The 71,859-nt window shown below is 32.2% G+C and overlaps 7 protein-coding genes, 2 long non-coding RNA genes and 1 pseudogene across 13 annotated transcripts; 4 read left to right on the top strand and 6 right to left on the bottom strand.

The window, feature by feature from the left end:
• The first annotated feature begins 5,885 nt into the window (after nt 1-5,885).
• On the top strand, nt 5,886-7,774 carry LOC105132530 (transcription repressor MYB5-like). The gene is made up of 2 exons (XM_011036093.1): nt 5,886-6,412; nt 7,059-7,774. The coding sequence occupies exons 1-2, from the start codon at nt 6,111-6,113 to the stop codon at nt 7,669-7,671; spliced, it is 915 nt and encodes a 304-aa protein (XP_011034395.1). The 5' UTR covers nt 5,886-6,110; the 3' UTR covers nt 7,672-7,774.
• Nucleotides 7,775-8,818: 1,044 nt separating this feature from the next.
• LOC105132529 (uncharacterized) lies at nt 8,819-9,750 on the bottom strand. Its single transcript, XR_843589.1, has 2 exons — nt 9,663-9,750; nt 8,819-8,940 (listed from the first exon to the last, which is right to left on the bottom strand). It is a non-coding gene; the product is annotated as an uncharacterized LOC105132529 (long non-coding RNA).
• A 1,973-nt stretch (nt 9,751-11,723) lies between these two features.
• On the bottom strand, nt 11,724-12,800 carry LOC105132576 (40S ribosomal protein S5-like). Its single transcript, XM_011036148.1, has 3 exons — nt 12,704-12,800; nt 12,346-12,604; nt 11,724-11,985 (listed from the first exon to the last, which is right to left on the bottom strand). The coding sequence occupies exons 1-3, from the start codon at nt 12,798-12,800 to the stop codon at nt 11,724-11,726; spliced, it is 618 nt and encodes a 205-aa protein (XP_011034450.1).
• Nucleotides 12,801-16,265: 3,465 nt separating this feature from the next.
• On the top strand, nt 16,266-23,871 carry LOC105132531 (uncharacterized). Of its 3 annotated transcripts, none has more exons than XM_011036094.1 (11): nt 16,266-16,643; nt 16,717-16,945; nt 17,049-17,142; nt 18,340-18,410; nt 18,491-18,579; nt 18,685-18,928; nt 19,617-19,729; nt 19,907-19,997; nt 20,260-20,388; nt 21,701-22,254; nt 22,912-23,871. In XM_011036094.1, exons 2-11 carry the CDS (start codon nt 16,769-16,771, stop codon nt 23,366-23,368), a joined length of 2,019 nt encoding a protein of 672 aa, XP_011034396.1. In that variant the 5' UTR covers nt 16,266-16,643; nt 16,717-16,768; the 3' UTR covers nt 23,369-23,871. The 3 variants fall into 3 exon arrangements, with proteins under 3 accessions (XP_011034396.1, XP_011034398.1, XP_011034397.1); XM_011036096.1 differs by having other exon boundaries at nt 18,346-18,410; XM_011036095.1 differs by having other exon boundaries at nt 16,729-16,945.
• A 534-nt stretch (nt 23,872-24,405) lies between these two features.
• On the bottom strand, nt 24,406-24,793 carry LOC105132533 (syntaxin-132-like). Its single transcript, XM_011036097.1, has 2 exons — nt 24,624-24,793; nt 24,406-24,523 (listed from the first exon to the last, which is right to left on the bottom strand). Exons 1-2 carry the CDS (start codon nt 24,791-24,793, stop codon nt 24,406-24,408), a joined length of 288 nt encoding a protein of 95 aa, XP_011034399.1.
• A 3,709-nt stretch (nt 24,794-28,502) lies between these two features.
• Nucleotides 28,503-28,818, top strand: LOC105132535 (uncharacterized). Its single transcript, XR_843591.1, has 2 exons — nt 28,503-28,587; nt 28,638-28,818. It is a non-coding gene; the product is annotated as an uncharacterized LOC105132535 (long non-coding RNA).
• LOC105132534 (disease resistance RPP13-like protein 4) lies at nt 28,632-31,785 on the bottom strand. 2 transcript variants are annotated; one of them, XM_011036099.1, is made up of 4 exons: nt 31,751-31,785; nt 31,678-31,718; nt 31,488-31,560; nt 28,632-30,513 (listed from the first exon to the last, which is right to left on the bottom strand). In XM_011036099.1, the coding sequence occupies exon 4, from the start codon at nt 30,478-30,480 to the stop codon at nt 28,798-28,800; it is 1,683 nt and encodes a 560-aa protein (XP_011034401.1). In that variant the 5' UTR covers nt 30,481-30,513; nt 31,488-31,560; nt 31,678-31,718; nt 31,751-31,785; the 3' UTR covers nt 28,632-28,797. The 2 variants fall into 2 exon arrangements, with proteins under 2 accessions (XP_011034401.1, XP_011034400.1); XM_011036098.1 differs by having other exon boundaries at nt 28,632-30,640.
• A 6,825-nt stretch (nt 31,786-38,610) lies between these two features.
• Nucleotides 38,611-41,629, top strand: LOC105132536 (transcriptional regulator ATRX homolog). Its single transcript, XM_011036101.1, has 2 exons — nt 38,611-38,806; nt 39,837-41,629. Exon 2 carries the CDS (start codon nt 39,900-39,902, stop codon nt 41,457-41,459), a length of 1,560 nt encoding a protein of 519 aa, XP_011034403.1. The 5' UTR covers nt 38,611-38,806; nt 39,837-39,899; the 3' UTR covers nt 41,460-41,629.
• Nucleotides 41,630-44,449: 2,820 nt separating this feature from the next.
• LOC105132537 (lysosomal beta glucosidase-like) lies at nt 44,450-49,016 on the bottom strand (annotated as a pseudogene).
• Nucleotides 49,017-55,456: 6,440 nt separating this feature from the next.
• On the bottom strand, nt 55,457-59,388 carry LOC105132538 (C2 calcium/lipid-binding plant phosphoribosyltransferase family protein). Of its 2 annotated transcripts, XM_011036103.1 has the most exons (2): nt 58,090-59,388; nt 55,457-58,053 (listed from the first exon to the last, which is right to left on the bottom strand). In XM_011036103.1, exons 1-2 carry the CDS (start codon nt 58,977-58,979, stop codon nt 55,743-55,745), a joined length of 3,201 nt encoding a protein of 1,066 aa, XP_011034405.1. In that variant the 5' UTR covers nt 58,980-59,388; the 3' UTR covers nt 55,457-55,742. The 2 variants fall into 2 exon arrangements, with proteins under 2 accessions (XP_011034405.1, XP_011034404.1); XM_011036102.1 differs by having other exon boundaries at nt 55,457-59,388.
• Between the last annotated feature and the right edge of the window lie 12,471 nt (nt 59,389-71,859).

The following is a 71,859-nucleotide window of genomic DNA, read 5'->3' on the forward strand; positions in this document are numbered from 1 at the left end:
AATATTGTCATCATTTCTCAATATAAGTTTTCTAAGTAATGGATGATCATTCTTGGATATATTGAGATTCATCTTAAGAGTTGTATATGGAAGATTATTGTAAAGAGGTTGAGGATTTTATTAATTTTGTACTTTTAAATTTAAAGAATATTAGAGGTTGAATTAGATGTCCATATATGAAATGTAAACACAAAATGTTCCTCCAACCAGATGTTATGATGATAAATCTTTTAAAAAAAGTATATGAAATTATCGATGATAATAGTAATCGTTATAGAGTATAATAATATATGTAATGAGAATAAATCATAATTGAAGGTTTATGAATAGATGAAGAACCAAATATAGATGCTGCTAGGTTTTTAATCTTTTAAAATATTCTGATGAACAATTATAGGATGAGTGTATAAACTATTATAAATCATGAAAATTGCATAAGTGTTTACCATAAAGTCAAATTATATTATAAGTGAAGATGCTTATGATAGTATAATTGACTGAGCAAAAAGTATTTTCCCTAAAAGGAATAGGTTAAAAGAGAAATTCAATACCGTAAAATCCATGATGAAACCCCCTTGGCATAAGATACCAATAAACTAATACGTGCCTATTTTTTAACACGTTGCATTAAGGTGAAGATATAAATTTAATCAAATGTAAAATTTATGGGCATGCTCGATATAAACCTATTATGGATAAGGGAAGGATACTTGTGACATACAAAAAACTAAGATATTTTTCAATTACTTCTAAGCTGCAAAGATTATTTGTCTTCAAGAACAACCAAGTACTTGACATGACATCATTCTCGTGATGTGGATAATGAAATAATGGCACATCATTTTGATAGTGGAACTTAGAAGCAGTTTAATATAATACATCTTTAGTTTTAAATGGAACTATACAACGTGCATTTTAGTTTGTGTACAAGATAGGTCCAATCCATTTAGGTTATTTACTGGTTCTTATTTTTATTGGTCGGTCATAGTAATAGTTTACAACTTGCCCTTAGAAATATGTATGAGGCTAAAATTCATGTTCTTATTTATTATAATACCAAGTCCTTATAATTTAGCTAGGAATATAAATGTTTTTCTTCAATCATTGATTGATGAGATGAAATAATTATGGTTATTTGGGGCTTAGACACATGATGTCTTAAAAAAGCATAATTTTCAATATAATACAACTTAGATGTGGACTATAAATACTTTTTCCGAGTATTGGATGGTTCCAGGATAGAGCATAAATGAAAAACTAGCATATCTATATTGTATGCAAAACAATAAGGCCTTTACCTTAACAAATGATGGTAAAATTCATTTTTTTTTAACTATCATTGGAGGTTCTTGCTAAGTCATCATTGATACAGAAAAAATAAAAAGGACTTCTTAAAAGATAAAATTAAAAAGGATGTTTCATCGCTAATACTGTCTGGTGAAGAATTGTATGATGTAGTATGAGAACATTATTTTTTGGTTTTCAATCTAACAAACAAAGGTTTTCTGGTTTTGGTATGATTCACAATTGGATAAAATAAAGTATTTTTTAAAAGCTTATTTATTGAAAGATTAATGTCCTTTACCATAATTCAGATGTCATGCATATTAAGAAGAATGTGTTTGAATATATTTTTAACATAGTAAACAACGTCAAAAGAAAAACAAAGGATAACATAAAAGTTAGAATGAATATAGCTTTGTTTTGTGACTATTATACAAAGGATAACATAAAAGTTAGAATGAATGTAGCTTTGTTTTGTGACTATTAGAATATGAGTTACTTAATGATATAGTATGTATCACAAAGCCCAAAACCATCTATGTCTTATATGAAAAATCATAATTTCTTATTATGAATGGCTTAAGAGTATGCAATTTCTTGATAGCTATACTTTAAACATAGCTAGATTGGTGTATTTAGAAGAATGCAAATTATTTGGAATGAAAAAGCATGACTGTCATATTTTTATGGTAAAACTCATTTCAATTGGATATATAAGTTTATTTCTAAAAAGTATATGAGATGCATTTAGGATATTAGTTATTTTTTAAAAGATGTTTGCACGAACAAGTTAGCTTCACAGCATATGGAACAAGTTGAAAGGAATATCATTGAGATAATCTATAAACTTGAGATAATCTTTTATCCCTCATTCAATTCGATGGAGCATATATTTGCCTATACACTTTGCATATAAAGCAAAAGTTGAAGGGTTATATGACTGTATCATTTCAAGAGGTTAGGAATAACATTTATCCTTAAGATGTGATGTAGTTTTTTAATCTTGTTTCTATTCAATGAATACATGTTTATACATACCTTTATGCAGGTACTTGTTCAACTTTAAGAAAAAAGTTTAAAAAAAAATGCATGTTGAGGTGTTTATATGCGAAGCTTATGTTGTTGAAGATATTTCAATATTTATCATATTATTTTAAGTCTTATATACAAAAAAGAATCAATTGCATTCCAGATATTTCAATATTTATCATATTATTTTGAGTCTTATATACGAAAAAGAATCAATTGCATTTCAAGACATGATGATGGTGATGAAATATCTTTTAGTAGAAACTTGTCAATATTTTCTTATCTTGAACAATCATTATCGAAGAATGCAGTTTTAAGAAGATATTTAAAAGACATCAAATTTAGACAATCACGTATTTATATGCTATTTAATTATGATGAATTGGGGTTTTTTGTTCAATAATTTTATTTTATTGTCTTGAATCATTTTCTCCTGTATTCTCATTTATGCTAAATTCGCAGAACATTTTATAGGCAACAATTTCAATTCCTATTATTCCAAAATTCAAATCTTACTGAAGCTCAAAATTTTCAAATACAAGATGAACAATTTATAACGTGATTTAAAACACAAGTTTATAATTATTTGTAACTATAATAAGGATGCATTTATTTAAATTGTTCTTATCGTTAATGATTGTTATCTTTAACTAGGTGCAAAACATAAAATGCAAGTACAAAATTACTTTCTTTACATCGAAAATTAATATCCGGTGTTATAATATGTATTTTGTTAATAGATATGTCTTTCATACTTAAAATTATGATGAGGGTAGAAATATATATGATAGTGAGGTTTATGTTAATGGATCAACTTCCAATGAATTTGAAATTGATTATTATGGCAAGGTAGAAAAAATGATTAAGTTGCAATATCATAAAGTGTAAAATAATCTTTTTTAATTTAAATGTTATTTGTATGATACTGATAGATGAATTAGAGTAGATCCTCACTATAATTTGATTAAAATTAATAAAAACTGTAGACTTTATAAGAGTTATATATAAAAAGGGCATCTAGGTGAAATTGTTGAGGATGGTAGTCAATATTATTCCCCAATCACTTTCTAAATTGGATCTTAATAACTAAAAAATATCAAGTTGCCATTTGGAGGATAGTGGCCTCTCGCTCTTAGTTTTTTTCTTAATAGATTTTCCTATATCACTAATAGAATGATAGTGCTTGCATATAATTACGTGTTGGGTTAGGTCATGTATAGCAGAGGTGCTGTTAAAATTTTGTTATAAATAGATAGATGTACTAAAAAAACATAAACTATTGATTGAGATTTTAATTGAATATTCTTAGTTATTTAGTTATATTATTTAGATGGTGATAAAAAGTATAGGGTCAAAATGGAGCGATACTACATTGCCTAGTAGTAATGTTCAAAATCTTTCAATTCATTTAGTTATCGATCATGAAAAGAAACCTGATATACCATCTAACGATGTTGGCTCATAAACTATTGGTTGCAAATTTGGAGTCCTATATGCTAAGGATTCATATTCTAAAGATAATTGCAGATTTGAAGTCAAATATGCACATATAAAAGAATTTAATTTTATTTAAACATAGCATTAAATTAATATTATTGTGTTTATATAGCTTGAATTTAATTATTTCATTTTCATGTTCATAAATTTAAAAGTTGTAAGAATTATAACTTTGACAATGAAAGCATAACTGAAGGTGTTTATTTTAAAATGAAACCAACTTTAAAATCATTCAGAATGGAGGCTTGTATTGATGTTTGATAGGGAAAGTTCAAGGTTAGTACATAATCAATACTCTGAATGTATAAATGACGTTTTAAGGAACTAATTATTGATATAAAAAAATATTATTCTTTCTTTTATAATTAAAAGTATTGATATAATTGTTTTATTTATCCTATAAATATTATTTTTTATAATTCATAATCAATACTCTGAATGTATAAATGATGTTTTAGGGAACTAATTGATATAAAAAATATTATTCTTTTTTTTATAATTAAAAGTACTGATATAATTTTTTTATTTGTCCTATAAATATTATTTTTTATAACTAATATTATTAGTATTAAAAATATTATTATAGTTAAAACTATTAATATATTACTTATTAAATTTTTTTAAAATATTATTAATATTGAAAAATAAAAATATATTTCATTTGAAGGGTAAAATAATAATAATAATAATAATAATTATTATTATTATTATTAAATTTGAAAAAATATTATTGCTATTGAAGAAAATTCATAAATTTAATTTGAAGGGATTAAAAACTATAAGAACTTGTGAAATAAATATTATTATTATAAAAAAAATATAGAATTGATTTCAATTATTGTTATAATTTTTTCATCTAAATTTATAAAAAAAATATAGAATTGATTTCAAAGGTAAAATCAATTATTACTACTGCTATTATTATTAACTTGGATCAGACATTATAACTAATATTATTAGTATTAAAAATCAATTATTGTTACTACAATTATTATTAACTTGGATCAGATATCTCCTTCCAGACTCAAGAAATTTGGGGTTGGAAAGGGTGTCTCATCCAAGTTGTTTGGATGCGACAGGACCGTAGATCTAAGTCCTTTAGGTCTTGAAACCCTGCCTAAACTAAGATTATGCCTCCTGTGTAAGGATTCAATTTTCATAGGTTTAGTTCTGCAGACCCTCTAAGGGACCAGATAACGCATTCAAGCGAATTTGATTCGGATGGGTCTATAGACCCAATAGTCTGACGGGTCTTGACGCTAGACTTAAGATAAATGAATCTTGACATCGGATCTATTATTCTTGGGATATGAAGTTGGATTCAAACAAATTAGTTTCTCCATCAAGATCTAATTTTTTTTGGGTACTGCACTAGAATTCAATTCTTTTATGTTTAGTGTTAGGATCTAAGACTAATGAATTCTATATTAGAATTTAATTTTCTTTGGGTCTTAGATTTTTATGATATTTTTAATGAAAATAAAAAATAGATTTTTATGATATTTTTAATAAAAAAATAAAATAAATCAACGATGTTGACCACCTAACTAATATATCCTAGACCTAAGCATTCCAAATCAGTCTTGGCCGAACCTTCATGTGCCCCGTCACAACTCTCAAATAAACCCTCGGGCACCTCGGGACTGGTCATGGATTGAACCCTGGGCATCCCATCACCGATCAAGGACTGGACCTCATGCTTCCCAAACCTAGGCCTAGCTTGCACCTCAAGCGACCCAAACTAAGTCCTCGATTGAATCCTACTCTCCTAGGATTTGTCTTGGATGGAATCCTAACCGCTTTATTTCAGGTCCGAGGCCAAACCCCAGGTATCCCAAACCACATCTCGAGTCAAATTTCGGACACTTCAAACAAACTAAGTCCAGATTCGAACCCTCGGTATAATCCACTACCATTTCTTAACTCTTAAACCAGACTTTCGAGAATATATAATGATAGTGTAAAAAGTAGCACTGAAGGCTCTTAAAAGCTCTTTTTTTTTTTTTTTTTTTTATCACCACCTACCCATTCAATTCACGAAGTCATGTGCTTCAAAATTCCCTTCTCAAGTTTTGATCCGAACAAACAAAGCACGTAAATTGAGTTCGTATAAAAAAAAACCACCCACCCCTTAGAGCATCTGTCTCCATCCAACTTTTCACGAAATATCTTCCTTCACAGTTCCCATATATCCGTATGAAAAAAACAACGACATCCACCATCCCCATCAAAACCCTCCATTTTTGATAGATCACAAGGACACAGTACTAGCTAATTTATCACACAAAGGGAGTCAGAGAATGAGGAATCTATCCTCAAGGAACTCAACAAGGAGCAGGAGTACACCCACACCATGTTGTAGCAAAGTAGGTATAAAGAGAGGACCGTGGACACCTGAAGAAGATGAGCTCTTGGCTAACTACATCAAGAACGATGGTGAAGGGCGATGGCGTACCCTGCCAAAGCGGGCAGGGCTTCTTAGGTGTGGTAAGAGCTGCCGCCTCCGATGGATGACCTATCTCAGTCCTTCTGTTAAGAGAGGACGTATTGCTCCAGATGAAGAAGATCTCATTCTTAGGCTTCATAGGTTGCTTGGTAACAGGTATATATTTATAAAAGGATTTTATCGAATTAGTTAGAATTGGTGATAATTCTTTCTTCTTCTTTTTTTTTCTTCCCGACATCATCAGGGGAAAGTTTATGGAGTAATTAGGTTTCGATGTCATTTATTTTAAATTTAGGTTTTCACTGTGCTCTACCTCCCCCCCCCCCCAAAAAAAAAAATAAAAATACCAGGATATATGAGCTTCGAGTTTCAAATAACAAATATTTCAAATTGTTTTCTTTAGAAAAAAAATTCAAATTGTATCAGAATCTTCATCACATATGTAACTTTGAGGTCTTTGCCTTGTAGTTAAAGTCTTCATGGTCTCTCCATATATCCATGTATGGATGTATGCATGTACTCATGCACTTGTTTGCCATAGCTTTTTATCTTGATTTTGGATTCTTGAATCTATCAGATTATCTGAAGTTCATAAACAAAGCTTCTATCGTAGAGCATCAACATGTTTGTCAACATTTGACTGTGTTGCACCCCCTCCTTTTCTCACAATTAATAGACAGTAGATGTACTTTTGGGTCTGAATTTCAAATTAACTTAGATTAATTATAATAACTTGGAATCTGAGATTATGAATCTTCATTTTTTTTTGTTATTCCCGTGATCTTGTACACTCACTTTTCAGGTGGTCTTTGATAGCCGGGAGGATACCAGGACGCACAGATAATGAGATCAAGAATTACTGGAACACCCATCTGCGCAAGAAGCTCATTAGTCAAGGAATTGATCCAAGGACCCACAAGCCTTTATACCCTAACCCTAATTCATCAGAGATTGCCAATATTGCTCCCACCCAAAACTCCAACCCTAATTCTTTTCCACTAGAAGAGAATGCCAGGGTCGATCGAGCTACAGCCACTAGAGTAATAGAGAACTTAACAATAACTAACTTGGATCAGTTTCCAAATCAGCTCATTGATGATGGTGCCAAAAACTGGCCTAATTGTGATGGTTTTAATAAGGGGTTACAAAGTCATCATGAACAAAACAATAAGGAAGATTACATTGGAAATGAGAATGAGGACACGTTCTCTTTGTTTCTGGATTCTCTGATCAATGAAAATGTATTTGCGTATCAACAACAACAGCAGTGTAATATTATTGGACCATCTGGTCAACCTGTGATTTCTTCTTCGCAGGCTTTCCATCATGGAAGTATTTGGGAAGCTGAAGTCACATCTTCAATGGCAGCTTTCGGTGAGAAAGATGGTGCGTTAAATAGTAAAGATCTAGCTTGATCCTGCAGCAGAAGATTGCTATATAAAGAAAATCAGACTGGTTTGTTACGACTATAAATATGTGCTAATTTGTGTTATAGATGTTGTTCTTATGAGTGTTGTACTTACATGGAATGGTTGTACGTTTAAGTTGATGTATGTGTATCACTACACTGTAAAAACTATTGATTGGGTTTTTTTTGTTCCTTGAGATCCTATCGCATCGACAACCTAAGGACCTTGTTGTTTTAAGATTAAAGTGTTCTATCTCTAGCAAACACCCTCTTCATTAATCCCTTTAATTTTATATTTTTTTAACGTAAGCTTAGACTTGATTCAAACATTGATGTGCTTGCACTTGATATGATGAATCTGATATGTAGTAGAAGTAGATCTCTCTTCATAGAAATGCATATGCTTATAGTTAATAGTTTCTAAATTACGTAAGAAAATTTTGAGTTAACTTATAAAATCTCTCTAGCTTGTTAACTGTTTGTCAAAATTATAAACTGGTAATTTTCTTTTTCTCTTGCATATCAGAAAGAACAATCCCCCTATTAACATTTTTAGGTAATTTAATGCTTTGCTTCCTACTGTTATGCATGTGAAGAAATACTCCATGCATGAATATGGGACATGATGTGTGCAGAGGTTAAATATTATTATTATTGTTACATATATGAAACAAATACTTCCACAAAATCGAGGTCCTTGAAGTTTGTGCATAGTACGTGTAAACATAATAAAGCAGGTCAAGTCAAGCCCAGACGATCATAAATTAAACAGTAAAAATGTTATATGAGCTCGTGTAATTATGTTATTGAACTTCAGTTGTGGGATCTTAATTATGATCATGATGATCCATTATTATAATTATGATCTTAATTATATGAGCTTATGATGATCATATATGAGCACATACAGTAATGTTGCTGTGCTTGATCAAGGATGTTTGATGCGGTGGAGCATATAATGTGTTTAATTACCTTGTTAAAACTTCAAACTAATACTAAAATTTAGAATATAATTATTAAATTAATAAAATATTTCGTTAAGTTGTATATTCTCCACTGAAAATATCAAAATGGCAAATATTTGTCACAAGTTACATCTAAGGTTAAAAAAAAAAAATTAACGTTGAGGGTATTTAATGTTATACAACATTTAATTATCTTTTCAACACCATTAATTTTCTCAATAGAAAAAGAAAACACGTTATAAACCATAATTACAAATCAAAAATAGGATTTCTCAATCTAAGCTTCATGGACAAGGATACGGTATAGCTTTCTGTACTTTGAGAGAAGCAAAAAGTAGAAAGATACAAAATATGGTTAGGAGCTGAATGGTGTCCTGTTTAACGCACTATGAAAGGCAGGTAAAAGTTATGCATGTGAGCGAGGTTGATACATGTAGGTAGGTGGGGGTATGCATGGTAGCACCACATTTGACTCATGGATGCACCCTCTCTGTTGAGGTTGCTGCACGTTTTGCTAGGCTACTGTATTTAATTTAACTTCATAAATATGTAATTAATCCGATTAATTAAGGCCACTAACCAGCTAGCGTATACCGTCCTCTTTCAACCTTTCTCCACTCGAATTACATGCGACAACGGATCAGTTGATTGCAAGAGGAACCAATCAATCAAGATTTCTAGTTAATTAGGTTTCTAATATAGAAAATCACTCAATACATAGGTTTATGTTGCACAATGACATGAACAAGAAGGTAAATAGGAATGGCAAGATACCATGTCTATGATCGATGCTTCCCCACCCCCTTGAGGATGGATATATCAAATGGTGAGAGTGAAATGATGGCACATACTATAAACTCTATATGATAGCTTGTTGATCTTAGAAATCAGCACGAACGCTGATATATGATCAATTGACATTTGAGAAAGAAGATAACTCAATTTCCATTGTCAAAGCATAAAAATGGAGAACAGTATATCAAGCACAGGTCAATAGAGCAATCATATAAATAATTCAGTGCGGAGTACTCACCTAGAAGCATGAAATCTCTCACCCTCTCCAGCTAGTAGTACAGCGACATGCATAATTGCTCTCGATTACACAACATTTCTGCATCCCACTTAGCAAGCTAGGAGCACAAATTTGTAGAAAGAGAATGAAAATTTGAAAAATCTCTATAGGAATTACCCCAAAAATTCGAAGCACAACCAAATATGAATATAGGGAAACAGAACGTAATTTTGTAGTCGTGTGAGAGAGAGATTTTGTGACCACATTCATGTTTTTTTGGTTTTTTTAATGACCAAACGTTCTAACTGAGAAACATGGCTAATTTGATGGACCTACCCTTCTTTTGGACATGACTTTGTATGTTTCAACCGAGCCTCTTTCGACGCTGCTCGTTCCAAGTAAATAAAAAAAGATAGGCTTTAAAGATATTTTAATGACATCATGAAAATTTTGATGCTGTACTTATATAAACTTATCTCTATTTTAATTTTTATTTGAGTGTCTATAATTGTTTTTATTTTTTAATTGGGTTTCTTTATTCTTACTTAAGAGTATGTATTCAGTGGTGTTTTCAGAAAATTTCTTTAACAAGGTTAATAACATCTCTTTTAAAAAATTGCATAAATTATTTTTACTCTAATTTTAATTAAAAATTATGTTAATTAAGTCCAGAAAGTAGTTTCAAGTCACTAGATATCACTTAGTTGAACTCAAAAATATTATTGCTTGAACAGAATTGAGGCATACAATCTTTATTCAAATATATTATGAGTAAATCTTAGGTAGATGAATATAGATATTATTCATGGACTTTTTAAGATTTGGATTAGATTTAATTAATGAACCCAATATAAACCCATTAATTTTCATTCAAGTATATTATGAGTAAATCTTAGGGACTATATGATAGATGAACATAGATATTATTCATGTACTCTTTTTAAGATTTGGATTAGATTTAATTAATAAGCCCAACATAAACTCATTAATTATTCATTGATATATTGACTTAATAGACTATTACTTATGTATCATGATTAGAAATCACTAATTATAAATAATTCATCAAGTATTATCGAAATATAATACACGAGGGTTCTAAAAATAAAATAAATTTTAAAATGATTAGACTTAAATCAACTTGTTTAACTTATTTTAGTAAATTTATTCTCATCCATATAGGTGGACCATTAATATTAGGTATAATAAACTATGAGAAATAAAAGACAAGTATCAATATTGCTTACTTGTAGTATGATATTTTAGGGTAATAAGATATCAATTCCTTTACTTTAAAATTCTAAAAACTAGTTAGATTTCCTAATAATGACTGTATATTAGGTGACAATTTATTTTAATAAAAAATATTTTTTTTTTATATAAAAAAGCCTTTCTCTTTGTTAGAAAAGAGGACATTGGTTGGCATGATATCCGATTCATTTGAATTACGCTTTACTTGAGATCTTAGGATTAAACTTTACTTTTTTAGCTTTTATCATTAATGTTATGCCTATTATTTTTTTTTTTAATTTACATATTATTTTCTTAGTTTATCTTTCATACTTAGTATGTTCTTTTATATATATATATATATATATATATATATAGTCTAACACTGTCTAATAGCATATACCATTTGCTTTAAGTTAGATGGAGGAATAAGAATACTATAATGATTTTCAATCTGAGTAAGACTCGTAAAGCTATTTTATTTTTATTTAATTAGATACTTGAGTATGTTTGCTATGTCATGGTAACATGGTCCTGACCTATGCTATCCACACCTAGTAGGCCTCACATCGACCCCTAAAGATTGATAAAACAATTGATTCTTCAGAAATAATTAGTTAACAAAATGCACGTAATGATTATAACCTTCCCTTTAGATGTCTTTTTTTATATCACTACTCTATATCTAATGTCTAAGTATACATCATTACATGTTTTACTTATATTTATTTATTTATATATCAAGCTCAGTATATAGGTGAAATATAGATCTCTCAAAAACAAACTCCCCCTTAAAATCCACATGCCTCAAGTGATTCAGAAAAAAAGAGATGAGAGGCATAAAAGAACTTGTTAAGGGAAAATCATGTCAACTTTTTTAAAAATAAAATGACTTAAAATCATGTCAACATTTAAATGATTTTCCTTGGCAGCATTAATCAATTCATCAGCCAAACATTCAGCTATAGTCTTGATGTTCCTGTAAGCACTTTCACGAGCACCAGTGACAAGAAGATATATTGCTTGGTTCACACGGCGAAGTGGAGAGACATCAACCGCTTGCCTCCTAACCACACCTGCTGCGCCAATTCGAGTCGCATCTTCTCTTGGACTACTATGTTGACACACATACAAATACCAAAAATCGACCAGATCTAGTTAATTTTATAATATGTATATATGTCAATTTAATTTAAATTAAAATGAGCAGTAAGCCCTTTGATCATCTTTCTTGAAAACCAGGAAGGGCAAGAATTAGAAATTGAGTTCTATTTGTTGTTACAAAATACGCCAAAACTGTTAACACGAAAAAATATATTTGAAGTACTAAACAGAGACAAATTACGAATAAAATATAGAGCATCTATGATGATGCTGCAAAATGGTTAGCCGTAAAAAGAATGAATTGATGATTCATTGTGTGCACAATTTATCAAATGCAAGAAATCATTTATTGGATCTGTATATTTAATACCTGCTAAAAACAGCATCCATAATGACTTGACGGGGTTTTGGACCGTAAGAAGGTTGAAAAATCTCCATAGCATGCCTCACAATCCTGACTGCCATCAACTTCTTGCCATTTTTGCGTCCGTGCATCATCAATGCGTTCATCAAGCTTTCCACAATGGGGCATTGAGCCTTCCTGAACCGCTTTGCCGAGTACCTTCCGGCCGTAAGCGGTATATAAGTAGCATGCTTGGTTGCATCACCACTAATATAATCCTCCAGACCTGCCAAATTAAAATACAAAAGAAAGCAATCATATATATATATATATATAACTTGTTGAGCAGATTCACCTTCACATACATGTGTCTATATTTTAGAACTTGCATGTTCAAAGGTCCATTTGTTGAACAGCTTCACATCAAAGATCGGAAGCTCCTTTTTGTATGCATCATAATCCTGATGAGGAGGAGGTGCCATTCCCAGCCATCTGCAGCCATGATGATGGGTGGCTAGAGTTTAGAGAAGAAAATAGGGAAAAGGTAGATTGGTGGGTACAAGAGCCATGATACCATAGGGCTTAGCTATATTTATAGAAAAAGATGGAAACAACTAGTGTGCTAGCAAGTTAATCAGCATATGATTACATTAGCAGGCTCTGAGGTTGCAAGAAAGCAATTTCTGGATAAAAACAATAACTCATTAAATTGCAGTGAAGTTGGCAAACCCAAATAAAGATAAAGGTATCTAATTAGGTGACCTAACCTTAGGGGACATGAAAGGGATTACAAAGAGAGTTGCTGCATTCCTCGCTTGTTTACAGCATAGATCATGGTAGTAATTACTAGCACTGCATGCATATTTTCTTTTACAGCATAGATTTTGTTAAGTATGTCTATCCCATCCCCTCATTGCCTTTCATGAAGTTAAGATTTTATGTACTGTTTTACAAGAAGGAATATATTAATTTCGAACACTCAACTACACAAAAGTGAATCAAATGAATGATCTAGCCTCTTAATTTGATCTGGTGAAAACTTTACTTAAATACCTGTACGTCTGCTATCATAATTAACAATAGGGTTCAGAATCACCTGAATTGATGGCCATCATATTCAATGATAGTGCTCGATTAGATGCACTCTGGAACTTTTGAGCCAATTTCGTTGTATGGACTAGACGTGATCATTAGCCAGGCCGGCCCGTCGAAAATCCTGGTCGACATCCTCCTCGACTCCCGACTCAATTATGCTACGGCCAGGCCATGGCTGAAGTGTCATCTAACCTTCTTGCCCTAGCCCATATGGCAGCTTTTTTCACTTGACAAATCAATATACATGAATGCTAGTGACTTCTTGATAATGTTAGAAGCGATGGAGAGCTGGTTTTAGGACCCGCCACGTCAAATGACTAATCTGGAACACAAACATAAATAAGAGAAGTTAACCTGATCACATTTTACATGAAATGTGAAAGCTTGGAATTGAATTGATGATCTCTTGATAAATATTTAGAGATCCTTGCTAATGAAACAAACCCACCTAATGGTTGTTTAATCAAATTATCATCTAAAACTAATACTAAATATGGGTTTAGAAGTTGTTTCTTATCTCGAAATGATTATTGTAAATCAAAAATAATTTTTTTTTTAATTAACATGGATATTTGAGGTATCTTGTTTGTACCTTGATTACTTTTCCGAGTTTTTAAATTCACAATCATATAAGTCTTTAGCTCCATGGTTTATAAAATTCAAATTAATAATCTCTAAGAAGCAAATTTAAAATCTGAATAGTTAAACTATATTTTTTAAAATTCAAATAATTCAATATTAGTTGCATGGTACATTGATTAAGTTAATTTTTAATTAACAAAAGAGAGAGAAAAGCATGTGTAGACATTCAGTTTTTTGGCATTGTTAAAAATTTTAATTGAAAATTGTATTTATGTTTGATAAAATAAATTATAAAAAAATTATTAACATTAATCAAAAACTAAAATAGGAAGAGATAGTCTTTCTTATAAAAAGCAAAATATAGATTTACTGTGATGTGTTCTTCTAAAAATTTTACTTACTTATATAACAAAGAAAATTAATTTTTGTAAGAAAAGAAATGATTTAAATTTTATAGAAAAGTTATTATTTTTTAGTCTAAACTCTCCTTTTCTTATCAATGTAATTTTAAGCATATATTTCTTTTTAGCAATGAAGATTATTGCATAAAAAACTAAAAGCAATTAATATAACTATCTAAAAAAATAAATGATTTCAAATAATAAATAAATAAATCTATTTAATTGAAACTCTTTTTTCTTATTCATGTGTTCTTCAAAATAAAAACTTATCGTAATTTATAAGAAAGTTTTGATAAAAAAAATAAGTTTTTAAATTAATCATTTTGATGCAATGCATTTAAGGATATAAGAATAATGATTTTAACAAATATTATATAAAAAAATTGGCAATAAAAAAATAATGAAATTGATATTTCATTTGCATTGAATATTCATGAGTAAATATTTTAGATAATTATACATATTATGTTAAAATATAATTATTCAAAAATTTATTTTTAATATTACTATAAAATATCTAATATTATTTGAAAACAATGGAAGATTAACATTATTAAAAAAAACATCTTATTGCAAAATGAAAAAATTAAAGGGATATTATAAAAGGATGGGCCACACATGCTTGTGCTGGAATAATGGGCCCAGACTATTATTCAAAAAGTGATTTTTAATATTACAGTAAAAACTCTAATATTTTTTTCAAATTATTAAAAGAGAATATTGTTACAAAATTAAAAAAAAAAAGAAGGGCCATTATAAAATGAATGGACACACAAGCTTGGGCTGGAATAATGGGCTCACGTTCTTGGACTATAATTCAACAAATCCAAGTGTATATGGGCTTGAAAATCAAGCCCAATATGCATGTTCTTTTTCTCCTTAATGGACGGACCATATTTTGTCTGCTCTAATATTTTTTTTCTAAACTGAACTGATGATGTGATGTCCATCTGCAACGCTTTCCAATTGTCAAAAGAAGATCTGGTGATTAGAAAATCTGAGGTTTAAGTTTGTGGATAAAAAAACTCACTTTTAAACTATTATTTTAATAATATTAAAGAAACTTTTTATAGACCCTATAAATTCAATTTCAATAACAAAACATATTTTAATTTAAAATTAAATCAAAATTATAATTTTTTTAAAATCTGAACCTCCTTTTCTAGCAGTATTATAAATGAAAACTATCTTAATTAAGTTATTATTTTAAAATTAAATTTATAATTATTAAATTTAAAATTATTAATGACTGAATCCAACCCAAAAACTTTTTATTCTTAAATTTTTTATTTATTTTTTTATTTTTTTCTCAACTTTTAAAGACTAGAACATAAAAAAATAAATTTTATAATAATAAAATTAAATATCAATTTAATATTGAGTTGTGATTTTAACATCATAATTACATTATAAAAAATAAATTAAATTAAATTATCAAATTCAATAATACATTTTTAACAAACCTCTTAGATTTCTTTGGATTTTATTTTGAATATGTTTTATTTTATAAGCTGTTAGATATCAATTCTCTACTATAATTATATTTAATTATATTTTTTATTTGAATTTAATTAATAAATAAGTTAAATTTATATGTTTGGAAAAATTATAATTCAATTTATTTTATTTTTTAAAATATTCGGTAAAAAAAATGAATAGATGTCTATTTTGGAAAGATGTTTTTAATATTTTTTTTTCTAATATAATAAACAAGAAGCACTGATTTCTAATTTTATATATATATATATATTTAAAAAAAATCCCATTTTAAATTTTATCGTGAAAAACAACAAACTACTACTAGCAAAACTAATCGAATTCAAGACAGGAGGAGGAGGAGGAGGATTGGATAAGTTTTTAATATTTACAATATTTAATTTTTATTACAGAGAAGAGACAAAGAGAGGGTTACCTTTGAAATCCAGAGGCTTGCTTTCATAACATTGTACTCGCCAAATCCAAAAATCGTACTTTGTATCCTCCTAGCTTTCTTTCACAATCACAGGAGAGTTGTGTGTGTGTGTGTGTGTGTTCAACAAAACCAAAAACACAGGATACCATACCTTACCATAGCAGTATATAAACTCTTGTGCTAAGCTAATAAGACTTTGTTTTCTTTAGATTGATTCGATCTCCACTTCTAATCTAAAATACATTTCTTTTCCATTCCCATCTCCCGAATACACTATAAAAAGCAACAACTTTCCTCCCAAATCTCATGTTTTGACCTCATCACTCCTGGAGCTTGTAAGTTTTTGAACAACACTTGAATTGGATTCCTTTTGCTTGTTTGATTTGTTTTGATTTGATTTTGGTGTAGGGATTTGAATAGACAATTAGGGTATTTGGATTTCGAGAAGAATTGGGCATGAATGAAGATGGTCTTTATATCCAAGATAAAATGGATTGCACTCTTTGTATTGATGCTATCTATGGTGTCTTTGGTGGTTCATCTTTCTATTACGAGGCTTTCAGGCGCTTATTCTATGCAATCTACTTTAATGCCCTTTAATGGATTTGATTTCACTGCTTCTGTCTTTGCGCCACAGGTTTCGATTCTGCTATCTTCTGTATTCTCTTTTCAGTGTCTTTTGCATTTTTTGTTTTTTTTTTTTTAAATCTGGGTTTTCTTTCCTTTTCTTGATGTGCCAGAGTGATAGATTTGTTAGAAATATGAAGTTGTGGGGGCCTGTGATTTCATTGAAATCATTGCAGCCTTATGCCAATCCAAGAAGCAACTATCCTGGTAATGGGTTTTGCTGAAATTGTCTATTCTTGTGTTTAACACTTCTATTTCTTTGATCTTCAATGATGTGGTTTTTTGAACTGGTATTTCTCAAAGATGAGTTTCTTTTGGTAGTGGTTAGCTGCTCTGGAATTTGGAAATGTGACATGGATTTGATCGATATGCTTTATAGGAGTGTATTTAAATGAACGGTGGATTAGTACGTTGCTGAGTTTTTTTTTTTTTTCTTTTTTTATGGGAGGTTTATGTAATTTATAGCTTGGTTGAGGTAATTTCTTGTTGGTTCTGGTACCCATTTGACATGGGAGTATTCAATGAATACATGTTTTAGGGAATTGAGCAATCATTCCATTTGGTCACGTTTCCCCTTGTCATTTCCAATGGGGCGATCTTGTATTTTGCTGACAGTTCTTGTGAGTCAGAGCTGTTCTTTTTATGGGTTTGGAATTCCTTACTTAGTCTGACAAATAGGTTAACAATATTTCACTCCATTGTCCTTATAACACTAATGCATGGTAGATGTGTTGAATTGGAAAAGAACAGTACATATCTAGTTAGATATTTTTATAATCTGATGGAACTTAAATAGGATATACAATGTGGATCGCTATGTCTAATTATATTATTTACATGCTCTTACAGAAGTATCTATTTAAAAACCTGTGAAAAATTTGGGTGGCATATATGTTTCAGAGTAGATTGTGGAAAATGTTGGTGACATTTTTTATTTTTGGATGAAGGAAAACCCTTACCTAGGTTAAACCTGTGGTGCATGCAAATTGCTCCATTCTCTTGTACTGGGTAAAACTTGGACTTGCGTTCATGGGCATGGATAGACAACCTTCAAGGAAGAGTTTGTACCTAATAAGATTCGAATCATGACCTACCCTTATCTTGGCACCTCTAACCAATCAGTCAACTCCTTGTTATTTGTGGAATTATGTAAACATTTCTTCTTTACAAGACCTGTGTATGTATGCCATATGAAATGTGCAGAAAAGAGCATGATATTTCTAATAAATTGCTGTTACCAAAGCTGCAAGCTTGCTTCCCATTAACTTTCATTTAAACAACGAGCTTATTTCCATGGTTCTCTTGCTGTCTTGCTTGTTATATCATGATCTTTATGAGCCTTATTTGACAATTTATCTCCGTTTTGATTTTTATTTTGCATATATTTTATTTGATTTTTTACAGTTCCAGATGAAAGAAACAATGGTTACATTTATGCAAAAATTTTTGGTGGATTTGAGAAGATAAGATCCTCGGTATGATTCATTTGATATTTTAGACTTGTTTTATTTATGATTTATAGTGGGAGTTCATAACATTTCTGTTAATTTTCTAGATCTGTGATCTTGTCACCATATCCAGGCTTCTAAATGCTACTCTTGTCATTCCAGAGATTCAAGAAAGTCTTCAATCAAAAGGCATTAGGTAATTTATTTTAGCTAGTTTAATGGTTTGTTTCACCATTATTCCATGTGCTTGTAAAGCTTACCATTTTTCTTTTTTCTTTTTTTATTTGTGAATTTCAAACAGTTACAAATTCAAGAGTTTTTCATATCTCTTTGATGAAGATCAGTTCATAGCATCACTTAAAAATGATGTAAACATTGTGAAGAGCCTGCCTGAGAATTTGAAAGCATCCAGGAGAAGGAATGAGGTCCGGACATATAAGCCCAAAAGATCTGCTTCTCCAAATTTCTACGTCAAAGAAATTTTGCCTGTGTTAAAGAAATCCAAGGTTATTGGACTAGTTCTTCATGATGGAGGATGCCTGCAGGTAGGTGAATCTATTGAAATGTAGGTCATAAATGATTTTTGTTGTTGTGCAAATGCTCTCATCTCAAAGAGCTCCACTTTTCTACTCAGGATTATCCAAATAATTGATTGTTGTCTCATCTATTTTTTTCTTCTGGGATATGACCTTTGCTTGGAGAAACTTTAGTATTTGGATGATAATTGTTAATTATTTTCTTTTATTCTCAATGCATAGATAGGCTATCCTCATTTCGATGATAGGAGTATGCTGTTCCATCTAGCACCCATTCTTGTAGGTTGTGATGCTCTTATTGATGACCACTGTCAGATCAGTGTCATGTTTCCTTTCTATTTCCCACAAGCTATGACCTTCAATGGTAGGAAATGGACTTCCCTGCATCAACATTGACTTTGGATTCATTTACCGCTTGTTTTTAGAATGCCCTATCTTCATTTCTACCCAACTTAACAGATACCTCCTTGTTAACTTGATGGCAATGTTGTTACTGTTTGGTGCTATTTTACCCTTTCTGCCTGTTTGTTCTTGTTCTTTGTGGTCACCATATTTGATATTCACAAAGTTTGGCATTTGCAATTATGCAATGGGGCTCCTCACTTTAGGGCATTGAACTTGGGTATTCATGGCACTGTTGACATCTATCAATTAATCTTGATAATGCTGTAATCTCTGTTAATAACGTTCTTCTCAGTCAATTCTTCCACCAAGCATGTCCGAGTTTCAGAGGCTTAGATGCCGGGTTGCATTCCATGCTCTAAAATTTCGCCGAGAAATTCAGATGGCTGGTCAGTTGATGGTTCAGAGGTATAGTTGATTAGTTTCTCACCTTTCCTTTCCAATAAAATTATAATGCAAACTGCAAGATCTGTGGTTTAGCACTTTCTGTAAGAACACGGCCCACGTTGCATAATAAATTGCATGTGAATTCACAACTTACGAAGCATTTACTTGCAGTTCTTGACTTTAACCTCATTTCCACAGGTTACGGGCATCTGGTCAACCTTTCCTTGCATTTCATCCTGGCTTGGTGAGAAACATCTTGGCATATCATGGTTGTGCAGAACTATTCCAGGCTAGTTGTTCAAGCCTTTTCTCCTCTATATCATTTTCATAATCGAAGTTGCATTTTTATGTTTCAGTTTCATTTCTTTTAATTTTTATTACTTCTTTTGCTATTTAGTTGGTCAGAAATTTCAGTGGTTGGAATTTCAATTTTCTGATACTTTATCTATATGAATTTCTACCTCAAACAAAGATGAAGATAGACTATGTCAATATTTCATTAAGTTCTCTAATTTTGCTAACTCCATTTTCTAACTTGGCACTTCTTCTAGGATGTTCACACTGAGCTTATACAGTATCGTAGGGCACAGATGATTAAGCAAGGGATTCTTAATGGTGAGCTAGGTGCAGGCTCACACATCCATAGAGACAATGGGTCATGCCCCCTCATGCCAGAAGAGGTATGCTCAGGGTTAAGGTTTAACTTTCAAGTCCGAACTGTTCAATGCACGTTTACTTCTTATCTAGACTGGAATTTGGTTATTTGAAAATTGTCGGCACTCCCCAGAATTTGAATTATATTTACCAAATCATTTGTAGATTTCATAGTAATTCAAATCCTTAATATTTCTTGCCTCTTAGCGGGGATTTTGTTTTTCAGATTGAGGAAATTATCAATAGAAAGGGAAAAAAATGTACAAGTTGGAGACATCCTCCAAATATAGAATGAGAAAAAATAATAACAATTCAATATAAAAGATAGTCTAATCCCCCTAAATTAACTTTGAACTCAAACACCCTAGAAGTCCCATGCATTGCATGGCGAAGAAGCTAGAAGTTTTATTCTATTGCATACCCATTTTCTAGAGGTTGACTTATCCTAACAACGTCTACTCTTTCTCTCCATCCAAACATTCCAAATAAGACACTACATCACCCCAAGGTTATATGCTCCTGTTGCAATCTCAGAACTGGCTAAGTTTCTCTTTCCACCATCATTGGGCAAACCAAAGTTAACACTTCTAGCGTGGTAGCATATAACATAGATCATAGGAGGGAGGAAGGCGTTTGTGAGAGGTGCTCTAACTTGCAACAAATTACTAGTTTTCTTCTTATCAAACGTTACTACCTAGATGAATGACTCAACTTTGCAGGGTCCTTTTAGTTTTCCAAATACCCTCTGGTAAAACAAATTTTTGAATACTTGTGACTTCAAAAAGGCAGGAAAGGAATGATTTATGAGGAAAAAAGGCTTGATTGGAATATTCTATTTTACAATCCAACATCTAAGAGAAAGAACACAAATCAATGACACAACAACAACAACAACAACAATGACTAAGCCTCAGCCCAAATCAATGGTAGGGACCAGGGAAAGGGATAGATAAGTTCATTTTTATAATTTAAAAGGCCAAAAATTTCTATCATATTTTTTAAAGAGCAGTAAGTTGAATTTTGTAGTTTATCTTGTAATAAAAGTTTGTATTTGATTGCACTCCTTATACTCTTCTCATATACTTCAAAAATTAAAATTCAAGTGGTTCTCATATACTCCCTATTATTTATAGCACTGTCGACCAAGATATGACCATTTCTACTGCAACCTCTTTATTCAGGTTTTTAGGCCAGCTATCTTCAATCTGGAACTGATGCTTTCTGTTACATAAATAAGAATTAATGTCTGCAGAAAAGCATGTATTCCCTTTGTGGTTCATATTCTTCATAATGGTCATTTGCAACTGAAATTTCTTGTTCTGTCTAAAATATTTTCAGGTTGGTCTTCTCCTTCAAGCGATGGGCTATCCTAACAGAACAGTGATATATGTGGCTGGTTCTGAAACTTTTGGTGGTCAACGTGTTTTGATCCCTCTGCGTGCCATGTTCTCCAACACTGTGGATCGCACTCGGGTTTGCACTAAGCAAGAACTGTCTGATTTGGTTGGTCCTGAAACACCTCTTCCTCTGAATCCTTTTCAGCCACCTCCTACCAAAAGTGAGGAACAGCTTAAAGAAGAGTGGAATATGGCAGGCCCTCGGCCTCGTCCCCTTCCTCCACCTCCAGACAGACCCATCTATCAACATGAAAAAGAAGGTTGGTATGGTTGGATTACTGAGTCTGACACAGAACCAGACCCTTCACCTGTAGATCTGAGGATGCAAGCACACAGGTTACTCTGGGATGCTCTTGATTATATTGTCTCAGTGGAAGCAGATGCATTTTTTCCTGGTTTCCATAATGATGGTAGTGGATGGCCAGACTTCTCAAGCTTGGTCATGGGACAGCGGCTATACGAGAGTGCTTCTTCTATAACATATCGGCCAGACAGGTATGATGTGCAAAAACTCTTGTTGTGAACTTCAAATGGATTAGTTTTTAAAAGCTATTGAATGATTCCATGGAAATTTATTCGATAGAATATGTTCTAATGCACGAAATGGAAGCATAATGTAGATGAATCTCCTCAGCTACCTGACTATGATTGAAAGAGAAGGAAAGATTTGCTAAGAATGCAATAGATGCACTCAGATTTTTTAGAAAGGATATCAACCTGCATTTTCATTCTCACACAAGAATATGTATGTATGGATTTGAGTTGAGTAAAATCAATATTTTTCCTTCTGCCCTTTTAGAGAGTAATTATCTCAGATGGCTACTCTTCCCAAATAATAATAATCATGTTATATTGAGATTGCCACAAGAGAGGTATTCTAGCATGCCAGGGAAAATAAAGACTTGCAAATTTTTTTACGATTTTCCTGACATGTTTTTGCACTGTGGTGTTAAGCAAACAAATCAGCTTCGATCCATCACAATTTTCATTTAATTAAATATCTTTTGCTGGTTTATCTGCTTATTTTCTATTTTTTACACCATGTACTTAAGTTTTTCTGTTTTTGGCAATCTTGATATATCTTTTTGATGTCTGCTTGTATTTAATAAAATAGAAAAAATCATTCTGATGCCTTTTTTGTTCTTCGAACAGGAGAGTTCTTGCAGAACTTTTCAACATTACCCGTGACAACATGTACTACCATCACAACTATTCTTGGAAACTTTCAGTAAGGGAACATCTCAGCAAAAGCTCGAGTGAAGATGGCCTTATCAGGCAATCCCTTCTGTCAAAGCCAACCACATTCCTGTCTCACCCGCTTCCTGAATGCTCTTGTAGAATTCCTTCTGCAGAGGTTCCAAAACAGGTAAAAGGTCATGATGGACGATTACTATATGGAGGAGAGGACGAGTGCCCAACATGGATGAAGCATAGTCAGGAAGATACTCACTTAGAGTCAGAAGTGGCGGAAGATGGTAGTAATGGTAATAACGAGTTAGAATATGAAAATGATGGTGTTGAACAGCAAGAATCTGATGACAATGCAGTTAAAAGTAGTCTTACTCAACTACCCGTGGATCAGGATGATGAATGGGATCCTAATGACTAGAAGCGGACTTGTTGATGATATGACCTGTGTTTTTACAATTGAAGCTGGCAGTCAACTTTTCAGCAATATCGTCTGGGATGTAAAGTTTTGGGGATGGGGTGACAAGTATAAGGTCGTTTTTCATAGTTCCAACTTTAGAGTGTTCTAAAGGAAATATTGAGATTTATTCTTTCCTAGTAGATTCACGGATACCTTCACATATAGAAAAGAAAAATAGTTGTATACCTTCATACGACACTACTTTTAACGTGACGGTAGTGAGCCTGACTGATGCCTTCCAGATAAGCTCATTGCAGACTGTTGCAGAAACATGATTGCCCCCGTTGGAGATGTTTCAGCACGGAGGAGCTTAAACGTGGGAATGTTGTATTGGACAGCTTGCAATGCTTGAAGATCCTTTTGGTATCTGAAACATTATTTCTGTTCCTTGAACTGAATGTCATGTCAGAGTGTAAAGTTGATTCCAACAAAATTCAATGATAAATGATTCTTTTTTTCCTCAACTATTATAATTCCATCAATTGGAGGTGAACAAAAAACATATGCGGATGTTGTCATGTCATCACCGTACAATGATACATGTTAAAAGGCCTACCTGCTCACATAATTCTGTTTTACAGAGTGCAAACCTACGCGAGATGGTTGGCACATTTCACCTGTGCGGTTTCAGGAATGAGGGATGAACAGGTCGCATGGTTAATCTGCACCTCGGTTTGCAAACCAGCAAGGAAAAATGCAGTTTTACCGAGCCTCCGCAATTAGCTGTTCGCAGGCGGCCCTTTTGCCTCTTATCCTCTCTGGGGGATAGCTCATAGCTCCAATTCAACAACTCCATATTTAAATTGTGAAATGTTTTACAATTGGAAACCATAAAGGGTGAGAAAATTGCTTTGCAGGAATAGATCATAAAAATAACTTCAAATATAAATCGACAAATTGCTGGAATGTTTACAAAGGTGAATCTCACAACTCATGATACATTTACACAATAGGCAAGACCAAGATGAGGCTAAGCACCCTTTTTGTTATTCCATGGCTTAAACAGTCACAACGATGATGACAACAGTGAAAAGAAGGATTATAATGGCAATGCGCAGCCATTTCCGGGAGTTCCTTTGTAACTTCTTTGCCTTTTGGAGAGCATAGGATCCATTCCTTTCCACCCAAGGCACAACAAGGATCCATCAGAGATGAATTCATTACCTGCGACTTATTTTCTGGACTTGTGCTCCTTTTTTTCACTAATAAAAATTACAATTCTATGCTGTCAAGCACGTCCCCTTGTGCATCCACCATGACTGCCATATCCAGAAAAATCTGCATGCCAAGTGAATAAAGAAAATAGAATCCTTCATGCTCATCCTCCACAAATATTTCGAGCTGATAATTCATTGATCTTGCTGGATGCACATGCACATATGCCATTGTCGCTAAAAAACGACTCCCTTCTTGTTCCAGAACCTCAATTCATTGCTGGGTGCACATGCGCATATGCCATTGTCAAATATAATTTTCTGTCTCTTGTTCAATCTTGTTTTTTCAATCCTAACTGTCTTTATCTTTTTTGTTCTCAGATACCAACCAAAACGGTACTAAATCATCCAATCTACAATGGTGTGATTAGGAAATGTTTGCGAGGGTGGTAGAAACCAACATAATAAATTTAGAGGGTGTTTAGGAGTGTAATATTAATTATTTTTTAAAATGATTTTTGCTTAAAAATATACTAAAATAATATATTTTTTTATTTTTTATAAAATAATTTTTAACATTAATATATCAAAATAATCTAAAAATAACAGTATTCTAACTATAGTAGACCTTGTTATCATATCACATCACAGATGTGCCTAATAGACCTGAGTTTTCCTTACTATTAGGGCTTGCTTGTTATTAATATTATGTATTTTTTTTTATCCAGGGTTATCATTGTTATTGTTCTCCTCAATGCCCACTGAAACTAACTTCAAATTATGAGCCCTAACCTTTTTCAAAAGTTCCATTATTGCTACTAGAGAAACTCCTTCCCAGGACAAGATCCATAAATTCAGTTGAGAGCTTCACAACATCAAACACCTAAACGTTTTTACAACCATTAGTATGATCATCGATTCATATATTGTTGACACTAGCAAAAGGCATCGCAGGCTCGTTTGAAGGATCAAGAGTTAGGCTTAGAGGGAGATCAATATTAGGGTTTGATTGGATAAATAAGATTCTATGGAGATATAAAAACTAGTTATCAGAACTTAAAACATCAACAATATTAAACAATGAATGTAAAGATGATTAGCCTGTAAAAAAAAGCTCGAAACAATAAAACAAAGCGTGTTCAAACACAAGGATTTATCTTGACTTGACCACATCTAATTCCATTCTCCAAGAACAACTTGAGATTTCTTAAATCGTTGCACATGTGAGGAAAAAAGCCTTTTACAACCACTCTTTTTTTTTTTTTTTTTTAAAGGCTCATGAGCAACGCGCTTGTTATAGCTGGGAAAGCTAAAGGAGAAACATCGGCTTTGATTTCTTGACATTTTCTCTGCTAAAGTACAAATATCGATGTCAATAATCCCTTGTACAGCTTCGCGGCAAATGCATTGAAAGGTTAAGAGCTAGGCATTTGCAATGTATTGATGTTGTGACTGCAAGTGATGAACATAGGACAAAGCATAGAAGTAGTGTGATATTTTTCATAAATAGTGTATTTGTTGGGGTTGAATTGTATCTTAATTTAAAGTTATGTCTAAAATTTGAGCATGTTGAGAATGAATTAATTTACAGGATTTGGTGTAAATTTAAGAGAAATTAATTAGAAAGTGTTTTGCATAAAACAATTAGTTTTCTTTGTTAAATCGAGTCTCAATTTAAATTTTAGATGCTAATGCAGGTATTTTTAAAAAAATATTGTGATTTAGGTTTATGTTAAGTTTGGAATAATTGATTATGATATGTTTTCATAAAATAAATTGTTTTATGGTTGAATTTTGGTGAATTTAAAGTTGATTTGAGAATTATCTTATTAGAAAATAATTATTTTACAGTTTCGGATTTTAAGTTAATTTGAAAGGATTTAATTAGGATGTGTTAAATAATTAGTTTGTTGGGTTTAAATTGAATCTCAATTTAAAGTTTGGTTGGTCATCTAATTGTTAGGAAATAATTATTTTTGAATGTTATATTTTCTTGAAATTTATTATCTTATTTATTTTATAAAATAATTAATTTATAAAAACATATTAATCATAAATAAAAGTAATTAATTTTTATTTTTATTTATTGATGTACATTTATAAGTATTTGTTTTTAAAAAATAGAAATATTATTACTGTTATTTAATCCTTTTATTTTAGTTTTATTTCTTTTAATTCTTTTCTAGTATGTTTATTAGAATTTTTTTAAAAATATTAAATACATTACTGTCAAAACTAAGTCTATTGGAAAGTTTAAAAAAGTTGAAAATAATCACATTTCGTTATTGATGATATGTTAATTATTGATGTTTATCCCTCTGTAACATGAAATAATTTACTGAAAAAATTATAAATGACTTTATTTATTGTTAATATGATATATTTACCAAGAATTACCGATAAAAATGTTAATCACTAATGTTTATCCATTAATAATATCAAATAATTCACCTATAAAATTACAAATGGTTTTATTTGTTGTTGATATGTCGTATTTATCAAGAATTATGGATAAAATAATATTAATAATTTTTTTTATTTGACGTGTTTTTTTTATTTATAAATTCTTTAGTATTTTTATTATTGATGGATATGAACAATTTAAAGTTACCAATGAAAATTTTTATAACAAATAATGATTATTTATAATGTCATCAATAAATATTTTTCCAACAAAAATAACATTTACATAAAAAAGAACAATCCATCTATAATATGAAAAATTATAGTAGTGATGTGATCTGAGAGCATCATCATTATCTTAAAAAATGTTTAGCTATTTTACAATGAAGTGCAAAACTTAAACTAAGTTAACATTATTGGTCTAAACTTAAATCTTTTTAATTAAAGAAATAATCTTTAACATATTGTTTCCTTGGCTTGAGAATCATATAATCATATTTGGAACAATAATATAGATATTATCATTTAAAATTCTATAGTTTTGAAATTCAGTCCAGCTTTAGTACAAACTCGGGACCTGATCGACAAATTTAAAAAAAATAAACAAAGATAAAACTTGAGATGACTCAATTAATTTAATAAAATCCGATTAAAAACTCAGTTATAACATATTGATTTTAATGTTTTTTTTTTTTTACTAAAACAATATTATTTTGATTTTTTAAAAAAAAAATTAAATTAAGCAACCAACCAAAACTAAAAACCTGAGTTTTAGACCAAACCAGCTACCACTACGGGTTAAAAAAACTATGCAAAATACACAAGTTGAAGCATTTCATATTCAATTCATCAAATTCTGCAATGCACATAGGCACATTGTATGCTCAGTCTTGTTAACCCGTCTTGTTAACTAAGCTTTTGTTTATCTCATCCAGCTCAAAGTCCATGTGATGGTTCTTAAAATTTAAGAGTATCTTTATAAAACCAAATATTCCAAGATAGAGTGTTTTTTCCCAATGTTTCGACACAAAATTCATGTTTTTAAGGGTATGTTTATTTTGTGCAAGACATTCTATGAATGGAAAATGTTTTTACATGTAAAAAAACGTTTTACACAAAAAAATTCTTGCAATATATTAAAATTTCGTTATTTATTTTAAAAATAATTTCCAACAGGATTTCTTGAATAACATTTTTGATTTATATTGATGGTAGGTCAGTGGAGAGGGAGAAAGTAGAGAGAGAGAGAGAGAGACAACCATACCTGGGTGGAGACCCTTGCAGGGTGAAGGAGAACATGAGAATATATCCTTAGCAAGAAATGATTGTTCGTCAAACACTACATTTTTAAAGACAAAGATACGACATCTGTACCCATGATGATTGGCATTGTAACCAATAAAAATGCATTTTTTGGATAGTGCATGTACAAGAATGATCTTAGCAATTACAATGAGCTGGAGGTATTCTATTTAATAGCAAATTTCGTGGCTTGATCAGGGCTGATTTGGAGGAGCTTTGATAAGGGGCTGATTTGGAGGAGCGGTGATCATGGAGATTGAGATATGCTGATCTGCAGGAGCTGTAATATGGTTAACACAAACAAGCTTTACTGATGCATATGTGGAAACCACAATCTTGTTTTGGACTGGCTGAAGAAGAAGAAGTAGAAGAAGAAGAAGAAACCCTCGATTCATATTCTGAGCTAAAATGTTTAAGATCAAAGGGGGTTTTTGTTATGGCTGCAATAAAATGGGAAATCAAACAATGCTGTATCCAAAGGGCATAAATGTTTTGCAAATAGGGAATACAGAGGAGAGAAGGGTGGGAATTTCAAGAAGTCGGGGAAGAAATCTCTGATTCTCGGATCTTCTCCAAAAAGATCTCCCCGAGTGTCTTGGCAGCTAATGGAAGAACACCAATTTTGTACTCGATTTCAATTTTAATCCTGTTCCATGTTTCTGGATCGTATTGAAGAGTGCGCTGAAAGATCTTCCCACAATCCTCCAGTTCCGGATGCTGAAGGTGAATCATGTTCATACATCCTATCTCTTCAGCCACTTCTTTCCGTCTGCATGTGACAACGACTGCTCCACCACTATTCCTAGGCAATCCCCCCGACGAGATGGTTTCTTCAGCCAAAAACTTGGCATGCCAGGGCCACACATCATCAAATACGATCAGATAGTTTTCATTCGATAATAGATGCTTAAGAGTGCCCAAGAGCTCGATCACGGTAAGATCATCATCTATTATTGATTCATGAAGATCATAATCTAGCCCTTCCAAAACCAACTTTAAAATCTTAGCCCCAATGTCTTGCTCATTCCTTTGAATTCCTGATAGGCAAACCCAAATTTTCCTTGAGAACTTTCTGCTCAAAACACTGTCGAAAAACTTTCTTGCAAGCGTGGTTTTCCTTGCATTGCGCACCCCACATATCCCAATTAACTTGAATCCATCTTCTTGAACTTCGTCCTCAATTTTCTGCAAGCATTGGTCAAACCCAATTTCAGACTTGTTGCAAAGGCCAGATTTAACGGTATGCTCAAAAATATTCCAACAACCCTGTTTCATCGATGGGGACGGAAGTTGAATCTTCTCAGCTCCAAATATTGTAGCCACTTTCTGCAGCCTGGTTGTCACAATGACAGTACCATTACAACCTCTGGGAAGTACCCCTGCTGAACTAATGTCTGTGGCCAAGATGTTGGCATGCCAGGGCCACACATCATCAAACACAATCAAATACCTTTCGTATGATAATAGACACTGAAGGGTCTGCGAAAGCTCCATCATAGTAATATCATCTGCCTTTAATTCATCAATATCATAATCTAACTCCTTCAACATCAACTTAAAAATCTTAATCCCCATGTCTTTCTCACCCCCATGAATACCAGATAAGCAAATCCAGATCTTCCTTGAAAACTGGCTGCTCACTTTCTCACTATTGAAAACCTTACTAGCAAGTGTGGATTTTCCTGTGCCACCCATTCCCCATATGCCTATTATCTTGAATTCAGCACCATTCTCATTAGATATATTTTCAAAAAGCATGTTCTCAATCTCTTTAATGTTGTCATTGAACCCAGGAATTTCAGACCCGTTGCCTTCCCTAAATTTCAATGGTGAATTTCTAAGAGGACTAGATTGTCCCTCACCATCATCCTCAACCATTTCCTCAAACTTTTTTTTGATGTCAACCAACCTTTTCTTTCTCTTACCCACAAAACGATAATCCATAGAAGAGATGAAAAGTAACCTGTTTTTCTTGTGTGCTTTCCTTTGGTGTGCAAAGCTCTGGCACTCAACAAGTACATCATTGAGGTCATAAAGCATATCACAGATGCTTGATGCCTGGGATAAACATAATTTGATATTTTTACTCTCCATCACTTGTCTAATTCTTCGAAAATGAGAAGCAAGAGTGAATTGAAAAAATAATTCAGTCTCTGCTTCTTGCAGAGCATTTAAAGACTTCCTCCAGAGGAACTCTGCCATGTCTGCTGCCATTTCTTACAAGTCTTCAATCAGCAGAAACCCACCCTTTTCAACATGTCATTCTTTTGACGGTGAAAAAGATGAAGTATGGCCTAGAGTCAGCTATGCAATTGAACCCTCAGATCTTTTACTTGCATGCAACTTCTTTCCAGTTGATAACATACTGTTAATTCTGTCAAAGATTTTTAAACATGTCAACCACAAATACAATGATATGACAGTGAAAAAAGAAAAAATATGGCATGACAAAACACTGGTGCCTAGGTAAATCCTCTATGGACAGAAAAACACTTCAAAATTTTTATAGTTTTTTTTTTTTTTTGGAGAACCAATATTAGCATGAGATTAACAAACAAATATATATATATGCAGACACCACTCTCATGGGGCCCCCCCTGAATGAAGTAAGCCGTTGTGGCCATAATCCAGTCACCTGGATGTTGCGCATAACAGCCTCTTCATATGTTGCTCATGGCCATCCACTCATCTAAATGGTGCACAAAACAATTTTGTTGATAATTGCCCTCCCTAGAGGAGACAACGAAAAAGAAAGAAAATGGTCTGGTCACTTATTTTTTGATTGGGATTTGAAGTTGTTCTCCAAAGCATTCACATTAGTGTATTTAAAAATAAAAACGGAAATTCCATTTAAAAACAAGAATAATGCTAGTAGAGTTACGGTCATGGGAATTTCCCGTTGTGAGATCCGTTCACAAGCGAGTTTGTAAAGCTAGGACCCTGTAAGCTGTAAGCAGCTGGGTTACTGTAAAGAAGGAAGTCCAAGATGAACAGTGATTTAATATTTACTCAACAAGGTGATGCTGGACTAATCCTCAGATTTCCTCTCCAATCCATCTCATTCGCTTTGCTAATCAAACAACTGAATTCTACTGTAACTTCTGCAAATCAATCATGTTTTAACAGTTTCTTAAGCCCACAAAAGCACAACTGCTATAGTTAGTATATATCGAAATGCAGCAATGTTGTCGATAAAATTAAGTGAATTTAGCAGATAATACCTTTTATGGGTTTTGGGAAGACAAAAGACAAGGTGCTGTTGTGGTTCAATCCAAATGCTTTCAACTTCACGGTCTGGAAAACAGATAAAAAAAAAAGAAAACAAGTTTCTTAACGTCAAATTTTCCCGTTGACCAAACAGAGAACTTGGGCAGCAATTGACTGGAGGAGGGAGTGAGAAATGTTGCTAACCAGACTCAGATTCCCTACTCTTTTACTTATGTAACTTCGTCACTCAGATTCCCTACTCTTTTACTTATGTCACTTCGTCTTCGTCTTCTTCTTCTCTTTATCCCTTCGTATTTCTTTTTTATTGTTTCCACTTTCCACTCTAGTTTTTATCTTTTCGACTGCTAGTCTATTTCGAATTCTTTTTTCTATTAACAGGTTTTAATATTTAAAATCATTTTGAATTTTATGAATAGAATTTAATATCTAAAATTAATATAAAAATAAATAAAAAGCCAACTTTTTTTTTACTACACTAAATAAATATTAAAAATAATTTCTCTAAATTATTTATTTATCCATTTTTTATTTTTAAGAGCACATATGAATTTAATTTATTTATTTATTAATTTAAATTAAATATTATAATTAAATTTGAGAATTAATTTTAAACACCATATTCAAACTCATTTAAATAATATTCAAATAAAAAAATCATAAAATAATAAAACTAAAATTCAATTGAGTTAGATTTAAATAAATAAAATCTTTAAAGTAAAATAAAAACAAAAGTTCATCATGATAAATATGCTAATTCATATTGATTTTAAAAAAAATTAATTCTGAAATTAAAAAGATACTTCAAATCTCATTGAAAAAATATTATATTAATCTTTTAAGTTGAACTATTTAAATAAGATTTTAAATATAACTTTTTTTTTATGAACATATAATATATATACTAAAAAGTTTCAAATATCATATTAAAAAAATAATTTTTTTTTTGGAACATAGAATATATATACCGAAGGGTTTCAAATTCTATATTGAAAAAATAAAATACTCTTTTAGTATTTATATAGTGAACTTTAAAAATGATTAATAACCAACTAAAAAATATATAAAAAAAGAGGTGTCTCATTCAGGTTCACCCAGGTCACGAGTTGACCCATCGATTCACCCAAGTTTGATTGGTTTTTGCACTGGTTGATCTTTTACCTTACTAGAACTGGTCCATCCATCAGGTCGATCAAGTTCCGGGTCGATTTGCGTGGGCCAATCCAAATTTAATAACTAGGATCACAAGACCAATATCAAGGAATTTCTCACATTTCATCTTAGAAAGGATCTAAGCTAATTAAGTGAAACTTAAACAATAAATGCAACCTATATAATATCTTAGCCTATTTTAGAGCAATAAATGCAACCATAATAATTCATAAATAATATGAGTCATGTCACAATACTCAACTTCAATCATAAATCATGCAACAACATTTTGCTTCTTACTACTTTATATAATAAGATTACCTTCTATGAAAGTAAAGTATCTAGATATAAATCGATGATAAAAAAAAGACCTGAACAATTAGCATTCGTATACCTTTCAATATTAAGATGCCCATGTTTGCGAAATATAAGACCTTGATCAAAAATTGTTATGAGATAACTTCATATTCATTTGATTACTTCCTTATGTTCTTCATTAAAAGAGTGCATAAATTAACTTATAAGGCCAACAACATAGGCGACATCAGGCCAGGTGTGAGATAAATGAATAAACTTCCTAATTAACCTCTGGTATTGTTCTTTAATGGTTGATATTTGATCAGAACAAACTTGTAAATGATGATTCTCAACAATAGGTGTAGTGGATGGCTTGCAATCCAACATGTCTATTTCAATCAACAAATCATGTATATATTTTTGTTGAGAAAGAAATATATCTTTCTTAGAATGAGCAATTTCAATGCCTAGCAAATACTTGAGACTTCACAAGTTCTTCATTTTAAACTCAAATACTATATGGTTTTGTAGTTTTTGGGTCTCTTTAGGATAATTTCCTATAAAAACCATATCATCAACATAAATGATTAGCAATATTACATAATGATTATGACTTTTGATGAATAAGGTGTGATCCAAGTTACTCTGATGATACACAAACTGCTTTATAATATTAGTAAATCTTCCAAACCAAACTCATGGTGATTATTTCAATCTATACAATACTTTATGTACTTGATATATATTACCACGACCATTATCAAATATATAACCTAAAAGGAATCCATATAAACATCTTTCTCTAAATCACCAAGCAAAAAAGCATTTTAACATCAAACTATTTTAGTGGTCAATCATTATCGACAACTATAAACAAGAGTACATAAATAGTATTTAATTTTACAACCATTGTAATTATCTCATAATAATCCATGCTATATACCTGAGTATGTCCTTTGGCAACAAAACATACTTTGTAATGCTCCACGAAATCATCAGAATGATATTTAATAGTGAGTATCGGACAAAAACCAATAGGCTTCTTGCCTTGAGGAAGAGATACAATTTTCTATGTGATATTTTTTTTATAAAAAAAAAACATTATAATCTCATCGTTTACGGCTTCAATCCATTAAGGAACTTGTAGAGCCTCATGAACAATATGAGAAACTTGAATAACTATATGATTATAGATAAAAATTGGATGTTGAGATGAAAGCTTTGGATGAGACATCTATTGAGAAATGACATATCGTGTCTTGCTTATTAAAGAGTAATGAACATATGGTTATCCCCATGTTGATTTAGGTGGAAAATGATAAGTACAATTAAAATCATAAACATTAGTCATTATAGAGTCAAAGGTGCTTATCAGAGATATATCTATAGAGGGTGTAACTAATAATAATAGTTCATATGCAATGTATAGAGGCATATCTATTATGTTGACAAGTGTGGCAATATTGGAAGCAATATAAATAAACTGATGATAAGTGGCAGGATTATTAAGAACAATAACAATAGTAACAACAAATTGAAGATAAGTGATAATAATATTGGGAGTAGAAGCAATATATTGAGGACAAGTGGTAATCTTTACTTCTATGATAGTAGAGTATATTTCATCTAGTAAGATAATGCACAATAGTTGTTCAAGTATAATAAAATATGTATCAAGAAGAGGGGAAACATGCTTATTGGGCTAAAAATATAAATTAGATTCCACAAACGTAACATTTTTGGTAACAAACTTCTGACCAATAGATGAATGGTAATGATGAGACGTAAAACTAGGAAAGACACAACAAATAGCATAAGGATTCGACTTACTTTATTGTGTCTTATAGATATAAACATATATTATACACCCAAAGATTCATGAGGTGAAAATTAGAAATGCTTGAATAAAGATATAATGAGTTAAGGTTTCTATAAAAGTCATGAAATCTAAGACTCGAGAAGGGTTTCAGTTCAAGAGGTACATAACAGATATAACAGTTCCAAACATAACAATTATCGAGCTAAGGCACCAAAGAGAAGAGCTAGGATAGTTTCTAAAACATGCTTATTTTAGCATTTTGCAATACCATTTTATTCTAGTGTTTATGAACATGTAGTTTTATGTAAGATCCCATGTTCTTGAAAGAAAATAAATAGGGCAGTGTTGAGAAATTCACCACCATTATCAGAATGAAAAATCTTGATAGAGGCTTTAAACTGAGTGTGAATTATTTGATAAAACACATAAAATATGCTACCAACTCATTGTTATTTTCGTATATATAGACATGTCATATGTGTTTAATCATTAACAAATATAACAAACCATTGAATACCATTATGATTTTTGATAAGCGAAGGCCCCAGACATCAAAATAAATGATATTAAATGAAATATCAATTTTATTAAAAACTTAAAGAATAAGACACTCGATGACTCTTAGCCAAGATATAAACTTTATATTTGAGCTTAAATACATGAACATCTTGAAAGAAAAATGAAAGCAAATAAAATAATTAACCAAAAAAGACATGTCTAAGTTTGTGATGCAACAACCAAATATCTTGAATAGTATCATGTTGTACGCTAGACATGTGATGAACCTAACTTGATCCTATATTATCGATATATTAGAGGCCTTTCCTATTAGTACCATGCACAATGATCACTTCCTACTGGATATCCTGTAGCAAGTAGAATTTAGGAAACATCATAACTACACAATTCAATTAATTAGTAAGCTAACTAACGAATAATAAATTATTTGATAAAGAAAGAATAAATAAAGTATGATGCAAAGAGATGTAAGATCAATAGAACTAGCCTCAGTCATAATAATTTGATCACCATTGGCAGTGACTACACACTTACGACAATATGGGTTCTTAGCATGAAACAATGACTTGTTATTTATCATGTGATCAATGAAACCAGAATCAAATTATCCAACTAGTGTCATGAGTGTCGGAAGAAAAACGAGCCTTGTATGGTTGAGTAGAATCAATCAAAGAGTTTTATCGATGGAGAACATAGAGAGAAAGAGAGAGAGATAACAAATTTAAGCCATGATATGGTTGAGTAGAATCAATCAAAGAGTTTATCGATGGAGAACATAGAGAGAGAGAGAGATATAGCAAATTTAAGCCATGGTCATTACTGAAAAGGGTCGTGGATGAGCTAGTAGCTATGAAGGTAGCCACACCATGCAGAGAGTTTGATGTCAAACTAGAAGTGGATATGTAAGTAGTATACGCAGTTTTAATTTGCTTGCAACGATCTAAATACCATTCAGAGAAGCCATTAAAAAAAAAAAAACAAGTGTCCTCTATATATCAACTCTTTTTATAATATGAACAAATTAAGCTATCTTTTTGGTAATCCAAAAAAAATGCCTTGGATATCATGACAACATTAGAGTTCAACAGTGAGCTAAATGGAGAATAACCACAAAGCATTATTGTTTCACGTTGAGTCACACGATGAATAAAAACAAATGTATCGTCAATTCCTAGTAGAGGTCTATTTCGTAAAAAATCAACTTAAACTTTATCAAAAACATCATCTAAACCGACAAGAAAGTCATAAATATGATCTTTCACAATCTCTTCTTGACAAAACTTGAGATCATGATCATATACCATTTTAATGGGATGACATTGATCAAGTTCCTCCCCAAGATATTTCATATCCACAAAATGTAATAGAATTTGTCTAACTTATTGTTTTATATTAGATGCTTGACAAAACAACTCATAGATTTAAGCGTCATTAGATATGTCAAAATATATTTGAGAAAATTAATATCCTAAATATTATATGCAATAGGCATATAAATAAAGAGTGTTATAAGATTTGGTTATATGGTTTTGAGCAACCAGCCTTGTATAATGACATCTTCTTTGCTCCATTTTGCATAACCAAGATTAAATTCATCAACAACAATAGTCTTTTCAGTTCAACAACCAAGTCTATCTTGCACAACAACATGTAGTTCCATCATTTTCGACCAAAAAATTGTTGTTTAGCTAACAAATCAACACCTAATTTTAAAGGATAGCTACATAATATATCTATACAATGTTAAGATATGCTAACATGTATAAGGAATGCGAGAGTGTATTTTTAGCTTCACTCTATAGCAGAAGAAAAGAGTATAAGGGTTGTGTTTGCTCATGGTACAATGCATAATGCTGGTACTAATTGAAACAATGCTCTATTTAAGAGAAAACACACTATATTTTAAATCAAATTTCTCATTTACCACTAAAAGATATTGGTGCTATAAATATATTGATCAATTTATTTAATTTTTTTTTAGAGTTATCAACAATTACATTGAGAAAAAATCACTAAAAGTACAAGATTAAAATGACCAAAATAAAATATCAAGATTAGTAAATAAGTGAAGTATTGATTTATAAAACAATATCATTTTTTTAATTATAAATGGACTTAATTGAAATTCAATTACGATGTACATGATGATAATCAAACTATTAGACTGTGATAAATATTTAAATAACTTAAGGGATCTAAATATTTAGTGAAAATGGCATATCTTGTCTTTATATTATATAATGGGGTGAGTTTTAAATTTACCCTTATAACTTTAATTGAGCTAATTTTATCTTTACAAAATTACCAAGTTTTCAATCCATTGTCTCAATTTTTTTCTTTTAAATTATTATAATCACTTCATATATCTGTGTCCCTCTCGTAAAAGTAGTTTTCAATCCATTGTCTCAATTTTTTTTTTAAATTATCATAATCACTTCATATATGTGTCCCTCTCGTAAAAATTATTAAAAATTATTTTATTTTTTCAAAGCATTTAAATTATTATAGATTAAGATATAATTAAAATATTGAGTAGTGTTTCTAGTAAATGTAGTAAATAATTCTCAAGCTTTTATCTAAATAAAATATTATTGTTAAAATTAATATTAAATACATAACTGATTTAGTTAACTTTTATGGAAAAAATTAATATAAGGATATTTTATTTATTTTATCTTCTTCTCCATCTCATTTTATTTTTTTTATTTTAAAAGATATAGAAAGAAAAACTAAATAGCTATTGTGAAGATATTAATGAGAAAGAAATCCTTTTCAAAATAAAATAATATTAAATTAAAATGATAATAATTATTCAAGGGATTAAATAATTTATTTTTAAAAAAAATAAAACAATATTAAATCTAACGTAATCAATATTAGTTAAGGGGTTAAATAATTAGTTTTTAAAACAAAAAAGAATAACTAAAACTTTAATTGAAAAAAGAAAAAAAAAACCAATTTAATTTATACGGCTCAATATATATATATATATATATATATAAAAGATGGATCCAAGATTCACCGCGTGGGACCGACTTGGTGTGGGTTACGCGTGACCGACTTGTTTTTCTTGGCTTAGTGGGTTATAGACAACTCAGCTGAAAAAAATCATATGTTTACCATTTTTAGTTTTTGTTTTGCCTTCAAAAATTATTTTTAAATTTTTTAGTTATTTTTAAAAATTTTAGTTATTTGTTTAATTTTAATTTTTTTTAATATAATATATTAAAAATAAATTTTAAAAAATAAAAATAAAATTTTTAATATTTTTTTTAAATTACTTTTAAAAAAATCACTATTATAATCTAGACACCACTATAAAAAGAAAAAAAAAAACTTGGAAAGGAAAGAAAAAAAGGAAGGGAGAAATCACAGTTCCCAAGTCGAAACTCTGTAAGTAGATAGAGAGACTAAGCGACCTTAATCGTGTTCTAGACAGAAGTAAAGCCAGCCAAAATCTTTAACCGTCTATCTTCATCATCCATCAGGTTTTCTTAAAAGTAGTAACTTCCAGAAAAAGAAACCAAGGTAAAGTTCTTTCATGTTTCTGATCATTTTGATTTGATCTGATAAATAATATTCATTTCATATCAGTTGGGGGATCTTCTAGCTCATGCTTTTGTACCCTTTTTGTTTTCTTGATAACTTAATCTACATATTCTCTTATATTTTTAGGGTTTTTCCTAGATTTCATCTGGCTCTCATCTGTTTCTCGATTTGTTGGGTTCACAACGTTCTCTTCTTGCCATCTTGTTTTTGTGATATTCGTTTCGTGTTTTTGGAGAGGGAGTAATCTTTATGGGGTCAATATCTGTCTTAGGTGATTGAGTAGCTGTCGGTATGTTCTCTCGTTTTGATGGTGGTTTTTTTGTTTTTTTGTGGAGTAATGTTTTTCTTTAGCTAATCATGCTTGCAAATCCTTCCAGATGGGAGAATGATATGTTGATTTTTGATCTATACAATGATATTTGGAATCTTTCGGTGGTGTCTGCATGTGTTTTTGTCTTTTGTAAAAGACACTTGTACAAACCATCCAAGGCATTATTTTAGATCATAAATAAAATAAAATCTTTTTCTGTATGAAAATCTGTTCATTTTGAAGCTTTTAAATGAAAGTAAATTGAGGTGTTAATAATATTGGGAATCTTTCGTGGGGTAGCGTAATGATATAAGGATTTTGCTATGAAAATAGAAAAAACAGAAATGCAATTATGAAAATGCTGAAGCATTAAGAAAACATTATTTATTGCTATAACGATATGTTATATAAGGTTCTCGGTCTTTATATGGCTGGGAGCTTGAAAGAATTTGAAAAGGACGAGCATGTATAACAATTTTTTTTTGATGGGGATGTTAAAATCTATGTATTTACCTAATCTTAGATCCTGTGCTCAACGGGCTGCCGCGCAATCATGTGTCGCCCAGGCATTTATCGATGTTCTAGTTTGATGATCACTCCATGTGGTTTGGACTTTGGATAATTCATATTGAGATTTTCTTATAGGTTATTTGTTACAATTAGTACTTTGATTCCTAAATGGTGTGCTACTTTCTTCAGGAAATTTGACCTTCAGCAAGAAAAGGTTTACATTTCAATTTCAAATTTTCAGAAAGAACTGAGATGGAAGATACGTCTGAATCTGTTGCTTCTGCTGCTGAAGTGCACAAAAAGGTTGTAAAGGAGGAAATCCATCTGAAAGTCAAGAGTAAGGATAAAGAACCAAATGACGAGAAGGGAGAGAAGACTGTGTTGGAAGTTGAATCGAAGACTAAATCGGTAGAAAAGGAGAAGCATGAAGAGAAAGTTGAGGAGAAATCAGAGAAAAAGGAGAAACATAAGAAGAAGAAGGATGAAGATGAGGAGAAGGACAAGAAAATGAAAGAGAAGGACAAGAAGAAGAAAGGAAAGGAGGGTGAGGATAGCGTATGTGAAAAGTCAGAGGTGCACAAAGAAGCCGGAGAAGCTAAGAAAAAGGAAGAGAAAAAGAATAATAAAGAAAAGGAAAAAGAGGACAACAAGAAGAAGAAAGACGATGAGGTTTCAGGGGATAATCAGGAGGATAAGAAAGTGGAGAAAGAAGAGAAAGTGAAAGAAAAAGAAGAGAAGAAGAAGAAAAAGAAAGATCATGAGGTTTCAGGGGATAATCAGGAGGATAAGAAAGTGGAGAAAGAAGAGAAAGGGAAAGATAAAGAAGAGAAGAAGAAGAAAAAGAAAGATCATGAGGTTTCAGGGGATAATCAGGAGGATAAGAAAGTGGAGAAAGAAGAGAAAGTGAAAGAAAAAGAAGAGAAGAAGAAGAAAAAGAAAGATCATGAGGTTTCAGGGGATGAACAGGAGGATAAGAAAGAGGGAAAAAAGAAAGATAAAAAAGAGAAGAAGAAAGGCAAGGATAAAGATTCGAAGGATACAAAAAAAGTGGTTGAGGAGTGCAAAGACAGAGGTTTGAGTGCTGAGGTGGAGGAGGAGGAGAAAGAAAAACAAGAGAAGAAAGGAAAAGAAAAGAAGGTCAAAGATAAAGAGAAGAAGGTTGATGAAGAATCTGAGGAAGAAACAGAAAAGGACAAGGGAGTTAAAGGAGGGGAACTGAAGGCAAAGAAGAAAGATAAGAAGAAAGAGAAGGAGAAAAAAGAGAAGGGCAAAGATGAAATTGAGGAGGAAGAAGATGAAGGGAAAGAAGAAAACAAGAAGAAAAAGAACAAAGATAAGGAGATGAAAGAGAAGAAGCACAAGGATGAAGCAGACGATGAAATAAAATATGGAGATGAAGAGAAAGAAGAGAAGAAGAAGAAGAAGAAAGAGAAAAAGGACAAGGAAGATAAAATGCAGAAGGAACGTAAGGCTGAAGCTACTCAGTCAAAGTGCGAGGCTGGGGTTACCACCAGGGAGATAGGAATAAATGATGAGTTACCAGTGGAAGAAGAGAAGAAGCAGAAAGATAAGTCAAAAGAAGGTAAGGAGAAAAAGAAAGAGGAGAAGAGTAATAAGAAAAGAAAATCTAGTGAGAAGGGCAAGAGCAAGGGCATTGACAAGCTGAAACAGAAGTTAGAGAAGATTAATGAAAGAATAGAAGCTGTTCTTGAGGAAAAAGAGGACATTTTGAGGCAGATAAAAGAAGCTGAGAGTGGGAGCAGCTCTGTCCCTGAGAAGGAAAAAGATGCCCCAAAGGCTGACGTGGAATAATCCCATTTGGTGGATCCTTTACACTGGATTATAATATAAATGCAGTTTTGTGCGAGTATGATCCCTTTTCCCATTGTAATCATATGTATTTTTCTATACATCTATGGATTTAACGAATAACTTCTTTGATGAATAAAACTTCTACACAGTTTTGCTTTTGTTCCATTGCCTCCAATTTCTCTGATTTCACTCTTCATTTAAAGGTGCATTCATGTTGCATTTCCTTGTTTAGTAGAATCCATCCCTGTATGTCCACTCTATTGTTGCTTCACATTATACAGCATTTGGATCCTCCATTGAAGCTATTGATAGTTTATCCTAGGCATCTAGCACTTCCTCTTGGTTACATGTTTGGAATAGTGATTTTTTATTTTAACAGGGCAAGCCAGCGTCCATCTGTCCTGCCAATTAGACATGATGCCTAAACATTTTATGGATTGTGCTTGCTGGTTGTTTTGGGAAGTTACTGTACATGATGTCTTCTAGAGTTGTAGTGTCATCATCATCACAATTTTTGTAGAATATAGTCCCATGTTCTCTTGCTGTTGGGCAGAGCTGGTGACAGAGATGAGGCATTGAACAAAATCTCACCAGTATGGCGTTTTTGCCTGCTTCTTTATCTGTGGTTATTTAGGCATTCAATGTCTCATTCAGGTTCTAGAGCGTTATATGTCAGGCGGATGAATTTGTGCAAGGAGATGTTGCAGATAGATATACTTTGTCCTTGTAGCGACGAGGTTATTATCTGTTCTGAAGAATTTTCATTTGCACTCTTGGTAGGCCTTTTAACAGTAATATTTTGACTTCAAAAGGAACAAAAAACGAGACACCAGTGAGGTTGTTCGGCCTAGAATTTGAATTCAAGATGTGTTGCCACAGATTGCGGGTCCGAACCTTCGCCATCACACTAAAATAATTCGGGCAGTATGCACTACTTTTTGGCACATTTCTTCTACATTTGTGATATTGAAATTGAGAAAATGATGTCCAGATGGTCTTGGTAGGATTAGTGCCGAGGACAAACCCGAATGGGAAGAAGGGATCATAATATTTATCTCCAATTTTCATAGGGGAATTAAGAAAACACAAAGGAATTAAAGCACAATCAAGTTCGAATGCATGCCAACGATTGTAATCTCAAATATGACTGTCCACTTTCTTGTTTGTTTGGTGGACAAATTCGACCATTTTCCATACTGAAGTATTACAGTATAAAATTCGTTCAGATAAAACTTCCCTTCTAAATGAATTTATTAAATTAAGTTGTGCAGAACTTAAACATATACAGAATGATCTCATGGAGTATAATCAACTCTTAGGACTTGGTTGTCAGCAATATATTTACTTGCATGGTAGCTCCAAGCCCGATACTGTGAGGAAATATGGTTGCCTCGTAAAAATCGTTGTCTCCATGAACAGCACCAATTCCATGAATCATAGGAATTCCTAATCGGGTCGATATAACATCCTTTTGAAATTCATTCACCATGTCAATCCAAGTCTCTTCAGATGCCTTTCTAGACGAAACACTCCCTCCTTCACTTAACACTCCCTGCAGAAAACGGAAACAGATTTCTTCAGCTTTCCTATACGACTCAATTCTTCAGAAGTAAATCTGCAAGTGATGTTTATCCATGAAGTAGTTCTTCATCACCTGAGTTGATGCAACACTGCGTTCAATGTGAGTCATCTGACCAATTTTCTTCTCTAGTGTCATCCGGCTCATCAAGTCCTTAATGCTAGAATTTATGGGTTTTGTCGTATTATTATCGATCGTGCATTCTGCTTTTGCCAAGGCTGCCCAGGCCCAGATGACAAGAAGACACATCAAGAAGATGGGAAATATTCTAGTCATTTTTCTGTTCCTGAAAGGCATTCCAGTTGTGACCAGAGTTGAAAATATAATCTGATACAGGAAAGAATAGAACTTCTGTACACAGTAGTATATTGTAACTAGAAATGGTTTAACAGCAAAATAACTGCATTTGATTTAGCCCATCAGAGCACAGAAAGAAACATATCAAACAATTCTATTAGTAGAACGAGGGCTATGTTAGTACTCATAATCATTACTGTCAAACTATAATCATATTTTTGTGTGATTTGGTTTAAATTTTGTCAAGAAACAAATAATCAAACAGAGCATTTCTAGGAAGAAACATGAAAATGATAGAGCAAACTCAAGACTTACAGAGAAAAAACAGTACATATTCTGTTCTGAGAAAGACAGAAGTTTGACAGGCTAGGGGATGGAGGTGACATCTACAAAATTTTCGTCCTAGCTATTCTCTGTTAATATCTTTTGCTTCATTTCTTTCATCAATGCTTGCTAGTGGTAGTAAATGATCGAACTCCAGCAATGTGGACTGCAAAGTCAATATTGGTACTTATTGTTATAAACTATTATAGTGTAAGGCTCAATTCGGCCAGTGTAGTCAGTAAATAATTTTTTCAAGAAAGTAGTGTCGTCGTCGTCACAACTTTTGCAGAATTTAGTTCCATGTTCTCTTGCTTCAGGGCAGAGCCAGTGACAGAAATGTGGCATTGAACAAAATCTCACCAGTGGTTATTTAGGCATTCAATGTCTAGTTCAGGGTTTAGACCGTTTAGTGACAAGCGAATGAATTTGTGCAAGGAGATGTTGTATATAGATTTATGCATTGTCCTAGCAACGAGGTTACTGTCTGTGCTAAAGAATTTTCATTTGCACTTTCGATAGTCTTTCTAACAGTAGTAATAATTTTATTTAAGAAAAAGAATAATCGTTACATTCATCTGACTCTTTCTCTCGTAAGACGCACCTTCAGCGTTCCAGTAAATTTTTGTGATAGGGATTCTTGATTTGGTATTACATCATCAGATGAGCCCCAATTATCTTGCAATTCTTGCAAGCCACGGAGACACTGATGAGGTTGTTTTTCCAAGGATTTGGACTCAGGATGAATTGTGCCTGACCACAGATTTCTGGGTCCAAACCTTTGCCATCAGACTAAACTCATGCGGACAGACATCTTGTAATTATTTTGCTATATTTCCCTTCATTTTGGTGTAAGGACCAAGCAAATTATCACATTATCAACAAATATGTAATGTTAATGGCTCTTTATCTACCGGGTTTAACAAAATGATGTCTAGATGGTCTTGGTAGGATCAGTTGTGAGGCCATATCCGAATGGGAAGAGGGCATCATAATGTCGATCTCCAACATTCATAGGCAGCTGATCAACAGTCTTGAACCATGTTCGTGGAAGCTTGCCGGTGAAACCATAGTCACCAAATAGAACATCAGCAACACCTTGGCCTTCAGTTCCAGGGAGCCAAGCAGCAACGAGAGCATCCATCAAGCTGACATATGGCTGGATGACTACAGGACGCCCGGAAATAATAATAGTAACACATTTAACAGATCCGCAGACATTTTGTATCGTGCTTGGGCCAGGTTCAGAGATTGTCAAGTTCAAGCTGTCACCAAATGTCTCCGCATATGGAGGCTCGCCTACTACAACGATGGCGTAAGAGAAGTTGTTTGACTTGACAAAGTCTGCATCAGGATTCTCCTTGTATACAACTTCAGTGCTTGGATCAACAGTATTTTCTATGGCAGTTAGGATTGTGGTTCCTGCAGAAATTCAATTTTCGTTAACCTCATCAAATGAATTACAGAGCCTAAAGAGAGATGCTGTTTCCAATAAATATTTCAGAAAAGATCTCCCAATTGACTTTTATGCCATCAGATATTGTATGGTTACAAAAGACTAGTTACAGGTCAATTTTGTTTTAGCGGTCACCGATATTGAAAATTCAGTTTCTTGTTGGGAAAAAAGGACTAAGTTACCAAGTTCTGTCCATTAAAACAGATTCTATTAGCAGAAAGTGAATTGAGGAGGAACTGAGAATGTACCACTCGTGAGGTTTTTGCCGCTGAGTCCTTGCCACTCAATTGTCCATCCACCACATTGATAGCCGAGATTGTCTGCATGGCTGCCAGCTACAAGTATTTTCGACGCTTTCTTATGAAGGGGTAGCAATGACTCATCAGCAGATTCACCATTCTTTAGCAGCACAAGTGATTTCCTCACAGCTTCTCTAGCCAATTCTCTGTGCTCCTGTTATTATTACAGTACAGTCTATTTTAAGTTCATCCCATCTTCTTGTTACCTGTTATAGAAGGAAGATAATATCTAAGTTTAGCTAACCTGACTGTCCAGCTCATTAACTAGACTTTTATCAGCCAAGGGGTTCTCAAATAGACCCATCACAAATTTAACTCGCAAGATTCTCTTCACTGCATCATCGATTCGGCTCATGGGGATGACTTTATTTTTCACGTGGGATGTTAGGCCATCAATGAACTCTTTGTAGTTGTTTGGAACCATGATCTGCAGCATGGAATTTCCAGAACAATTATTATTGGAAGACTGAAGCGCATGATAATGAATACAGATCAAGTAAAAACCATTAATAAGTATAAATTACCATGTCAATTCCAGCGCTGATTCCTGCTTGAATAGAATATGAGTAGTTGGCATGGGGTGGAGAAGTGATCCTATCAATGCCCTCCCAATCTGAGATGACAAAACCCTGAGCCAATCCATAGCATTAGCACACAGCTCTTGGTTTATCATTCTCAAGCTGTTTAAGACAGGAAAGCCTAAGCTAAGCAAATCGTTTTACCCTGAAACGAAGAGTGTTTTTGAGAAAGCCAGTGACCATGTCACGGTTAGCATGCATCTTAACTCCATTCCAGCTTGAGTAAGAAACCATAATACTTGACACACCCTTGATAATTGAGTTATAGTAGCCTGGCATGTGGGTGCTAAGCAAACCCTGTCTGCTTATTTGTGTATTGTTCTCATTAATGCCATCAGTTGTTCCACCATCACCCAAATAGTGCTTCGCACATGCAGCAACCTTTGTTCTGTGAAAAGCATCAGAACAACAGGATTCATTATTATGACAAAAAACTTCTAGATGATGTATATTTTTTTATCCTATTTGTTGAAAAGGACAAGAGACCTCTGTCAAATGAAGGGAAAGAAAGAATATAAATAAAGGGACCCCTAAGTGTGGAGAACAGCAAGTTGATCCTGAGGTAAAAAAACACTTGATAATACCAAGTGGGCTTATTGTATCTTGTTGTTTTCAAGCTTTTCTGTAATCTTCTCCACAAGTTCCATTCCTATTTTAGTAAGTAGAAAGCATCATGCCACGACTAGGGCTCCAGCCCAACACTAAAGTCCACAATGTTTACATCAAATAAATATTTAAGATATCCATCATCTGATGAAGCTAATTGCAAATCTACTCCATCCTTTAGGGAGAAAGAAAGAAAAAATTAACTACAGAACTTTAATTCCTCTCATACATTAAGTGAAAAACGTTCTGGTTTTCTTTTCTCTGGATAGCCATTATAGGTGGACAAACAGTGGAAGCGATAGGGATGGATGCATGACTTGATGTAACAGTAAGCAATAAAAATTTAGATGGAAAAAGAATGTAACAAGCAAATTTCTTACTTTCCAGCGACAAAGGGAACACCCTTTGAGGAGTTAGCAGGGATGTCGCCTTGTAATCCTGGTACAATCTCAGTCATTGCTTGAACGAGCTTAGGATCTTCACTGTAGCTTTCATAGCACCGACCCAATCTTGGATCTCGACAAACCTGTATAGCCAGAAGTAATAGAAGGAACTAGAATTTAAATATGATATGATTTTTTCTTTATAGCAATTATTGGTAGGATTAACGAGTTACCGCGATACAAGGTGCAAAAACATATGGAATGCCTGTAGCTCTAACTTCCAGTGCAGTTGCAGCTCCAATCCTCTTAACAAGTTCAGGCTCCCTGCTTGATGGCAGGAATTTTCATTGTAAAAGAACCATCTCAACTCAAAAACTTGAGTTATTAGATGAGATTACAGTACAGGTTTTATCTGAACTCTGTAATGCATATAGAGGTTGATCGGAATACTATGGAAAAGAAATTCCAATCATCAATTAAATGACACATAAAAGTTGGCAGTACATCACATAATTGATCAAAAGCAATTCTCTGAATTCGTTATCAGTGGCGGACTGAAAGCCAGCCGTAAAAAACCTGAAAGGAGTGGATATAAAATCTTATAAAAAAGCGAAGCAGATAGAAATGGACACCATCTATCCTATTGTGGATTGATGTAGATGTCATCATATCACTACTTTTCCATGAGAAAGCTCCCAGAAGAAGAAAAAAGAGGGAAAAGAGAAAAAACAAAAGAAGGAACTGGAAGCACTGTCGAATTTTCAATGCATGATACTCGAGATGATGATCACTGCCTCAAATTGGGAATGTAACTTTCAGATCTCAAACATGACTGTCCTATTTCTCGTTTGCTTGGCAGGGAAATTTGACCATATTCCATACCCGAGTATTCCAATATGGACTTCTTTCAGACAAAATTTCGGGATCCTTTGGTAACTGAAATAAGATTTTCTTTTTTTAATGAATTTATCAAATTCATTTGGACAGAACTTAAAAATACCTATAATGATTGCATGAAGCTAATTAAAGAAATGTCATCAATTCTTACTTACCTGGTAGCTCCAAGTCCAACATTGTGAGGAAATATGGTTGCCTTATAAACGTTGTTATGTCCATGAACAGCATCGATTCCATAAATCATAGGAATTCCTAATCGGGTTGATAAAGCACCCTTTGAAATTCATTCACCATGTTAATCCAAGTTTCTGCGGAAGCCTGTTTGGATGGAACACTCCCTCCTCCACTCAGTACACTCCCTGCCAAAGAAGGAAACTAACTTCTTCATCTTTGAAATCTAAATCAATAATATTACCTCAGAATTTCTTCGGAAAGTAAAACCAAGAGTGATGCTTACCAATGAAGTAGTCCTTCATCACCTCAGCCGATGCAACACCGCGTTCAATCTGAGTCATCTGGCCAATTTTTTCCTCTAATGTCATCCGGTTCATCAAGTCCTTAATGCGAGAATTTAAGGACTTTGTTGCATCTTTATAGATCATGTATTCTGCTTGTGCCAAGGCTGCCCAGATGACAGCAAGTCCCATCAAGAAGGTGGGAGATATTCTAGCCATTTCTTTTTTAATTCCTGAAAGGCCTTCCTGTAGTGACCAGAGCACAAAACATAAAATGCTGTTACAGAATAAATCTAGTATTGAAATGCTTTAACAGCTGCAAAAAAGCTGCATATAATATAGTCTAGCTCTAGCATTGAAAAGAAGCAAATCAAACAGTTTTATTAGTAGAACGAATATACAGACACAGCACCATTCATGATCATAACTATCAAACCATAATCATATTTCAAGCATGGTGTTATTTGCTTTTCACATTTTCTCGAGAAACAAAGAGTCAAAACAGAGCATTGCGAGAAAGAAGAGAAACATGGAAATGAGAGAGAGAAACTCAGGACATACAGACGAACAACAAGAACCCAAAACACTCTCTGTTCCGTTCTGAGAAAGAGAGACACAGGTTGAGTTGTGAAACTTGGAGGTGGCATTTATAGGATGTTTATCTCTTAATTTCTCACTCTGTGCATTTTTTTTTTGTCCATTTATTTATTTTCAAGAAAACGCGGTATCGCGCCTGCGATCTGGGCCACAGAACATGACCACAAGAACGTCTGTAAATTAATGACAATGATTAGCAGTCTAATTAAGTGTATTTTGTGGAATTTCTTTCACACCAACTGTTACTAGTAGTTGTAAATGATCAAAATCCAGCGTTGTTGCCTGCAAAATCATCTTGTTATTATCTTCCATATTGTCAAAGCTCTATTCCGTCGGTGTGGCTACTGAAGTGCTCTCTACGCGATTTTCCTTCAAATTAAAATTAAAAAAAAAAAAAACAAAATGCTTAGCATAAATTTGTTGCACAAGCGCTAGAATTTATTTTTGATTTTATTGTTAGGAACGATTGACAGGTTATGCTTTAAAGAACATATTAATATTTTTTGGATGGTTATAATTCTTTATGCGGCTAGATTTTCTTGAGTGGTTTAGAATATTATGAATATATATTAAATAACACTATTTTAACATATTAAAAAAAAAAAACTCCTCTCTAATATAGATGTAAATATAATTTCAACGCATAATTTTATATTTTTTTATAAATTTTTTTATTGCAATATCCATCGATGATTATTGCATGTTTTTCACAACAATACTAATGTTACCCGAAATTTTGAATTACTAGATTTGAAGGGGTATAACATTCCGGGGTGATGATTTTGTGAAGTGGCTAATCATTAGCCATATAGGAGAGGGATCTTTCATGGATGAAATCTGGCAATAGAGTTGTTATTAATAATATTGTATTTGTTGTATGAGAATAATATTGTTTTTGTGCCAATTCATCATTTAATAGATGAGATTTTTAGAAATAAATTGAGAAAATAATATTTAATAATATTTCTATTTTCCTTTTATCAAATAATTAAACAATTTTGTAGATCATACATGCTTATGTAGAATCCAAATATTTGAACAAAAATTTGTTAATATATATTAATGCTATCAATTTCATTTCGACCGAAGTAGAAATTTGATGTAAGAGATTATAACTTACAATAATCAGAGTTATGCTAACGATTTGTTGTATATTTGATCTTCATATAGATTAGTTAGATATAAAAACTATATTTTTTCATGAAAACTTGAAAAAGAAATTATATGCTTCAACTAAAAAGTTAAGCTAAAATAGACAAGGAAAATTTGGTTTGCAAGTTAAGATATAAAAACTATATTTTTTCATGAAAAACTTGAAAAAAAAATTATATGCTTCAATTAAAAAGTTAAACTAAAATAGACAAGAAAAATTTGGTTTGCAAGTTGAACAAATCTCTATATAATCTCAAACAAGCATCTCAATGTTGGTATAAAAGTCTTGATTTCTTCATAATTAATTTTGGGTACAACAGACTCTGTTCAAACCATTATACATATTACAAGAATTAAAAGCATAATCAGCTAAGGGGTTTGATATGAAGAATTTATGACTAACAAACAAGATTTTAAGCATGCAAATTTATTGAGACAAAAGCAAAAGCAAGACTTGGCTTTCACAAAAGAATTATTTAAAAAACAAATATTTCAACGGTTCAATATGCAAAATTATAAGCTAATTTCAATCCTATTTCCTATTAAGTTCAAAGTATTCAAAAGTATGTATTTTAGAAACGAAACAGAGAAGATAAAGATGTATGTATAAGCGGTGATTAGATAATTGTTTGTTATGATATGTAAATAATCAAATATTACATAAATAATAGAAGTAGTTAGTCGATACATAAAAAATCCTTGTAGAAAGCATTATAATATTATTAAAATGATTTTGAGATATATCAAGGGTATTTCAAATACTACATTATTTTATGTAGGATCATAATTTATTATCAAACATTACGTTAATTGCAAGAACCTTAAAAAAAGAAAATCAACTTCAAGGTATGTTTTCACAATTATAAAAAAGTAATATAGTTAAAAAGGCTCGTGGAGAAGCTCAAGCACAAAAAAGAAAAGATTTTCTTATATTATGACTATTAGAATATCTTGTATATTGTAAGGAATTCAATGTTTTTTTAAAGAACAAAACATATAGATGTTAAGTATTATTTTGTTCATGAATTAGTGAAAAATTAAAGTGTAGATTTTTAAAAGATTCACACCAAAAAAAATTTAACAGATGTTTTGACCAAACTAATTAATAATAACAAGTTTATATGGTATAAATCTTCCTATAGCTTAGCAAAAATATAAGCAATATGAAGATAAAAAATATAGAAAAAAATAAAAAAATTAATAAATAATAAAGTATTTAAGATATAATTAAAATCAAAGTTTTTAAATAAGAGAATATAAAATAGCTACATGTTTAACATGCAGCTGCAATTATTGACTTAAATGAAAGGCACTAAATGCTTTTATCATAAATGCATACGGCTCCTAATTTAGAAAATAAAGAGGAAGGCTTGGATGCTTAGCTTATAAATAGATTGCATCCCAAGCTTTTCACGCAGTACATAAAAGAAAATACAAGAGAGAAAAGGAAGTGAAGAAAAGAAATCCCAGAGATATTTGTCAGAAAATGTGGAAAATATTTATTCTTATTAATAGCAAAATTTTTAATTATTCTTCTATTAACATAGAATAGTTATAATTCTTATATATTTAGTAAAATTTATCTATATTTATTCATGAACATAATCAAATTTAAGTTAACTATGTAAATTATCATGTGTCTAATTTCAAATTTTATCATGTCTTCTTGATTTATGTATTATTATTTTACATATCTGGATCCTAACATTAATAGTAGTTATTCTTTCAATATTTGTTGTATGAAAATAATATTGTATTTGTGCCTTAATAATGATTTAACATATGAGATTTTTAGGAAAAAAAATTGAGAAAATAATATTTAATAAAATTACTATTTTTCTTTTATCAAATAATTTGACAATTTTATAAATCATACCATAAGCTTACGTAGAATCTAAATAATTATCAATATATAATACTATCAATTTATTTTCTATAGAAGCATAAATTTGAAATAAAAGATTAGAAATTCAAAGAAATCACAATCCAAATACGATTGGCATGAGCACAATTTCAGCCTATATTTTCGAAGCATGACTCCTCAATATTCTCATACAATTCCAATTACTAACCAACAAAAAAATGGTCAAAACATAGTATATACACTCTTCATATTATATTCTTATATTGACCATGAGAATCTGCATAGCATGGCAGGTCGATTGCCACAATCACTCTACCGTGGACGCTCCTTTCTTTTATTTTCAAGACGGCCAAATTGATTTAATTTGCAATTAAATTTGGTAGGTCATAATTGTTTTGAGTATCTTCATAAAACAATGTCGAATTGCTTTTTTTTTTACCATTTAGAGTCTTTTGTTATAGGATTTTTGAGTTTTTTTTTTTTAATGTATAATATAGCCAACTTCTTCTTGTATTGTAATAATGGGTTTCCACTAGCTACACCCAATTATCATTATATATTTTGTTTAGCTGCCGGCGTGTGTATATATATATATATATATATATATATATTATTTTTTAATATAACCCTTCGAGTAAAAAAAATTTAAATTTTAAATTTATATAAATTCATACTATTTTGTATTTAATTTTTTTATTAAATAAATAAAAATAATAATATTTAAATTTATGATCATCTTGTTATTAAAATTTTGATAACATATTAATCATCAATTCAACTTAAAATTTTAAATTTTTATGTGAAATCTAAAATATAATTTATCATATATATATATATATATATGTAAGCTTCACGTTTAATGATAAAATAAACTTATAATGATAATAATAATAATAATAATCCACATTAAAACTCGTAATCGCAATCAATCTTCCATGTAATCATTGTTGTTTTTATACCCACCTTGCACTTTGTTGCATAATTTCAACGCATGTCGTCTATAGAAATAAAAACATATTTATTCGAAATCAAATTGATTGTTTCCTCACACTTTGATGAAATCATGAAACGGTAAAGCCTATGCTTAGAAATATGGCCAAGAGTTATTTTCTGTGCTCTTTCTATTATCCTTTTTCTCACACTTTGTTTCTTTAAAACAAAATATTTTAGTTCATTAAAGAGCTGGTTCCATGTGACACGGGAATTAAAGGGTAGCAAAAAAATCAAAAAAATTAATTAAACTAATTAAATAAAAAAACTAAAAAAACTGATTAAAATATTTAAAAAAATATTTGGTTTAGTTTAATTTTGGTTTTATAAGTTTAAAATTAAAAATTTCAATAGAATTGAACCAGTTTAGTTAAAAATAAAAAATAAAGAGTACTATAAATAAAAAAATATAAAATAACAAAAAAATAATCAAATTGAACAAAACTAAATCTATCATAAAACTCATTAGAAAGTCCAGAAAAAATCTAAAAAACAATATAATTTTTTATTTTTAATATAAAATAACTTAATTGAAACCGGTCTGTTGGAACCGGTTTTTTTTTATATATATATATTTTACATAATTTTAGTTTAATTATTTTTATAAGTAAAAACCAAACTGGGTAGAAAATAATCAAATTTAATAAAAATAACAAACAATTAGCCAATAACCCACCTTATTGGTGGAATTTCAAGTTAATTTTTTTAATATAAGAGAAGAATGCCTTGATATTGTAAACCGCATAAAAAAATCTTAGTTAAGAATTGATAAGTTTTTGCGTACAATTAATGAAATACAGTGAAAATTATATCAATATAAAAGTAAAGATCAAAACAAAAGGATAAAAAATAGATGAACATAATATATCTTTCATAGCAATATAGGGTGCTCCTTACATTTTTCTTAAATTTAATTATAAAGGAATAAAAATAGAGTTTCAACACAAATATAATAGTAATTTAAATATTGTTGAGAAAAAAGTAATTGTTAGCATATTTTTTTATTAATGTATTTTTAAAACAAATAACATGTATTTTTTATTAATGTGTTGTTGGAGGATTAGTTCTATTCAATGACTAGGACCATTAATGAAACAACATGTCTTATTAAAATGACAAATAAAACTAATTCTTATTTATTAAAAATTAAACATATGTTTGTTAAGGAAATTGTAAGAAGATTGTATTCAATAAATTGAGACCACTATATATTTTTTCAGAAATGATAAATAAAGTAAAAATAATAGACATTCTTTTTACGGCGTGTCCTTCTTATATCTCCTGATTTAAAAATACATAAAATCATTATTAAAATGTTTTGAAAACAGATTTATTTTTATATTTTTATCTCAATCTTTTCAACTAAATATTTTTATATTCCAACTGTATCCATTTTTTTTATCACATAATATTAATTAAATATTATTTAAAAGATCCATGATTTAAAATTGTATATAGATTCTCATGAAAAAAAAATCTTGTTTCAGATTCCATTTGAGATAGATCAAGACAATAATTCTTGTTTTGTTTGAGTGTTTTAAGCAATTGAACTTGGTATAAATGTTCAATCGACAATATCAGCAAATAATAAATGGAAGTATAATTTAACCAGTGATTCCTCGGCGAAGAAGATGGGCCTGCAAGGTGACAAACCTTGTTCTTAAAATACCAAAATTATATACAGTATATGTGACATGTAGGAGATTTATAGGATCATGTGACACTCCTGTACCAGCAGCTAGCAGATTGTTTTTTTTTTTTTACTTATTAATATGGATAACTTATGCATATCTAAATTAATTATATAAATTTTTAAATTAATAATTATATAAATTTTAATGGTTTTGAAAGAACTCTAACTTATAATTATTAAAAAATAAATTTAATATTTGAATTATTCAATGGATGGTAATTGGGTTCTTTCTTTTTGGCATTTCACATGCTTTGACGAGATACTTATCAGAAATATCTTCTAATAAACTATGGAACATCATATGATTATGAGCTATGACGAAATTAGGCTTCAATCCTGTTACATGTCTCTCTTGTTCTAGCTACGTTAGCACATGCTCCTTGTAATTACGACCAATCCTGGTTTATTTTTTTTTTACATTAATAAAATAACTTCACTTGCTCTTAAGCTACGCAATTTTATTTTATTTTATTTATAAAATATCTAAAGCAATTTATGAGATTCTATAGGAATCATTTAAGATTATATTAAAGTTTCATTGATCGCCTAGTAAGTTAATCTTTATCAAGTTTCTCATGGAATTTATAATAAATTTATATTACTTAATAATTTAGTTTTAAAAAATAAATTTAAGTAATTAGAAAATATATTGTTTTCAAAATAAAATTTTTATTAATTTTAAAATATCCAACAACAAAAATTACCAATACCTTGAGGAAGCTTAGAAAGAAAAGAAATGATTAAGTTAGCTTTTAAAAAATAAAACAGGAAGGAACAAGTCACGGGGAGTCGGAGAAGAAACGACGCCCGGTGGTCCCCATTAAAATATAGGAATGAATAAAAAGAGGAATAAATCTCATGAGAAATATTCTAGATATGAAAATGGGAAATTGCATAAAAGGAACCTCAAATGGGCCGTTCTTGTGGCCGGAGCCCATGGTATGTGGCCCGTACACATGGGCCACACATTCTGAGCTTGCGGTACTGGGCATACAGCTTATTAATTAAGCACTACTTTGACCTAAATTAATTATCTAATTTTCAATTATTTATGCCAGGAAGAGGATTAGGATTAGCAGCTTGGCATTATCACCTACTAAAAATCATCCAATCGGCTTACATGATTCGATCAGACAATGAAGGGAGCCTCCTAAAGAAGTTCAATGCCGGCGATGGCATTCTATCACGGAATATCGGATGCCGGAAAAAATAGAATCCTGATGCCATAGCCACCATCTTGGAGGGTACCATATAGAGGATCATTGCCACCACAAAACACAGCCCCACAAAGATCCCCGTGGCTCGCGGGTCCCTCCATGTCACCAGTGCTTGCAACCGTTCCCCTTGCGAGGCAAAATCCCCCAACACCGTCTGAACACGTGCCCCAAGCATGCGCAGCTTATCGTACCTTGTGCGCACCATCTCCGGCGGCCTAGAACTCGGCAGGGGATCAAACTCCTCATCAAGTTCATCACGATCAGCACTATCAGCCAGTGAGAGCTTGGGATCAAAGTGGGGCAATGGCTCCTTTGACCGAAACCTATAATTCCAAGCGCCAATCACAAACACATAAAATGCTAATGTGGGGACGATTAAATCAGGGAACCACACAAGCATGATTAGCAATGCATGCACAAGTATTGTAGACGTTGGATTCTTCCATACACGTGTATCATCGATCCATCGTACGATATCAATCACGCTAGCAATCACGTTGATAATCCTAATCCAATTGGCTCGTATCTTCCTCATACTAAATGCATGTGTGTCCACATCAAGCATGTAAGACACCACCTCTCGTCGCAGCGATGGCTCGGATCTTGACAAGTGTGTGGCTATTATCTTAACTGCCGTGTTCCTCAGCAATTCTTGCTGGACCACCCCCAATGGCTTCAGATGATGCATCAACGGCAAAAGGGGCTGTGTGTACACGTGTAAGAAATCCAGTGTTGGAGTTGCACGAACAAATTTTACAGCCACTTCAATCTCTCCCATTTTCTTAACTCCATTATTAGTCAACAATATCAAGGGAAATCTATTTCTATACACTTTAGCCGTCTCCAAGGTAGATAGACGTACCCGAACTTTCCCCATACGAAAATCAGGACGCGTGGCAGTTTTATCACCATCGATCTCGTATACTCCCGAGCTATCAAAGACCCCAATAGTCAACACGGTACATGGGTCGTAAACCTTCCACGTGTACTGCTCATTCCATTTAGGATCCAAGCTATCACACACAGTTCTGGTTCGGACCCATTTGGGACCGTACTTCGCCACACAATAAGCATCAGTACAGCCCTTACCGTCTACCGTTTTCATCGGTGATAAATTCTTGCACCCAATGATACCCAGCTCAAAAGTCCCCACCGGTTGCTTCCACAGTTGCCTTGCCGTTGGCCTGTAATCGCTGCTCATGTGCGCTGCTTCATCCATCACGTGGTACCCACCATCGAAACATAACCTCAACTGGACCCTACCTCTGTAGCCCTCTTTTTCACTCCTTGGATCTTCCAAGCTGAACCACCTAGACGCCACTTTCCTGTCATCTACCCGTCTCTCGATAGCTGAAAGTGCGATCCTCACCATCCCGATTGTAACCGGCCCTTTTGGTTGCCGGTTTTCTAATGTGAAAATCAATTGATCACTACATGGCTCCGCCGATACAAATAACAAATCCTCGTTCCATGACGGAGTGCCGTTACGTGAGACTGAAGTCTTTGTTTTTTGCACTTGGAAACCTAGTTGGGCTTTGACTTGAACTGCGGTTTCTTTTAACGGCATCAACGGAAAAATGTCCTGGGCTTCTAATACAGTAGCTCTGAGGTACCATAACTTTGGAGACAAGTAGACTTTAGCTCTAGAGTTGATGTTACCGGCTGTGTCGGTCTTCCAAGCATCAGGGAATGAATCATCAGCTTGTGTGCCTACCCACGTGGCAAGCATCAAATCGCTTCCGTAGGCTCCACCTCCTTCCAGCCTGTACCATTGTGGGGCCAATGGGCTGTCCGGTGGGTCCCGCAACGGGATCTCCGTCACATCAAAGCAAATTCCACCTAGGAAATTCGCCGCTGCTGCCATCTCGGATGATTGTGGGTCATGTGGGTCCCACACTGAAATCTCGACTATGGAGGAGGAGTCGGGTGCATCGCGGCCAAATGCAAAAGTCTGATCCCACTCGAAGCATAATGTTTTCCTGGCGGGCTTTGATTGTACGCGGCTGTTTGAAACCTCAATCCTTACAACCGGGTTCCCACTGGTTGGTAGGTACCGAGCCTTCACTACCCGAACAAACAAGTAATGCATCTTTTCAACCAGATCAAACGCTGACCGCTCAATTGAAATACTTTCCTGTGGTTCCAGTGTGTAATTCGAGGTTGGAGCCACTGGCCTTATCATGGGTTGTGGAGCGTTGATTCCTGATACTTTGATTTCGGGAAACGATCCTGTCGAAGCTGACACGATCTCTGGTGGTGCCGGGCCCCACTTTCTGAATGTTGGCTCTAAGACGATACCATCGCCGTCTTCTTGAGCAGGCTCATTTACTGCTGCTGAGAAAGGTGACGGGTCCTCTTTGTTTTGACCACTAGGTCCTTGTGGAGGTGGTGATGGTGCCACATCAGATTCTGGTGGTTTATCAACTTGAATAGGTGCTGGTGCATTATCTGAAGGTGGTGGTGGTGCTGCCGCTGCTTCAGCTTGAGCTGGTGGTTCCTCATTGGACTTTGCCTCTTCAGCAGGTTGCTCTTTGTTTGACTCTGTCGTTGCCCCTTTTTCTACATCAGATTTCTGAGCTTCAGCTGGTTGTATTACTTCAGATTCTGCTGGCGCCGCTGCTTCAGCAGTTGGCTGTGGTGGTGAAGGCTCCTGATTCGTGTTCGCTTTCGCTTCCTCTTCCTGTGCTGTTGCTGGTTGTGGTGGTGGTGGTGGTGGTGGTGGTGGTGTAACTTCATCCTGGTAATAGATCCTTAATCCGATGTCACCTTGTGTCCAACTAAGCAAGTATTTTTTCTCCAAGGGATAATATATCAAAGCCTCCTCGCCTTTTCTAACAAACTGGCTCGAACTTAATCTAATTCTACCAAGATGGTTGCTTCTTCTAGTTGGACCATAATTCTTGTCATGGTAAACATCGAGCTCAAGCATGTCCCCAAAAACATTAGATGGCTTACCAACGTTGAACTCAAGCGTTTCATTCCATGTTGGGTTCAAGTCACGAATTGCTGATTTCGTCCTCTTTCTTTGCCCATAGAAATCGATCACGACGTATGGACTCGAGCTTCCACGGCCATCTTTTGGTAAGAGGTTCCGGGCATCAACAACTTCAACTATTAGTTTCTGCTTCGTGGCCATTACTTGCGGGGTTGATTTGGAGCAGGAAATCACTAGCTAGCTAGTGATTAATGCGATGGTGGGTTTTTCTTTTCTCGATCGGGTGCAATGTTACATTATTGGGGGTGATGGTGTAGAAATAGTTGATAAGTTATCGTTTCAAAGTGTGAAAAGAGGAGTGTTTTGGGTTTATAGAGAGGTGATATATAGTGAGAAAGAGTGAAGAAATCAAAGAGAGATGATCTCAAGGATAGTGGGTTCTTGGTTGTGAATGAGGGGACGCAGAAAAAGGAGAGGGAAAAGGAAGAGTGTGGAGATAAGAAAAACTATAAAGGTGCTTAACTTCATGTGCAAGGACATCTTTTGACCAAGACGGTCTCTTCAAAACCAGTTTTAGTAGCTTTGCTTTGCTTGTTGCCGGTGATCCTTTTCCTTCCACATTGAAGATTCCTTCCTTTACCTTTCGCTTTTCAAGCCGATCGCCTCCTTCACTGGATTTAAGTATATTTATATCAAGACTTTATATCAATTTGTAACAAGCTTTTGTCAAAGATAAACTCTCTTGTCTCACCGACCTTGAAAATTTGGTCACCTTACAACTCTTATAATAATTGGGTAATCTGATAAAAGATGACGCGTTAGCTAGTCACCGAATTCTCTTTCCCACATCTCAATGAAGGATTTTGGTGATGGTCGATCACATGATGCTCGCTCCTATTCATGACTATATTGCAGATATGCCATGTAAATGCAAATGTAACTTGCTCGCTAAGTGAGTGTGTATTTGGAGCAGCGGTGCAATTAATATTTCAAGACATTTTATTTTATTATTATTTTATTTTGAATTATTTTAAGATGTTGATATTAACAATAATTTATATAAAAATATAAAAAATATTTTAATGTATTTTTAAAATATATATTTTTTAAAAAAGTAACTTCCAATTAATCCTATTCACCTCCTATACCGAGCAAAGTAATTTTAGGAACATGGAGATACAAATGTCATTGTATAGGCGTAATAAGAATGTTAGCTGCTTAATCATTGCTAGTGTCGTTAATAAAAAATTTTGGGTCAAGAGACTTTAAATTTGATAAAAATAAAATTGTATTTTCTTATAGAAATAGACTTCTTAAAGGAAAAGGACATGCTTATATAATATATTTAAATATATTTTTAAACACAAAAACAAACAATATCAAATTATAAAAGTATTAAAGGGGTTACTACCATTTCGTTAGCTGGATCATGCAATGGACATGTATATGTTTTCATTGAAGCTTTTGTAGAAATATGCAATGATCCATAAAAAGGATTTGTTTTCTTTTTTTTTTTCCTTTTCTTCTCCATCGAAGACACCAAAAAGGTTTTGATGTTGGAAAAAGGCAATTAAACATAATCAAAGAGGATGAGAATGGAAGACAAGAGGTGTAAGAATAAAAAAGGTGGACATTATTATTTAGGCATTATCTAATTCACAAATTATTACTAGAGGTGGTATTAGATATTCATACAATAGATGTAAAAATAAAAAATTTACTAATATAAATGTTGTGATGCTGCATTTCCTAAAAAAAGGTTCTTAGAGAAATGCTCATGTTGGTATGCACACGAAGAACTATGTGTTTCTTATGATAGCATGATAGAGAGGATAGTTGGGTCAATTTATAGTGCTAGCAACGTGCATGGATTGTAAATGACAATATTAATCTTTTTTTGAACATGGTTATAGATATGATGAGAATGAATCAAGATCATGGTTATAAGAATTCTTATTATAAACCTAGAATTGGTAGGGGAAGAAATCTTGTCGCATAAAAAAAAATAGATACTTTCCAATTACACTTATAGTGCTAGCAACGTGCATGGAGTTGTAAATGACAATATTAATCTTTTTTTTAACATGGTTATAGATATGATGAGAATGAATCAGGATCATGGTTATGAGAATTCTCATTATAAACCTAGAATTGGTAGGGGAAGAAATCTCATCACACAAAAAAAAAATAGATACTTTCCAATCACATCTAAACTATAGAGGTTATTCATGTCACCAAAAGCAATTAAGGACATGACATAACATAGTGGATAGAGTGAGGTGCACTCTTCTGATAGTGAAGCCTGGAAGCACATTAATAATATGTATCCTTAATTTTTAGTGGAATCAAGAAACATGCATCTTAAGTTATGTATAAACGGATTCAATACATTCAGGTTATTTGTTACTCCTTATGCTTGTTAGTCAATGATACTCATAGTTTATAATTTGTCATTAGGATATATATGAAGCTGAAGTTCATATTTTTATTTATAATCATACCTGATCCTAATAGTCTAGGTTAGAATATAGATGTTTATCTTCAATCGTTGATCAATAAGTGAAAGTATTTCTAGTCATCCGAGGCTTTAACTTATGATGTATCAAGAAAACAAATTTTTCTGATGAAGATAATTTTAAAGTGGACTATCAATTTTTTTTCTACTTATAAAATGGTTTCTAGATGAATTACACATGAAAAACTAACATGTTCATATTGTATAGAAAATAACAAGGAATTCACTTTAATAAATAGAGTAAATCTTTTTTTTTTTCTATCACTAATGATTTTTACCAATAACTCACAAGTACAGAAAGAACAAGAAAGACTACATTGTTAGTAGAGTTAAAAGGAATGTTGCAGCGCCGCTTTCTTTCAGGTGGGGAATTGGATGACATGGTGTTGAAGTACTGTGACATTGTGTTTGTTTTTTTAATCTTGTAAATAGAAGTTTTGTGATTTTGGTTTGACCTATAATTGGGTTAGGCGTAGTATTTTATAAGAGCTTTTTTATTAGATATCAATCTCCTCTATCATAACTTTGATGTTATGCACATAAGAAAAAAAATATGTTTGAGAACATTTTCAACATGGTTATAGACGTGAAGAGGAAGACATGGGACAACATTAAGGTTGGAATGAATATAACTTTGTTTTGTCACCGTAAAAATATAGAGTTAGTTTATGTTGAATTACGGGTCGTAAACCCAAAAGTCAACTTTGTCTTAATCAATAATGCACAATTACATGTTTACCAATGGCATAAAAATTTGCGTTTTCCTGATGGACATGCCTAGAACATATCAACGTTGGTGAAATTGAAAGATTATAGATTGTATGGAATGAAAAGTCATGATCACCACATGTTTATACAAACACTTATTACACTAGCTTACCTAGATTTATTGTCAAAGGGAATATGGATGCACTCATAAAGATCAATCATTTCTTTAGAGATATGTGCTTTAACAAGTTGCAAATACAACATATGAAGAGTTTTAAAACGAATATCATCCAGATAATTTGTAAAATTGAAATGATATTTCCTCTATTATTTTTTAACTTGATGAAATATTTACCCATACATTTAATGTTTGAGGCAAAAGTTGGAGGCCCAGTTTAATATAGATAATTGTATCTATTCAAGAGGTTGAGAATTACACATGTACACATGTATCATAATAAAAAAAATATTTTATTTTCTTTGCATAACTCAAAGCATTTGTTTAATTCCTTGCAAATACTTGTTCAACATTAAAAGAAAAGTAAAAAACAAAATACTAGGTGCATGTTGAGGCTTCAATATGCAAGGCTTATATTGTTGAAAAAATCTCAACATTTATCTTGTACTATTCCGAGCCTTAATTGAAAATAAAAATCAACCAAGTTCAAGGGTATGATAATAGTGGGGAAGTGACTTCGAGTGAGAACTTGTCAATATTCTCTCATCTTAGATGACCTGTACTAAAAAATATTGTAATGGAAAGATATTTGTCTAAAATAGAATTCAGGCAAGCATAAAATTGTATGTTATTTATCTGCGATGAATTAAGACCTTTTATTTACTAAATATACTACTTCAGATGTCATTATATTCAAACAATTTATCTATTATAATATCATAGACAATTACATTGTAAAATTTCCTGTAAGTAACATCATCAATATTTACTATCTAGATACTCACAACTAACTGAATCTCAAACATTTTAATTACAAGATAAATACTTTTCCATGTAGTTCAGAATACATATAAATATTGTTTAATTATTCTTATCTCGCAGGATACTTAAGTTAATTACATATTTCTTATTAAATATTCATAGTTGTATTTTATGTATCATGTTTATCAACTAGGAAGGAATATTAGTGTTACTTTGTCTTTACTAAGTTTAAGTCTTAAAATAAAGGTGAAATGCTACAATAGAAATTTCATTAATGGACATGTGTTTCATATTAAAAAATATGAACATGGTAGAAAGACATATAACAATGAGGGTTGTTAAAAGATCGACTTATAATGAGTTTGAAGTTCACTATTATAAAAAGTTAGAAAAGATAATTGAATTACAATATCATAATGAACATAATATAGTTTTTTATTTAAATGTTATTGGTATGATATCACTGATAAAGGAATCATAATAAATCATCATCATGGTTTAGTCAAAATTAATTCAAAGGCTAAACTCCTCAACGTCGATGATGTCTTTGTTTTTGACAAGCAATACCAACAAGTTTATTACAAATACAATAATTTCTTTAAAAAGGATTGTTCAAGACTTAATTGGTTATCCGTAGTGAAAATCAAACCCAAAGGATGTGTCAAGGTTTTTTAGGATGGGAATGATGAATTAACTTTGGAAGATGTTTCTTTCACTGTAATAGATAACTTGTGGATGACCTATAGTGTTTCGACCATTGGATGCTCGTAATCGGTTCTGATAACTTAAACACTAAAGTTCATGGCCCTGTTAGATCGAGTACAAAAACATACAGCCCATCTTAATGAAAAATATAAACAATTCAATGTTATTTATCAAAAACTTTGCTGAGAGATTATAGAGATAAGATCATAAACAAGTGTTACATATGCACCTCCTAATTGGCCATATGGTCTCAACAATAACCAACCTCCTCCTCTTTCAACGCCATTTTTGTTTAGTTTTATTTTTTTTGAATGTATAAATATTTAAATTTATAATAACTTTTGTTTAGTTTTATTGTTTTTGAACGTATAAATATTTAAATTTGTAATAAATATTTGATTTTTATATTATTTTAATTATTTTTCTACTTTATATATATATATATATATATATATATATATGAAGATGATATTATTAACAAACCAAGTTCGTTTGTATATTCCAGGGAGATGAAAAATAATTACAACAAATATCATTGCTACTGTTAATGCACTAATAGAATAAGTATATTGGTATATTCTAAAGAATTGAAAAAAAATACAGCAAATGTCATTGATACCATTAACGCATTGACAAAATAATTTTTTTAGTATATTCCAAAGAGTTGGAAATGAATTACTACAAATGCGGCTACTACTACTATTAACTCACCAATGAAATTATCAAACGTATTCTATTAGTGATGTCATAACTCATTTTTGGGTTATTCCCAAATTAATTTCCTTCTCTTCTAACAAAAAAAAAAGGAGCAAGTATTACATAGTGTCGTTTTGAACAACACTGTGTATCTCCTTCTTCCTCTGCGCATGTAAAGGCTGGGAAAAAGAAGATTTAATTTTTATTCCCTCACTCTCTCTTCCTCGCCTACTTGCACAAATCCTGATAAGCCATATCCAATACCCTGCCACCATTAATGCAACCCATACCTCCTTACCCTGTCACTACAATGAAGAGAAAAAAAAAATGCATCATGCCCTGTAGCAGTTGGGGTGGCGGCGCAGAAGCCACCCCACGCCACCCTGCCCTGCACTATGAAGAGACAGGGCAGGATGACCCTCTCTCCCTCTGCCTATAAATAGAGAGGAAGAGAAGAGAAGCAGGGTGATGGAGAGAAAGAAAAGAGGAGCATAATGAAAAAGAGGGGAAAATTTTTTAAGAACACATTAAGGATTTGAGAGAACTAGAGGCGGAGTTAAAGAGAAGATTGAAGCAAACAAGGGGGAATTTGGCGAAGAGAAAAATAGAGAGAAGAAGGCAAGATAAAAAAACAATAAGGTTTTTTTAATGAGAGAATGATTTTGAGAGAAGATGACAGAGGAGTAACAAAGATAAAGATGAGATTGTTTTTAGGGGCTAAAGACGAAGAAACAAAGTGGGACTTGAAAGGTGAGAGAAAATAGGACAAAAGACATAGAGAGAAAAACAAAAACAAAAAGGAAAGAAAGGAAAACAGGAGAATAGAAACAGGGAGCAAAAGAAACACAAAAAATAGAAACAAGAAAAGAAAATAGCAAATCCATCGCCCGATAGCCTAAAACTAGCTGCACCACCACCTTCGCAAACAACCACCAGTTGTCCTCTTTGCCCACCATCAATAGCCACACAATCATTGTTAGAAAATGAAGAAGATAAAGAGAAACAAAAATAGAAAAAAGAAAAGAAAAGAAAAGGTAGAAATAAAGGAGAAAGAAGGAAAAGTCACCGCTTGGAACCACCATCTGCAACCCTATTTGGCCACCATTGTCACCACCAAAATAACAGTGAGCCACCACAGTAGCCACCACAGGTTTGTTTTCCCCCGCCCCTCTATTCCTCTTTCTTCTCAATCACTGTATCATCTTAAATGTTCATCTTACATGTGAATAGTAGAGAATGCTCTATTGTTCACTTGGCTAGACAAGTCCAACTCAGCCCAAAATGATTGGGCCAGGTTCAGCCCAGTCTCATTTTTTTTTAATTTTTTCATGTATTTTTCTATCAATTTTGTGTCATAGTGGTTGGTATTTTTATACCATAAAAATACAAATCTGATATTAAAATACTTGATTTTTTCTGAAATGTTGAAAAAAATAAAAAATATTTATTTTCAAGCATATAGCTAAGTCTAAAAAAAATCATATTGTATTTTCATACAATAAAAGTGTTTTATCATACATTTTGGCTTTAATAATCAGTTTATTAAAGACATGAGAACTAGGCTAATATTTCAAAAAAAATTTAAAAATTATTTTGTTTTTTTTAATATTAAGGATTACACGCTTATACGTAAGGTGTATTCTCGATATTAAAAGGATAGTTTTTTTTATATTAGAATAGTTAGGTTTAACTTGATAAGTAAGGAATTCTTTACTGAGGAGGATTTTTTTAAAACCATAAACAAACCAATAAATAGAAATACAATGAAACCTTAGTATATATCAGACAATAAAACAATGCACCTTACCTAAGAAAGGGCATATATGAGGTGTTAATATCTTCCCTTTACACAACCAGTCCCCGTACTTGATCTCTAACACTAGTTATGATTCCTAGTAAACAAAATACTAGGTGGCGACTCTCATTCCCACTTTTCACAAATAAAAGACAAGAATTTGTATCTTCATATATTTTCCAGATAGATACAAACACTAGAGAGTTGAAGATTCGTCATGACACCGCACACGTGTGACAAAATGACAACTCTACTAGGGATCTTATAGTCAAAGCTTTGTTTTGTTTGATCTTTAGGTTTTATTATTTGGTTTACGTGTTTATTGTTAATATGCAATTCCTTTATTTATTTCTTATGCACTTTAATTTTTGTATGTATTTGTTCATGTATTGTATATAATTGTCTCATGCATCATGCTTTAATTTTTAGGAAGTATACACAAGTTTATAAGATAGGTGGGGGATTAGCGATCTGTCTTATAATTATTGGTTGGGGTTTAGATGTGTGAAACACTCAACTCATATCTAAGTGCCTGCTTGATAATGGTAGAAATGTATGTATATACATATTGGGTATAGATGACTATATTTAAGGAGCTAATTCTCTAAGAATAGGTTTTAAGCTTTAACTATTTCTTGCAACGCTCTCATACTGTTTTTATGAAAACCATTACTAAACAGATATGAGACCATTTTAAGAAGCCAACCTATCATGTAATGGCTTAAAACCTATTCTTAGAGTATGAGCTCCCTAAATATAGTCATCTATACCTAATATGTATATACATACATTTGCGTACATCAATTCATTGTAAATAACATATATACATGTCCGGTGGAAATATAGGTCCCTAAAGAGTTTATAATACCTAACTTCAAACAAGAAACATAGAAGATGAAGAGCATACTCACCATGATGCTAATTTTCAAGAAGAGTTGGAGTCTCTAAAGACATACACGGTTCATCTTACTAGCTTACTCAAGCAAACATTGAGAAATACCTCTAAAGAATGTCCTTCCAACTGACTCGTCACCTTTAATTAGACTCCGATAACAGCTCAACTTGAAGAAAAGATGAGTGAACATAGTCAAGAGCCTCAATACAATCCATTATTTGTGCAGTCCATGACATATGTGTGATTAGTACTTAAAAGTGCATTCGCGTATTCTCGATATTAACATGATAGTTTTTTTGACATTAGAATAGTTAGGTTTAACCTGATAAGTAAGGAATTCTTTACTAAGGATGATTTTTTTAAAACCATAAACAAACCAATAAATAGAAATACAATGAAACCTTAGTATATATCAGACAATAAAACAATGCACCTTACCTAAGAAAGGGCATATATGAGGTGTTAATATCTTCCCTTTACACAACCAGTCCCCGTACTTGATCTCTAACACTAGTTATGATTCCTAGTAAACAAAATACTAGGTGGCGACTCTCATTCCCACTTTTCACAAATAAAAGACAAGAATTTGTATCTTCATATATTTTCCAGATAGATACAAACACTAGAGAGTTGAAGATTCGTCATGACACCGCACACGTGTAACAAAATGACAACTCTACTAGGGATCTTATAGTCAAAGCTTTGTTTTGTTTGATCTTTAGGTTTTATTATTTGGTTTACGTGTTTATTGTTAATATGCAATTCCTTTATTTATTTCTTATGCACTTTAATTTTTGTATATATTTGTTCATGTATTGTATAGAATTGTCTCATGCATCATGCTTTAATTTTTAGGAAGTATACACAAGTTTATAAGATAGGTGGGGGATTAGCGATCTGTCTTATAATTATTGGTTGGGGTTTAGATGTGTGAAACACTCAACTCATATCTAAGTGCCTGCTTGATAATGGTAGAAATGTATGTATATATATATATTGGGTATAGATGACTATATTTAAGGAGCTAATTCTCTAAGAATAGGTTTTAAGCTTTAACTATTTCTTGCAACGCTCTCATACTGTTTTTATGAAAACCATTACTAAACAGATATGAGACCATTTTAAGAAGCCAACCTATCATGTAATGGCTTAAAACCTATTCTTAGAGTATGAGCTCCCTAAATATAGTCATCTATACCTAATATGTATATACATACATTTGTGTACATCAATTCATTGTAAATAACATATATACATGTCCGGTGGAAATATAGGTCCCTAAAGAGTCTATAATACCTAACTTCAAACAAGAAACATAGAAGATGAAGAGCATACTCACCATGATGCTAATTTTCAAGAAGAGTTGGAGTCTCTAAAGACATGCACGGTTCATCTTACTAGCTTACTCAAGCAAACATTGAGAAATACCTCTAAAGAATGTCCTTCCAACTGACTCGTCACCTTTAATTAGACTCCGATAATAGCTCAACTTGAAGAAAAGATGAGTGAACATGGTTAAGAGCCTCAATATAATCCATCATTTGTGCAGTCCATGACATATGTACTAGCCCTAACAGTCATGAATGCATTTCCTAACAAGTTCTATAAAGCTAAGTCATCTAATATCATTGATTAAGATAAGATGGAGGCGCTAGAAGCCAGAATCAAAGTCATTAACAGAGTAAACTTTTATGATCCAGTATGGGCAGCAGAGATGTATTTAGTCCCAAATATGGTTGTCCCAAAGAAGTTTCGTGTTCCTAGGTTCCAAATATAGTGGAACATAATGCCTCATGACTCATCTCAAGTTCTACTACAATAAAAATATAGAAGTAGTACATGATGAAAAACTACTGATGTATTTGTTCCAAAATAACTTAAATGGGGCAACATTAAGTTGGTACATGAGATTAAACAACATAAAAATCTGGAGATAGAAAGATTTGATGGATGCTTTTATCAAGCAATATAAGTACAACTTAGACATTGCTCCTAACAGAACCAAATTATCCAATCTAAAAAAAAAAGACAAATAAAGTATAAGGAAATATGCTCAAAGATGGTAGGAATCGGCTGTTCAAGTACATCCCCCACTTTTGGACAAAAAGATGGTCACTTTATTCGACGACACACTCAAGACACCATATTATGATCATGTTATGGGTAGTTCAGCCTAGTAACTCACTAACACTGTGGTAGTGTGTGAATGTATAGAGTAAGGTATTAAGAGTGGTAGAATTTTTGCACCCACCGAGAAAAGAGGCTTCAAAAGAAAAGATATCAACCATGTTAGAGATGGCTATAGGGGTATGAAAAACTTATCCCAAAACTACTATACTCCATCCTAAATTGTCAACATTAAAAAATCTAAGCCTTAAAACTTTCAAGCCAAAAGCTAAATTGAAAATTACCAATGGGTCCAAGAACAACTACCTCTATTACAGCTACCCCTGAATGAGATGTATCAGAAATTGTTGAGCATTGGGCATATAGCTCCCAAACCTCTAGCACCTCTACAGCCACCTTACCACAGCTAGTATAAACCAGAGCTCACTTGTGAATACCATACTGGTGTTGTTGGACATGACATCCATATTTGCAACACTTTGAAGAGAAAGCTTATATAATTAATCGATGCAGGGTGGATGGCATTTGAAGACACTCATAATGAAAACATGAACCCCTTAGATAATCATACTTGAAGTGGTAGATTAGAAATGCACTAACAATATAATATTCGGGAAATCTAAAAGCACTAATAGTCTAGGTAAGGTACGAAAAAGACAACATAAATTTTGAAGCACTTAATTTTCAACCATAATTTTTATCCCTGCCATCATAAGAGCTATTATGGGGGAGGCTAACCTAAGAGGAGATTTACTAAAATGGAAGGATGAAGCCTATCTTATTATTGCCTTTTGTTTAATCATTTTGGTTTTAACTTGTTTCATTCTTGTCGGTAATTTGGCTCATAATACTACAAAACTTTCTCTATCAAATGATTATTTCTTATTAATAAGATCATGTATTTTATTGGGTTCATGATATGCCTTTATTTTTTCTTGTTATTTCATGTAAATAACACACTGAGCACAACCTTTACTTATGAAACCATTACGCCAAGAATCATTTGGTGTGTTTCCCTTTTCTTCGAAAACTTTGCATGATCTCATATGTTTAGAATAATTTTGAGGAATTTAAAGTTTAGTATAAAAATAGAAATCATATTGGTGTTTGTCCAAAACAAACGAGTTTTGAAAATTCAAGTGATTCTTTAAAAAGCTAACCATACACTTAGAAAACCTAACAAAAAAAACAATACAAAAACATCATGAGATGACTCTAAAGCTAAGTTTTAATTAAATGAATAATAAGAAATCATTTTGCATACTCGCATGAAAGCAAGGTTTACTGATCCTAAATGCATGTGTTTGAGATGAAAAAAAGGTCATCTTTGATAATCCTTTCACGGAGCTAAAAATATATCATTTACAGTCACCTTTTAAGCCTAATAACATTTTTTAAAAATAACCTTGGCTAGGATCACATTTCACACTAAGGGGCAAGTGCGAGAGATATAAAAAAAATCTCCAATACTGAAAAGTGTCTCCAACAACATTGAGGCTATAAAAGAAAATTCTTAATGATTAAAGGCACCCAAACAAAGCTAAAAGGCATGAAGAAAAATCCAAATGATCTAAAAGATTTGAGCTTTCTACAAAAATAATTGATATTATGATGCTCAACCAAATAGAGAATGAAGAAAATAAAGAGAAAGAGCCCAAGCCTAACACTAGAGGGGCATGATAGACCATTTTGCAAATATTGCACTAAAGGGGCATGATAGACCATTTTGCAAATATTCAAATGATAAAGTGTCAAGAAACAAGTACTAGTGATTCTTAGTCTTAAAAATCCTTTAAACACCTTTTGAACCTACAAATATCATTTTCTTCATAACTAAGAACTAAAGCTTACATTATATGCCTAATCAAGCCCTTTCTGATTAAAGGCAAGCAATCTAGATTGGTAAGCATTGCTTTCCCATGTGAAACAAGCTCTATTATTCATACAAATAAACTGAATGCTTTGAAATTCAATTCTTTATAACCCTCAAATTGAAGTTTGAACCTCTTTGACCAATAAAACATCACTTCATATTTTTATCAAAAAAATAAATAAAAGTTTTCACCATTTCTAAAAACCTATCTATAGGAATTTCTTGAATTTTTTCAGAATGAGTTTACTTTAAACTGATGTCAAAATGATTTATATATCTGGAATAGCTTTGAAATTCTAAAAATTCTAAATGAAAACAACTCCTTGTAAATAACCTAAACATTTTTTTCACATAGCCTCATCCCCAAAGAAAACCCAAATGAAACACTTGAGAGTATGATCAAGCTGGATAGCAATAAAAAACACATGGTAGAACTGACTCCACAATTCCATTTCTAAGAAAAATGTTGGGCAGAGCTGGCAACCCTTGAGATAAAGAATGGAGGGCAAAGAAAATGATGATATCAAACCCTTCCTAGAGGTCAAGATCACAAGATGTGACTTAAGTAAGCAAGCGTGAAAAGGCCATCAAAGTTTGCTATTGAACACTCTAACTTTTAAGAAAAGGAAGACTTCATAAAGAAAAAAAAGACCTATATTTCTCAAGTAAGTATACATGTATATTGATCATAATGCATTACTTTCAATATTAGCAGTTTGATGTTTCATCATCATCTCTCAAGTAATGCGTTTTCAAATCCCAACCCTTTTTAAGTGTGCTTTTGAGCCACCATCTCTTGGGTAGTGTATTTTCTAACCCTACTTTCT

The sequence above is a fragment of the Populus euphratica genome, unplaced genomic scaffold (genome assembly GCF_000495115.2).
Source record: "Populus euphratica unplaced genomic scaffold, PopEup_1.0 scaffold27.1, whole genome shotgun sequence".
Taxonomy (NCBI): domain Eukaryota; kingdom Viridiplantae; phylum Streptophyta; class Magnoliopsida; order Malpighiales; family Salicaceae; genus Populus; species Populus euphratica.

Excerpts from the sequence above, each read along its gene's own strand:
- LOC105132533 (XM_011036097.1), bottom strand. The coding sequence starts at position 24,793 with ATGGCATATGTGCATGTGCATCCAGCAAGATCAATGAATTATCAGCTC. Across the intron at positions 24,524-24,623 it reads GTGCTTGACAGCATAGAATT|GAATGGATCCTATGCTCTCC; the intron begins GTAATTTTTATT and ends TTGGGTGGAAAG.
- LOC105132534 (XM_011036099.1), bottom strand. The coding sequence starts at position 30,480 with ATGGCAGCAGACATGGCAGAGTTCCTCTGGAGGAAGTCTTTAAATGCT.
- LOC105132576 (XM_011036148.1), bottom strand. The coding sequence starts at position 12,800 with ATGGCACCTCCTCCTCATCAGGATTATGATGCATACAAAAAGGAGCTT. Across the intron at positions 12,605-12,703 it reads ATGGACCTTTGAACATGCAA|GTCTGGAGGATTATATTAGT; the intron begins GTTCTAAAATAT and ends TTAATTTGGCAG. Across the intron at positions 11,986-12,345 it reads ATGGATGCTGTTTTTAGCAG|TAGTCCAAGAGAAGATGCGA; the intron begins GTATTAAATATA and ends GTGTCAACATAG.
- LOC105132530 (XM_011036093.1), top strand. The coding sequence starts at position 6,111 with ATGAGGAATCTATCCTCAAGGAACTCAACAAGGAGCAGGAGTACACCC. Across the intron at positions 6,413-7,058 it reads CATAGGTTGCTTGGTAACAG|GTGGTCTTTGATAGCCGGGA; the intron begins GTATATATTTAT and ends CTCACTTTTCAG.
- LOC105132531 (XM_011036094.1), top strand. The coding sequence starts at position 16,769 with ATGAAGATGGTCTTTATATCCAAGATAAAATGGATTGCACTCTTTGTA. Across the intron at positions 18,411-18,490 it reads TTGAGAAGATAAGATCCTCG|ATCTGTGATCTTGTCACCAT; the intron begins GTATGATTCATT and ends TTAATTTTCTAG. Across the intron at positions 19,998-20,259 it reads GTTGTGCAGAACTATTCCAG|GATGTTCACACTGAGCTTAT; the intron begins GCTAGTTGTTCA and ends CACTTCTTCTAG.
- LOC105132538 (XM_011036102.1), bottom strand. The coding sequence starts at position 58,979 with ATGGCCACGAAGCAGAAACTAATAGTTGAAGTTGTTGATGCCCGGAAC.
- LOC105132536 (XM_011036101.1), top strand. The coding sequence starts at position 39,900 with ATGGAAGATACGTCTGAATCTGTTGCTTCTGCTGCTGAAGTGCACAAA.